Source organism: Malania oleifera, chromosome 8 (assembly GCF_029873635.1).
Source record: "Malania oleifera isolate guangnan ecotype guangnan chromosome 8, ASM2987363v1, whole genome shotgun sequence".
Classification (NCBI taxonomy): Eukaryota; Viridiplantae; Streptophyta; class Magnoliopsida; order Santalales; family Ximeniaceae; genus Malania; species Malania oleifera.
In genome coordinates this window covers 59,560,755-59,632,843 of record NC_080424.1, presented here as the reverse complement: position 1 = coordinate 59,632,843, position 72,089 = coordinate 59,560,755, and the positions used below count along the sequence as shown (strand labels likewise).

The 72,089-nt window shown below is 37.2% G+C and overlaps 2 protein-coding genes across 2 annotated transcripts; both read left to right on the top strand.

Annotated features, from left to right (window-relative positions):
• The first annotated feature begins 43,939 nt into the window (after window positions 1-43,939).
• On the top strand, window positions 43,940-48,332 carry LOC131162008 (cytochrome P450 CYP82H23-like). Its single transcript, XM_058118103.1, has 2 exons — window positions 43,940-44,955; window positions 46,676-48,332. The coding sequence occupies exons 1-2, from the start codon at window positions 43,987-43,989 to the stop codon at window positions 46,679-46,681; spliced, it is 975 nt and encodes a 324-aa protein (XP_057974086.1). The 5' UTR covers window positions 43,940-43,986; the 3' UTR covers window positions 46,682-48,332.
• Window positions 47,484-48,332, top strand: LOC131162697 (cytochrome P450 82C3-like). Its single transcript, XM_058119302.1, has one exon. The coding sequence runs from the start codon at window positions 47,484-47,486 to the stop codon at window positions 48,129-48,131; it is 648 nt and encodes a 215-aa protein (XP_057975285.1). The 3' UTR covers window positions 48,132-48,332.
• Window positions 48,333-72,089: the final 23,757 nt, after the last annotated feature.

Here is a 72,089-nt window from a genome sequence, read left to right as displayed (position 1 = left end):
AATAAAGAGAGTAAGGGAAAGAGAGAGTGAGACTGGGATTTTTATGAGGTTCGACTTATACCTAGGCGACATCCTCGCCTTTGGCAAACCACCAAAGGATTTACTAAACCAGTTCTTTTTTTGAGCAGAACAACACCTTTGCACACACCTTCAGTTGGTTAGATCCTGCCTCTCTAAGCGATACCCCACGCTTAGCCAATGATCCAAACACCTTGGAACGTCCAAGAACTACAAAAAACACAAGATACAAGTTGCGTACAAGTATACTCTCACAAAGAGCTGATTAGTACAATTTCAAAACTATTACTTCAATATAATTCAAAATATGAAATTTAGATTGAAGCTGTAAAAGTATTTCACCGTATGATTCTTTCAAAGGATGAAAGAATTAGTATTTGTAGCATAATGTCAGTGAGTGAGAATCAGCAAAAACTCAGTAAGCTTCGTGCAAATTGAGGGCAAAAGAGAGCCTTGAGAATTTGAGAGCAATTGAGAGAGATTTTAATGCTAAATTCAAACCTTGGTAATTAAATCAATTGAACTTGGGTGTATTTATAGAGGCAGAAAAGTATCTAACTTGTTCCCCAAGTTTACTTGGAGTAGGGTCCAAGATTTAAATAAGTTTGAGCCCCGAGTAATTGAATTTTTCAAAATATGTCCGTTATGTATTTTAAATTCTGCAACGTGGCAGTTGACTGTGAGGCTTCTGTTAGTCGCTTGTCAATGCATTACTCATATAAAATACGCAGGCAGTAGGGTGGTAGTCGCCTGTCAACATGGGGTCAGGTGCCTGTCACTAAATAACTATGTTTTTAAAGACAAACAGAAGGGTGACAGTTGACTGACAAAACTTAGTCAGTCATCTCAAAATACACTGTCAATCACCTGTCAAGTCTTATACAGTTGACTGTCATGTTTCTGTCTATTTATTTGAAACTCTTAACATGGCAGTAGATTGACTATGTGCAGTCAGTTGCCTATCAAGCAATTTTTTCTTATTTTAAAATAATTTTGTTCTCTCTCTTCTTTTCTTATTCATTCTTAGAATATCAATTTGTTTTTCTTTGAAAAATATGTTCCAAGATTTAAAAACAAGGTTTCTAGGTCTCTTTGCCTAATAAGCTTCAAAATGAAAATCCATACTTTGAATTATATTTGAAGTACTTACAATATATCTCCTATTGACTCTCTTGACTTTTTATCTCTTTGTTGCTTATCTTTGATCTTTCAATCTTCTTTGAGCTTTTATTATGGATCATTAATTTGATATGAGCCTTCCATGTACCTTGTTCCTTGTGAGCTTTCAAGATATGTCATTTTAAGGTCTGAGCTTCAATGATCCTGAATTTGATGTCAGCTTTCAAGATTTATCTCTCTTGATCTTTCAATATTGCTTTAGATTTTGAGCTTCATTGATCTTTGAGCTTTCATTCTTGAAGTTTTTAGTATCAATGTTCTCATGATCTTCAAGTTTTAATCCACGCCTTAAGCTTGATATAATCATCGTTCTTTGAAGTACAAGCTTTCATGAATTCTTTAACCTTGCATTCATCATTGAGTCCTAAAAAGACATCACAAAAATAAAGCATGTTAAGATCTACTTGTTTGTTAGCATCAAAATAGGATATTAAGCCTTGTAAGGCCAACAATCTCCCCCCTTTTGATGATGACAAACAAGAAGCAAAAATTGGGGTGAGCCTTAAAAAGACTTCCCCTTTCAATAAGCATCATCTTAACAATATTCGCAAGATCGATATTAATTTCAAAAACTCTTTTACAATCATGCTCATCACTTTTGTAACGTCTTGCTTATCTTACCATATAATCAATCACATTAAATACCCTAATACCATTAACTTATAACATAACAAAATCAACCCGAACTCATGGGTGGGGACACACCTGTCATACATAGCGGACACTTAAGCAGCGGTAAATGTAAATTTCATCCAACCAACCATAAAATACAATACCAGAGTTACTTACATTCCACCATATTTCTGTAGACGTATATATACATTCCTCAAAAACACCAAAAGATAAAACTAGGATCTTACATCAAAAACCTACTGCCCCTAGCTCAAAACTCACCCTTCTAGCAGGGTAGAACAACTGCCTCAACGGCGCGGAGCTCGGTCCGCTTATCTTTTTGGGTTCCCTGAAATGGTTTAGAGCTAGGGTGAAACACCTCTCAGTAAGGGAAATAAACTAAATACAGTTGTGTGGCAACATGAATATTTTCATGCTATAATAGATATACAGTACATATTACATGCCTGAAAACACTGATAATATCATAACTGGATAAACATACAATTTCATAGTTATACTAAATCATACTGTATCTCAATGTTCATAAAATCATCTGCTAAAAATAGTAGTACTGAAATATACTTATGATGAATAGCTAGCTGGTGTCATGTATTACCCCCCATGATGGGTTGTGCAGTCCGAAGGCGGGACTTGACAATGGCTAACCGACCACTGCCAAGTTAAAAATGTCTGTAAGTACGATGGGCTTGTCACACCCTGGTTTGGACTACCAGGTGGACGTCTACAACTCTACACTTAAAGTCACATCGACTATCCATCTCCCACCCCCTCTACTGGCAAGGGTGGTTAGCACAAGTCTGAACTGAACTGAACTACATAGCTATGGTACCGTGCTCCTAAAAACTGATCTGAACTATCATCCGGGTTCTAATAACATATAGTACATGATCCTATACCGTTTTAACATAAATAGATTGATAGCATATTCTGAATTCTGTCATAGCATAAATAATCACAGCCTTGCATCGAACATATCATAGATACTGAACTGAGCATATGTACTGTTTATCATATATTCTAAAACCATAATTTTCTGTATTATCCATGTTATTCTTGAAAATAACTGTGAACATGCCTTTTCTGTAAATCTGACTTAACATAATACAATATACGTGAAATAATATTCATACCACACAAATTGAATAAAAACATGAAATCTGTTCTAGAAATACATTTTCTGACACTTTACACTAAAAACATATTCCTATGTATCAGCAGTATTTTCCCAAATATACTCATACATAATACATGCTTTCTGAAAATTAATATGCTATTATTTAATAATAATTTTCATGAAAAATTACTATTTTAGTTTACTCCCTTACCTGACTACTGGAAAGCCCCTAAAACGACTAGTCCTGCACCCGTAGGGTTTCCTGCTCAACACCTTGAAAAAAACATTACCCCAAACAAAGTATTTGTTCAAATTCTACCTTTTCTAAAATTGTAGGAATGCCAAATACTCAATAAAAAGTCTTACCTTGAACTTGAGATGGAGTCCAAGTTAGCTCCATCAACGATCTACTCCAGTAGACTTGAAGAGAACTTCCCCGGGAGTAGCGTGGCGGCTTCAGATTGTTGATCCGACAAAGAACGGACCCAAAATCTTAGAGAGAAGGAAGGAGAATCGAAGAGGAGAGAGAGAGAGAGAGAAGTTCTTCACATGAATTCTGCAGTGAAAACCGAGTTCAGGCTAATTATACACCTGCACTTGTCGATGAGACACGTCACCTTATCAACGAGGCCACGAAGGGAGTTCGTCGACAAACGCTTATTGCTCATCGATGAAATTTAGAACTAAAAATAGCCCTCGGTAACTTCTCATTGACGAGAAGCGTGTCCATGTCGACAATCCCATTAAGCATGTTCGTTGACGAGATCCTATTGAATTCCAAATTTACAATTTTCTTTTCTCTCCTCCTCTTATTATTTAATTAATATAATTCATCGAGTCTCTACATTCTCCGCTCCTTATAAAAATTTCTTCCTCGAAATTTACTATCCATATGATTCACCATCCCCTAAAGACAAATAGTCTACTTATTTTATTACTTACCCTCACTTATGGCGGAGGAATACCGTGGTTACATTCAAAGTTTTGGGAGATTACATATATAAAAAAAAATTCTCCACAAACTAAAATACTACTTACTAACTAAACTACTACATGTACTGACTAACCTGCAAAAGTAACATTTCATAACCACTTACACTTTTCTAGATTTAATTGAACCCCACTGAATAAATGCGGATATTTCTACCTTATCTGTTCCTCGAGCTCCCAAGAAGCTTCTTCTATTGCATAATTTCTCCATAGGACTTTTACTAGAGGAATCTTCTTATTACGCAATTTTTGCTCTTTCTTGTCCAAAGTCTGTACTAGTACCTCTTCATACACTAGTGAATCACTAAGCTCTAATTCACCATAACTGATTACGTGAGAAGGGTCCGGGATGTATTTACTCAACATGGAGACATGGAATACGTCGTGTATCCTGGATAACACAAGTGGTAAAGCTAGCTTGTAGGCAATCGACCCCACTTTCTCTAGAATCTCGAACGGGCCAATGAACCTAGGGCTAAGTTTACCTTTCCTTCCAAATCTCATAACCCCTTTTAATGGAGCTATTTTCAAGAACACTTGATCGCTGATATCAAACTCCAATTTCCTACGGCGGCTACTGGCATAACTTTTCTGTCGGCTTTGAGCTGCACTGATTCTATCTCTGATGAGCCGAACCTTATTATATGCTTGCTGTACTAACTTTGGTCCCATAACTCACCGTTCTTCCATTTCATCTCAGTATAGAGGAGAATGACACTTTTTACTGTAGAGCACCTCAAACAGTGCCATGCCAATGCTGGCCTGATAACTATTGTATGCAAATTCCACCAGTGGCATAAACTGGGTCCAACTACCCCCAAAATCCAGCACGCATGCTCGAAGCATATCTTCTAATATCTGAATTGTCCTCTCAGTCTGCTTGTCTAATTGAGTATGGAACATCATGCCAAAAGATAACCGAGACCCTAGAGCCCCCTGCAAGCTCCTTCAAAATTGTGACGTGAAACGCGGGTCTCGATCGACATTATAGACACTGGCACACCGTGAGAACGGACTATCTCCTGAATATAAATCTCTACCAGTCTGTTAGTGGAGTAGCTAATCTTGATGGGAAGGAAATGGGCGGTCTTGGCATTCTGCCCATGCAATGCCGACAGCAGCCCTAAAACAAAATCCATAGATATGTGATCCCATTTCCACTCTGGGATAAAAAGTGGCTGTAATTGGCCTATCAGCCTCTGGTACTCAGCTTTTACCAACTGGCACGTCAAACACTATGCTACATACTCAGAAATTTCTTTCTTCATACCACTCCACCAATAAGACTCTCATAGATCCCTATATATTTTCGTGCTGCCGAGACGAACTGTGTATAGAGATCTGTGAGCCTCTTCTAGGATGGTCCTTCTGATATCAGCATCAACAGGAACACATAATCTAGAATGGAACCGCAAAGCCCTGTCATCTGTAATACAAAACTCCTCTCCCTGACCACCTTGCACTTTGACCATTACCTTTGCTAATTCTAAATCCTCTTTCTGAGCAGCTTTAGTCCTTTCCTGCAGAGTAGCCTGCACCACTAAGCTGGCAATACATGCCTGAGGATCACTTTTGACCACTTCTATATTGAGTCTCTCCAAATCCATCAAGATCGGATATTGGATCTCCATAACTGCCAACGCTGGTCCCACATACTTCCTGCTCAGCGTATCAATTACCACGTTTGCTTTTCTTGGGTGGTAATTGATAATGCAGTCAAAATCTTTAATAAGCTCCAACCAACTTCTCTGTCTCATGTTCAGTTCCTTCTGAGTGAAAAAATACTTTAAACTCTTATGGTCAGAGAAGATTTTGCATCGCTCGCCATACAGGTAATGCCTTCGAATCTTCAATGCATGTACTACTGTAGCCGATTCAAGATCGTGGGTAGGATAGTTCTTTTCATACTCTTTCAACTGCCTAGAAGCATACACTACCACCCTACCATGCTACATCAATACACAGCCAAGTCCCTTCAAGGACGCATCACTGTAAATAACATAACCCTCACCCCCTGACGGGATGATCAACATTGGTGTCGTGACAAGCCTTTGCTTCAATTCCTGGAAGCTTTGCTCACAACCGTCATCCCATTCAAATATGACGTTCTTCCTAATCAGTTGCGTCAAAGGCCCTGAAAATGCTCAGAATCCTTTAACAAAATGACAGAAATAAGCAGCCAACCCTAAGAAACTACTGATCTCCTGGATGTTCCTCAGTCTAGCCTAATTCATTACCGCATCAATTTGACTAGGATCCACAAAAATTCCATCCCCTGAGACGACATGCCCCAAAAACGCAACCTTCTCGAGCTAGAATTCACATTTGCTGAACTTGGCATACAACTTCTTTTCCCTAAGCATCTATAAGACCTACCTCAAATGTGGTTTATGCTCCTCATAGCTCCTTGAATAGACCAATGCATCATCAATAAAAATAACAACAAACTGGTCTAAATATTGGTGGAAGATTGTATTCATCAAATTTATGAATATTACAGGAGCATTCGTAAGACCAAAAGGCATAACAAGAAATTCATAATGCCCATACTTGGTCCGAAAGGCTATCTTCAAGACATCTTCTGCCTTTACCTTTACTTGATGATAACTTGATCTGAGATCAATCTTGGAGTAAACCCGTGTACCCTGGAGTTGGTCAAATAAATCATCTATATGGGGTAGAGGATACTTATTCTTGATTGGCACCCAATTAATTTTCTTATAATCTATACACATCCTCATGGTCCTGTCTTTCTTCTTTACAAATAATACTGGTGCTCTTCACGGAGATACACTAGGTCGTATAAATCCCTTATCCAGCAAATCTTGCAACTGATCTTTAAGCTCTCCCAATTCTGCTGGCGCCATTCTGTAAAGAACTTTAGAGATCAGCACTATCCTTGGAAGCAGATCAATAGGAAATTCTACCTCACGATCAGGTGACAAGCCTGGTAGCTCATCTGGAAAAACATCTGTAAACTCCTTTACTACTGGTGTACTAGTGAGTTTCAATTCATTCCCTAACATTTCCTTCACAAAGGCCATGAACCCCTGACAACCACTCAAGAGTAGTCTCCTCACTTGGGTGGCCGATACTAACTGAGGCGGGGATTGCACTCGCGACCCTATGAACCTGAATTCTAGTCTTCCTGGAGGTCTGAAATTCACTTCTTTCAACCGGCAATCTATATTGGCAAAGTTAGCTGCCAACCAATCCATACCGAATATTACATCAAACCCATGCATGTATAGCACTATTAGATCAGCAGACAAGATTTTCCCCTAGACATCAACTGGACAGCTTCAAAGCACCCTACTACACCTCACTACTGCCTCGGTCATTGTAGTTACTAATAGTTCAGTGTCTAATAACTGCTTTTCTGCCCCACAAAATTTAATACATTCCATAGACACGAACGAATGTGTGGCCCCTGAATCAAACAATACCATAACTTTAAATGAAAACATGCTAGCCATACCTGTCACCACATCACCGGTTGTCTCAGCATCACTCGAAATCAAGGAAAAACTTCTTGCTGGAGCCGTATTCCTTTGCTGACCTCCATGAGGCGCTTGATAGCCTCCCCGAGCATGTCTAGGAGCGGGAGCAGCTCCAATATAAGCCTGGAAATCCCTTATCATTAGCCCTGGCTCCCCACATCAATAGAAAATACCTCGCCTAGCACGACACTCTCTCGGGTGCCTCTTCCCACAAGTCTGACAAGCTGGGAATGACTGCATAACCTGAAACCCAAGATTCCCCGACTCCTACCTCCTATCCATGTCGTAGCCACCTCTCTTCCACGAACCCCGACTAGACCCCTACTAGGAACCAGAAGGCGTGAATCTTTTTCTCTGTTTCTGCTTTTCAGCCTCCAACCGCTCTCTGGCTTCTGCCATAGCTGCTCTGTCCACCAGTTCGGCAAAATCTTGCAATTTCAATATTGATACTTTCTTATATAATTCTCTCCTCATACCTCTTTAAAACTGTCTTACCTTCTTCGTCTCGTCTGGAATAATGTACGGGGACCTTGTTGTGTACTGCTGCACTGTTTGCAGTCCCTACTTTAGATTCAGGAACTCCTCTATCTTGGCTTCTTTGGACGAGGCTGGAAAGTATCTATCAAAAAATAATTCCTTAAACCGATCCCATGTCATCTCTATAAGCATTGTCCTCTGCTGCTCCAGAAGTTTAACTACCGTCCACCATCTCTCGGCCTCTCTTGTCATATTATACGTAGCAAATAACACCATCTGTTCCTCCGTACACTAGAGCACTATTAGCACCTTTTCAATTTCCTACACCTAGTTCTGAGCGACCATAGGATCAGTTCCTCCTGAGAAAGTCGGAGGATTCATCTTGATAAACTTCTCAATCGAATTATTGTGGCATGCAAATGGACCTCCCTGCTCCCTGGAGTTCCTAACAATTTCAGCCATGACTTGCTGAGCCACGCTACACAGTACTGCGTCTGAATTTCCAATAGCAGCACCCGAGGGCCCAACACCCTAATTACCACTAGCATGAGCGCAACTACCACCAGGGTCCATCTTAAAAAGACAATAAGTTTAACTTAGGACCCTAGTTCTATAACATATCATCTAACTAGTATATTATATCCTTAACTAATTTATCATTCTTGATGTTAGTTCAAGGTTCAATCCTGCAACCTAGATACCTAACCCAACAATAGTTTACTATGGCTTTCCTAAAATCGTCACCCCAGAAAAGTCACACAAACCATCACGGAAGTCTTGCATCTAGACTACAAACCAAACCTCAAGTTCCCTTATCCTATACTCTGGTATTGTTACCTCAACATTGTAAAGTCTACAGGACCTAACATCCTGAACTCTAAAACCAAACTGTAACGTCTTGCTTATCTTTCTATAATTAACCACATTAAATACCCTAATACCGTTAACTTATAACATAACAAAGTCAACCCGAACCCGTGGGTGATGGGGACACACCTGCCATGCACAGCGGACACCTAAGCAGTGATAAATATAAATTTCATCCAACCAACCATAATATACAATACCAGAGTTACTTACATTCCACCATATTTCTGTAGATGTATATATACATTCCTCAAAAACACCAAAAGATAAAACTAGGATCTTACATAAAAAACCTACTGCCCCTAGCTCAAAACTCACCCTTCTAACAAGGTAGAACAACTGCCTCAACGGCGCGAAGCTCGGTCCGCCTGTCTTTTTGAGTTCCCTGAAATGGTTTAGAGCTAGGGTGAGACACCTCTTAGTAAGGGAAATAAACAAAATACAGTTGTGTGGCAACATGAATATTTTTGTGCTATAATAGATATACAGTACGTATTACATGCCTGAAAACACTGATAATATCATAACTGGATAAACATACAATTTCATAGTTATACTAAATCATACTGTATCTCAATGTTCATAAAATCATCTGATATAAATAGTAGTACTAAAATATACCCAAGATGAATAGCTAGGATGAATACCCCCCATGATGGGTTGTGCAGCCCGAGGGCGGGACCTAACAATAATTGGCCGACCACTACCGAATCAAAAATGTTTGTAAGTACAATAGGCCCGCCACACCCTTGTCCGAACTGCCAAGTGGACGTCTACAACTCTACGCTGAAAGCCACATCGACTATCCATCTCCCACCCCCACTACTGGCAGGGGTGGTTAGCACAAGTCTGAACTGAACTGATTTGTATAGCTACGGTACCGTGCTCCTGAAAACTGATCTGAACTATCATCCGGATTCTAATAACATATAGTACATGATCATATACCGTTTTAACATAAATATATTGATAGCATATTCTGAATTCTATCATAGCATAAATAATTATGGCCTTGCGTCGAAGATATCATAGATGCTGAACTGAGCATATGTACTGTTTATCATATATTCTGAAACCATAATTTTCTGTATTATCCATGTTATTCCTGAAAATAACTGTAAACGTGCCTTTTCTGTAAATCTGACTTAACATAATACAATATACATGAAATAATATTCATGCCAAACAAACTGAATAAAAACATGAAATCTATTCTAGAATTACATTTTCTGACATTTTACACTAAAAACATATTCCTGTGTATCAGCAGTATTTTCCCAAATATATATTTTCCCAAATATACTCATACATAATACATGCTTTCTGAAAATTAATATGCTATTATTTAATAATAATTTTCATGAAAAATTACTACTTTAGTTTACTCCCTTACCTAACTACTAGAAAGCCCCTAAAACGACTAGTCCTGCACCCGTAGGGTTTCCCGTTCAACACCCTGAAAACAACATTACCCCAAACAAAGTATTTCTTCAAATTCTATCTTTTATAAAATTGTAGAAATGTCAAATACTCAATAAAAAGCTTTACCTTGAACCTGGTATAGGGTCTAAGTTAGCCCCACCGACGATCTACTCCAGCAAACTTGAAGAGAACTTCCCCAGGGGTAGCGTGGCGGCTTCAGATCGTCGATCTGGCAAAGAACGGACCCAAAATCTTAGAGAGAAGGAAGGAGAACCAAAGAGGAGAGAGAGAGAGAGAGAGAGAGAGAGAGAGAGAGAGAGAGAGAGAGAGAGAGAATTTCTTTGCATGAATTCTGCGGTGAAAATCGAGTTCAGGCTATTTATACACCTGCACTCGTCGACGAGGCCATGAAGGGAGTTCGTTGACGAACGCTTATTCCTCGTCAATGAAATTCAGAACTGAAAATAGCCCCTCAGTAAATTCTCATCAACGAGACACATGTCCACGCCGATGATCCCATCAAGCATGTTCGTCGACGAATGCAGCACGTTCATCGACAAGACCCTATTGAATTCCAAATTTACAATTTCTTTTTCTCTCCTCCTCCTATTATTTAATTAATATAATTTACCAGGTCTCTACAACTTCATTTTACAATCATGCTCGTCACTTCATTCAAGTTCAAGTTTATCAATCAATATCCAATACTTCTTTTTTATATATTATGTTCATGCTCAATTTTTGCAATACCATGCTCAATTTTTTCTTAAAACTTCTCCCCCTTTTGAAATCAATCAAAAAGAGTTAAAAAAATGATTAAGTTCAAATAAAGTCACATATGGGCTATAAAACAGATTAACTTTTCACTTGACGATGCCAAACAATTACGAAAATTGCACATATGTGAGCATGAAGAATCTAGGAGGGAAGCTTATGACAATGCCTGCATAGCAAAGGAGCGGATGAAGTTGCTGCATAACAGAAAAATCAAAGACAAACAACTTTTCCCTACTCAGCAAGTGCTTCTCTATGACTCCAGATTACATTTGTTTCCTAGGAAACTAAAGTCCCGATGGGGTGGCCCGTACATCGTTGAAAAAGTTCATTCTCATGGCGCGGTAGAGATTGCAGATACAAGGAGTGGCAATAGCTTCACATTCAATGGCCAACGTCTCAAGCCTTTCATGACTCCATTCGATCCACATGAGGAGGTCTTGCTTCTGCAAGACCCCAGGGGAGTCCTTTGACCTTTCTATTTTACTGCTTTTCTTTTTCTTTTTATTTTCATTTTATTTGTTCTTATTTACATTTTTCTTTTCCTTTTCTACTATGTTTGTTGGTTGTGACTCTCTATTGTTCTGTTTTCTTTCGGTTGGTTTGTTTCCCTTATGCATATCTTTTCCATCTCCACTATGCTTTCACATTAAGGACAATGTCTCATTTTAGTTTGGGGGGGGGGGGGGGGAGAGAGAGAGAGAGAATTTGCATGTGCAATTGTGTGCTTCCATGTGATAGAATTTCAATGTAAAAATTGCATGTGATGTTTGCATGTTAGCTAGGTCCACTTTTGGGAAATACTATTATTGAGCTCAAAGCATGCTGAATTCCTTATTTGTGAATATTACATGCCCAAATTTTTTTTCTTTCTTTTTGAGGATATGGAACATGTAGGATATAGTGCAATCAAAGTTTGAATCAAAAGATAATTTTATCCATTTCATTTAGTTGTAACCAAGAGAAGGATGTTGAAAGTCTTGCTACACACACTTCACAGGTTAGAAGACTTAGAAAGACTACCTTAGATCATTTATGGTTAATATACACTTCAATTGTATGAGACTCTAATAAACCATATCCTATTGGCTTAGAGAAAAAAGAGAAAAAAGTTTGAAGCAAATGAAAATAAGAAACAAGCCAGGGATCAGTTGCAAAAAGAAGAAAAAAAAAAAGAGAAAAGAAAAAAAAAGGAATAAAAATAGGGGAACAATTGTGTATTAAAAAGGGCTACCTATTATCGGGATTCTAACTAAACAAAAAATCTGTACCTTGTAGTAGCGTAACCTACTACTGGGTCCTAACTAATCAAGAAAGTGGGTTCCTTTTAAAGTTTAATTGTGTGAAAGCCACCAATATAATGGTTTTGAATTAGAGTAAGAATGTGCGGTTGTCTCAGATTAATTGGCGTGTTTTAAACCATTAATGTTTGCTGGTGGTCAACCTTAGAATTATGGTCCTCTCTTGTACACGTAAGCTTTGTTACACTCCATTATCTTGACTATTTTACTAAATTATGTAAAAATCTTTCAGTTGAGACATAACTTGGGTTAATCTGTGTCCTGTATTCCTAAACTCATTGAGCATATTTTTCATGGCATGTAATTTTCATAAGTATTGGAATTTTAGTTGCTACTCCCTTGGTTTGAATGCATTCACGTTATTTTCTAGAGACTAATAAAAGATTAGTTGGGGGGGGGGGGGTTGTGATTACGTGTCAAAAGTGCATAATTAGGCACTTAAAATTATTAATTAAAGATCATAACTCTAATTAAATGCCTAGTTATGTTCGATATTTCAACATTGAGCTCGTTTGGAATAATTACACTACTTTTGCAGTAAATTTATGAATACTCATTTTTTTTATTGCAGGATATTTATTGGAAATTAAGGCCGAACCATGCTTATAACATAAGCCATGCAATCCGTACGCATTGATTGAAAATTTACGCGCCGAAGATTCCTTTGGATATTTGACGGAAAATCAAGAAGAAAAAAAATATATGTGAACATATATATATTGTGCAATGTGGGCTTTTTGATGCAAAAGTAAACAAAAGTCAAAAAAATGATATATATTGCAAACAAAAGTCAAAAAGTGTGGGCTTGCTGGGTTGGAGCAATTTGAAAGAAAAGAATTTGCTGGCAGTATGTGCTTGAAGGGAGCCCAAAGGAAACAATAAAAAAGGAGAAAAAAAAAGAGTAGGGTCGGGTCCTTAATGTGACCTGGCCATGCAAGCTTTGGGGCAGCCCATTTGTGCGAGGAAGAGTGAGGTGTTGCTTGTGTGCTGGGAGTGGTATGCTGAAGTGAGGCGTGAAGGGTCATGTTGGCAAGGGCAGGCCAGTCAAAGAGGGGAAAAAGGAAGGGAGAAAAGAGGGTATTGAAGCTAGGGTTTCTTGGGAAAAAATAAAAAGGTTGCATGTGGGGGATTGTTGGAGGTCTTAGGAGCTGCACCACAGCTGGGATTTTGGGGGACCCGAGCCTCTCCTCTTTTATTTTTTTATTTTAGAAGCTTCAAAGTTGAAAAACTTAGTTGTTGTTTCATTGTTTTGTACTAGTTAATGTTATGTTGAATATTTTGTTGGAGTTTTAATTAGTTTAAATCTAGTTATCTTTATTTAAGAGTTGTTTAAGTTTATCTATTGTTAAGTTTATTTTATTTATTTAGTTAAGCTTTATTTAATGTCTAACTTAATGTATTTTCATTTAGTTGAGTCATTGTTAGGTTTGGTTTATGTCTAGGTATCGTAGGATCTATCCATTTTGTCTAAGTCATTATTGTGTAGAGTCGGTTCATTACCCTTAAGTCATTATTGAAGTCTGATCTTAGTTATCCTTGTTTTGTTATTTGAATGTTTAAGTGGTGAGTTGTTTGGTTGGTTTTATGCGTGTTAGATTCACATTTTGGGTTTTGCGTCATTTAATTTCATCATAAAATCTCAAAAACTTCAAGATTTCGAATCTGAATCATGTTCAGTGAAAGTTGTTTTCTTATTTTCTTTCTCTGTTTCCCACTAGCTTAAAACTAATCTGCATTCGCCATGGAAACGATCTGGCCTATTTGGCCTAATTATTACACGACTTAACTCCTATACTTGGGATAGCTATAGTGCTACTCATTTTTTTAGAAGTGAGTTAGATACCTCGATGCTCATCTGGGGCTTAAGATGTTATGGCAGGTATTATAGGGGTAATAGAGTAATTTATATTTAAAAAAAATGGTGTAATTTTAGGGTCGTTACAAACAAGACAGCTAGCACAACGGATAAATATTTCCCAAAAATTAAATCTGTGAAGAACCAAAATAACCAACCAACAATAATAAAAAATCACACACCCCAATTTTTAACATGGAAAACCCCTCCAATGTGAAGGGTAAAAGTCACGAAGGTTATGAGACCCAATAAAATTTCCACTATAATAGAGACAAAAATTACAGTAGCACAATTACTAAAAAAATGCTCACAAACTTGTAGCAAAAAAGGATTCCTAAAAAAATCATGATAAAATAAAAATAAGCGGAAAGAAGTCACCTAAATGCAGTTTTTGTCAGTACTAGAAAATTTAGTCCCCCAAAGCTCTGAAATAGACCTCCACCATCCAGATCGAAGGTTGACGAATCCCGAACGTGCTCTCCAAATTTTAGCAAAATCGGATCACAAAAGACCTTCCGATCGTCAAGTTTATAAAGACTACACAACACACTACTACTGCCTCACACACTATCACTCACACTTTTTTTTTTTTTTTTCACTATTGCGGCACGCCACACTGCTGCCTCCTTTAATTGCCCTAATGGGGTTCAAGCACATGGGCTTCCCTTTTTAAAAAAAATTTTTTTATTTACTTATGTGGGCTAGACCCAACACTTAGAGTAGGAATTTGGGGAAATGTACATGTGCAGGTAGGAATGGACTTACTATAATTGTTGCAGCCAAAAATTGAACGGCCTTCACGATTCTTGATCACGACCACCTGAAAAGAGATAAATAAGTAAAGCTTGGAGGACCCGGGGTGTACTCCGGGGGATCGCTCCGATGCCTAAGTCAGGGATTGGCTTAAGAGGTTTTTTATGCAACAGTAAAGTAGAGTTTAGAATGAGATACCTTAGCCTCTTCTCTAAATCCCCATTTATAGTGATGGAGTTTGACCCAAGGGTGATGTGCCATTTATTAGCGAATTATGGTGCAAACGTGAATCGCTCCAGTTGTTATAACGTTGACGTAGATTGCTCTAGTCATCATGGAGCTGGCGTCAATTGCTCTGCCTGAGCAGTTGACTTAGATGGTAATTGCCCTCATCAATGGTGGGCTCTAGTCTCCTTTGGATTTATGGTAAGTGATATATTTGAGGTATATCAGTTGTCCCCCCTTCAGTTTCGAATTTTTGAAGCTAGCTTCCAAAGTTCAAAAGTTGTATTTTTTTTTTTTGTTTTTGTCGAGTAGCTCTTCTTGAGGCATTTTGGGCTGCTTGTGGTTTCATGAGTCGTGCTCTTCTTTTTTGTCATTTCTGGCCTAATGAGCTGTGCTCATATTTTGAGCTATTTTTAGGCCTCATGAGCGTTGCTTGTCAGTTGGGCCGATTCTTCTTTGCCTAATGAGATGTGCTCATTTTTTGGGCAGTCTTCTAACCTCACGAGCGTTGCTCATCAGTTGGGCTGATTCTTCTTTGCCTAATGAGTCGTACTCATTTTTTGGGCAGTTTTCTGGCCTCACGAGCGTTGCTCACCAGTTGGGCCGATTCTTCTTTGCCTAATGAGTTGTGCTTATTTTTTGGGCAGTCTTCTGGCCTCACGAGCGTTGCTCGTCAATTGGGCTGATTCTTCTTTGCCTAATGAGATGTGCTCATTTTTTGGGCAGTCTTCTAGCCTCACGAGCGTTGCTCGTCAGTTGGGCTGATTCTTCTTTGCCTAATGAGTCGTGCTCATTTTTTGGGCAGTCTTCTGGCCTCACGAGCGTTGCTTATCAGTTGGGCCGATTCTTCCTTGCCTAATGAGTTGTGCTCATTTTTTGGGCAGTCTTCTAGCCTCACGAGTGTTGCTCGTCAGTTGGACCGATTCTTCTTTGCCTAATGAGATGTGCTCATTTTTGGGCAGTCTTCTAACCGCACGAGCGTTGCTCGTCAGTTGGGCTGATTCTTCTTTGCCTAATGAGTCGTGCTCATTTTTTGGGCAGTCTTCTGGCCTCACGAGCGTTGCTCATCAGTTGGGCCGATTCTTCCTTACCTAATGAGCTGTGCTCATTTTTTGGGCTATATCTTCAGTAACATTTTGATAATTTATGATGCTGGTATGGTTGTTCAATTCGACAGGTTCTTGCAGTTTTGATTTCATTGGGGTTAAAGATGTGAGTTATGGTATTTTCAATATCAGTTAGGATTCTTAATCCGTTCGAGATGGATTTGTTTCAAAGGGTTTGGATGTGTATGTACCAAGTGTTCGATCATTTATGGCAAAGGGAACTGCAAGTAAGCGTGCAATGTTATAAATTTCACAGACTATTTTTGTGTTGTCTGTGTCATATATGGGGTCTATAAACTCAGATTATTCAATTGTATCCAAATTGATTCGTGAGTCCCATGTTGGATGGGGTTGTGAGTGCAGTGGTAGATTGAAGTTTGAGATTGAGATCTGCGAGATGTCTACCATTGACGACGGTGATTTTGTTACTGTTTGTTTTGATTATGGTGTGGATTGTTCAGCTGATTGGGCTCCAGGTGCTCGACAGAATGTCACTAAGGAGCTTGATTTTTCTGTTTGAGGTTTTTTCGATTGTAGTTACTACAATTGTGCAATTTCAATGTACGTTGTAATTTCAACTCAAATTCCCAATAGCATTTTCAAATTCACTATTCAGAGCACTGTTCAACGCACATAAATGTGCAAAAGTCATTATTGCCAAACCCATGGTGCATTCGGCCAACCCATTGGAATTTAAAAGTTTGGCTTTGTTTATTTGACTTGCAGTGCAGCTATCATGACCCTATTATGCATTTGGTGCATAGGTCATTGTTCAAATAATTAAATAACTTGAACATCCTATTAATTATTATTAGCCATTAAGATGGATCTTTTCAAGGGTTGAAACTATGACATCTATTTGGTTTTTCTTTTTTTTAGAATTATTATTGTCTGATGGAGAAAAAATCATACCTTGAGAATAGGCACGTTGGCTACATAAATCTTGCGCATAGAAACATCAATTGTAGTCAGATTCGTATTAGATCCGGAATTTCCCAATATCGCAAGCTAGGTCCCGGTTATTCGTCCGTCAATTTTATTACTTGGCTTTTTCAATGCGAGTAAAGCGTCATTGATGTGCTTGAACGTAATAAACCCGTACCCTTTACTTTTCCCGGTGACCTTCCCAAGGATCGCGATGGCTTCTTCGAGGTCACCATAGGTGGAGAAGAGATTGTGGAGGTTCTTGATGGTAGTGTCCCATCCAATTTCGCGAATGAAGAGTTTGCACTGGGTAGGGTCCCAATTGGCGATGGATCGGATGGCATCGAGTACGTCCAGGTGTTGGACGGTGGTATTTCGGACGATCTTAATTGAGCCAATGCATCGACCTTCAATTATCTGATGTAGTCATGATCAAGGATTGAAAGAGAAAACCTCTCAAGAAGTTCCCACAGACGGCGCCAACTGTTGCAGCCATAAATTGAACGGCCTTCACGATTCTTGATCACGACCACCTGAAAAGAGATAAATAAGTAAAGCTTGGAGGACCCGGGATGTACTCCGGGGGATCGCTCCGATGCCTAAGTCAGGGATTGGCTTGAGAGGTTTTTTATGCAACAGTAAAGTAGAGTTTAGAATGAGATACCTTAGCCTCTTCTCTAAATCCCCATTTATAGTGATGGAGTTTGACCCAAGGGTGATGTGCCATTTATTAGCGAATTATGGTGCAAACGTGAATCGCTCCAGTTGTTATAACGTTGGCGTAGATTGCTCTAGTCATCATGGAGCTGGCGTCAATTGCTCTGCCTGAGCAGTTGACTTAGATGGTAATTGCCCTCATTAGTGGTGGGCTCTAGTCTCCTTTGGATTTATGGTAAGTGATATATTTGAGGTATATCAATAATAACCAACATTAAAGGTGCAAGGATAGGAATAGGCTCATAGAATTTGTAAAAATCTTAAAAGAGGAAGAAAAAATGGAAGGGAAATGATTTAAATTAGAAGAGGGTGGAAAGGAGATAAGAAATAATAGATTAAACATAGGAAGAGACAGAGATAAAAAGATAAGGGAATTCAAGGCTGTGGGGCTATCGTAGTCTTAGGCTACTATAATTTATATTATGTGTATTGAATTGATTGAGAGATATCTTGACAAGATAAATCGCGCACCTATTTATACCAATTTCAAGTCAAACTTAGAATTGTAATTGAAACTCAAATCATTCCCAAAATATTGTTACTTTTAAAATTATATTTAGCTTTTATAAATTCTTCATAAATTCAAATTGAACATTCCAAATTCATGCTCCTAATTCGATTTATATTTTCATTTGAACCAAAAAAAAAGGAAATTTTTTTTTGATGTAATGATACAAATTTCTTTTTATGTATGTTTTGGTTTTTCCAAAGTTTCATTAGACCTATTACTTTTATGAACCAATTCCATAATGCTCCACAAGAGTAGCCCTGGGAACTCTATATATATATGACCTTAATTTGTTTAACGAGGAAGTGACATATACTTTTATAACCCTTCCACCCTTAAAATATAGATATATTTATGTACATTTTATTGTCATAATCGTATTTTTCTCTCATACACACTTTTCCTCTTTATTTTATCAAACAGTTAGTATTCAGACTTTAAAGTGAGAATTTGGGGATTTGTAAATATAAGGGATAAAATCACAGAATTTATAGAAATCATAGAAGAAGAGATAAAAAAAAAGTATTTAATTTTCTTTTCCTTACAATGTAAATTGAGGGATGTAGAAATATGATAGTTAAAAAAAAAAAAAAAAATGGTATTCCAAAAACACATTATTTTTGGGTCTGTTTGGATACAAAATTTTATTGGAGGAAAGGAAAGGAAAGCAAAGGAAAAAGAAGAGAAAACCTATTTTTTAATTGTATTTTCCTTCTATATTAAATTTTATTGAAAATAAAAATTTATTTTAATGTGATTAGAAAAAACTAAATATTAATTATGTGTATAATCAAAATTTTGTTCATAAATTTGTTGTATATTTTTTTTTTATCTAGATCCCTATTTCTTTGTTTCTCATGTTTCTTTGTTAGCTCTTTGTAAGTTTTAACCCCAATTGTCCAAGCTACTTGCGCGTTCGTCTAATTTTTTAAAATATATTCTTATATTTAATTACCTCTTAAAAAATAAAATGTGAAATTAATTATGTTAAATTCAAATTAAATATGATCTCATGAAATAGTTCTGGTTTTTAAAGTGAACCTATTTTGAATTAATATAATAATATTTTGCCACAAATTTATTTCACAGTTATTAATAAAATATAATAATTTATTAAGACAAAAGGAAATTATATTGTTTTAGTTTTAACAGTCTTTAAGTCGTAAATCATCAATACCAACAAGTGTCATATTACCACTAAGATTGCGGAAACAATGAAAAAGCTAAAAACTATTTTAAAATTTAAATTGTTTTACTACATTTCTTTCATTTTTCCATTACAAATTTTTAAAATAAATAATAACTTCAACCCTGTTATTTTAAAAACAAGAAGGAAGAAAATATTTTTAAGAAATTATTTCCTACCCATACATTTAATATATAATAGAGTGAGAGCAAATTTTTTCCTATGAGATTAAGTTTTAAAAAACTCATGTTCATAGATTATTATGGTGTCAAACTCAAACTATAGTAGTTACTACTAATAAAAAATTGCTAAACTTATTTAAACAAAGATTGTTGCGGGAAAAAAAATAGTGATGGCCTACAACGTTGCTCTTCGACTTTCGATGACTTGAAAATGATGAAAACAAAGCAGGCTTGGAAAACTCGAGGTGTACTCCGGGGGATCACTCTGATGTCTAAGTAATGGAACACTTCGAAAAGGTTGAATGCGACAATGAGATTAAGTAAAGAGTTAAATACCTTTGCTTGTTTGCTTTACCCCTCTTTATAGTAGCGAGATTTGATCCTTGAGGTGATCCAGCATTATGACACGAGGGCATGGATCGCTCCGAAGGTTTAAAGTTCCAATGTGGATCTCTCCTTTCATTAATAGATTAGAACTAATTGCTCTTATCAGGATATTTGACTTGGGTAATAATTGCTGGATTTTGACTTCCTTTTATAAGCTGATATATTTATGGCATATCAAAGTTAAATCTTATAAATGAATTAATTTAACTGGATAGATAATTTTTTTTTTAAATCACTTCATAATCAACAATTTTTGTGTTACAAATTATAAAATTCAACTAAAACATGAACTATTAGTTATTTATAGGTCAAAAGATACAGACCTCCTCTAAGATTTGGAAAAAAGATAAAGACTTCCTTTAAGGTTCCAAAATATCATTAAACTCCTTTGAGATTTTAATATGTCACAAAGTTTTCTTGAGGTTTGACAAAAAAATACAAACTTTTCTTTAAAAGACTTATCTTTTTACAAAATATAAGGATATGTTCGTGACTTTTTGACAAATTTAAGGAGAGATCCCTAAAATTTTCAAAATCTCATGAAAGGTTCCTGAATTTTTTTAAATTGCAGTGAAAATCTGTCTTTTTTTCCAAACCTCATGACCAATCAATAAGTATCTTTTGCCCTCATTTATATGTCCAACAACAACAATCAACAGAAATGGGTTACATACCATGTATATATATATATATATATATATATATATATATATATATCAAAATATAAAAAGAATGTTATTATTTCATTTTAAAATTAAATAAAAATGTATTCCACATCCATCTTATCGTATGGTTTGAAGACTTCGACCTAACCAACTGGCTTGATTCGATTAAACTAGAATGGATCACCAGCCACGTTCGGCCAGCTCACCAGAACTAGAAATGAGTTTAATTGGGATTGACACAATCAAACTGATTCAAATCAGCCACAACCGATCTGAACCAGAATTGAAGGTTGATCAACCTGATCCTTTACTCTAAAAAGAAAAAAAAAAAGATATTTATAGAAAGTGACGAGGGCTTGACTTAAATCCATGATGTATGGGAAAGACAGCATATGTTTTATCATGTCCTAATTTGTTGGCTATATTAAATGATGGAGTATATTCTATATATTGTATTCAAGTTAAGTTTCCCAAACTAATAAATTCTATCTTCTTTGATTAAAAAATAAATTAATTAATTAATAAATAGCTAACAACAAATACACCAACTCCAACTAATATTTTTTGAAAAAAAAATGAAATAATAAATTATAAAGCATATTTTTTAAAATAAGATTAGTAATTCAAAATTTTAATTAAGATAGTCCTTAATCACTATTTTTTGACTTTCAATAAACTAATGTGTGAGATTACAATTAATATAATTATAATATTTATGTATGTAAATGGTGTAATTTTAAAAAAAAAAAATATCATTATATATATATAGTACATACTGCACCATATAATTGGTATCATCAGTTTGATCAGCGATTAGATATGCCGATCAACCCAATGGCTACACCGAATCAGTGAGTTTTTCCCATTTTATTATTAAAAAAAAATAAAATATTAAATAATACTCTTATTGGGAAAAAATTTCTCAAACTAATGCTCACGTAATCTCGCAGCTTGGTGCTGCAAGATTTAAAGGCTCAGTGAGTGAGAAACTGACGCGTGGTACGGTTGCAGAGAAAGTCTCGCAGCATGAAACTGCGAGATTTAAAGGCTCAGCCCAACAGGACGGTGACGCGTGGCACTGAGCAAATCTCGCAGGTTAGTCCTGCGAGATTTACCAGCTATATATATATATATATATATATATATATATATATATATATACACACACACATATATATAAATTAAAATATAAAATTCTTATAACCAATTTAAAAAATAGAATATTTTAATTCTAAGTTAATAAAGTAAAATGTGTTTTAATTGTAAAAAAATTATAAAATATTTTTTCCAAGGAAGGCTTTTGAATGTACTCAATTTTTTCGACAATTGAATTAATAATTATTTGAAAAAAAATTCAAAAAAATAAGTATTTTTTTTAAAATAAATATAATAAAAATACTTATAATAGATAAAATTATTTTTAGATAAATATTTTTCTAGAAAAGTATTTTTTGTAAAAAATTCTTTTCATTGGAGCATAAACTATTTAAATCTCAAGGAGTTAAAATTTTAAAATAATCCTATTTAATTTAGAAAATTTAAATTTTTAGAATTATTTTTTCATAATGACAAACTATTATTGTAAAATTGGAGTATTAATCAAACGAACGTGATATTTACAAACATTTTAAAAAATAAATTAGAAGATATTGATAGATAATCATGAATCTAATTTTACTTACTAAATTGACCCTAGTTAAATAAAAATGAAAAAAATTTATTTCGACTTATCTGAGTGAGTAAAATTCTTAAAAATCATACTTCACTCGATCTAATATATATATATATATATATATATATATATATATACATATATATAGCTCATACTCCTATTATTTTGAAAATAATTTTTTATCTATTATTTGTCATAAACTCATAAAAAGATCACATTATTATTTGTTTTATATTGTCAAGATAAAATAAAATCGAATTTATAATTAGTGTACAAACCAATCAACAAGTAGTAATTAAGTGATCTAAATACACTTAACAAAATAATAGGGTGGTACCGATTCTATGAAATTAAAGTAATTATTATGACCTCTAACAATTTCAGACACTTGTAGATGTTGCGATACCATTCAATCTTAAAATAATAAAAATTTGCTATCCATTGTCATTTTGGGTGAAGGTTTCCGCACTTTACATGTTGCAACATATATATAACTATTATGTGTCATTTTTTACATTTGGCAGTATTTAATTCTTTGGAGCAAAGGTCGAATCTTTCACTATTTAGTTAAATAAAAGTTATTTTATTCATCTCAATTTAATTTGAAAAAATATATAAATAAATTTCAAGAGTATGAAGTGTGCACAAGACACGTGACTATACAAATGAAATGAAAATAATCAAATGTTATACAAGTGAAATGAAAATAATCAATGATACATACAAAAGAAATAAAAATAATCAATACTATACAAATGAAATCAAATTAATCAATGATATACATACAAATGAAATGCAATGAAAATAATGTTAAACTACTCCGTGTTGCGGCGAGGTCGTCTCTAGGGTAGTGATGGCTGCCATCTGCGTTTGCCCTCTCCCTGCTGGTCATCTGCATCAGGTTTCCTATCCCATCGTCTTGGATGTGGATCATCTCTGCCAAGAGGTACTGCATAATCATCATCCATGCGAAGCGCATGCGGTGAGAACTGATATGATGTCTCGGGACGAGAACAAGGCAGCAATGCAGATGCATCGACCTCCTACCCATCGAAAAGGTCGTCCAATAAAAATGACATCGATGGGGTAGCAGCAGAGTCGGATGGGGCGTCAGCCGGTCTACTCGATGGTCCGGTAATATCAGCCGCAGTGGAAGGCGCATACGGTGCTGACGGACCGAACACGTACTCCTCCTATACAACCGGTGGCAAGGAGATGGGACTTACTGGACGACTAGAGGAGGCATGTCGTCCTCCTCGTACTGGAGCTGGTCGACCTCCTCATGCTAGGATTTGTCGACCATCCTCGTGGACGAGGTCCAGTGCAGCACTCATCAATCGGTGGATCGCAGGATCAAATGAGATCTGGTCTGCCTCAATGACTATGCTAGCCTACAGGATATGAAAATATTTGGTTAACGCATGCAAATCATAACGTATACATAACAAAATGAATTGTGGGTTAAAGTCTTTTTACGAGACTCAATTATACAGCAGTGGTCCTGTCGATGAAGCGGCGTGTGATATACCTATACCAAGTGAAGTATGGGTCATCTGGATGCATCAGACCGTCCTCCGCCACTCCTAGTACGATGTAGTCTCGCTGATGCTCCCATGCAGTAATGAATATCGCGTGCGTAGTGGACCAGTCGGTGACCCCTTGACCACGCCCATCTATGTCGTGGAGGTCATCCCCAACTATATCTACCCCCGACATCAGAAATCGGTTAGGAATGCCCTATCGATACCCGAACTGTCGCATGACTTGGTCGAGGAGATACCACTCGATAGTATGAAAGCATATGAGTGGCACTCGGGCTACCCACAAGTCACTCCCGACTGCATAGTCAGGAGGCAGGTCGGCTAGAATATCAACCGTATAGGGCATCCATAGGAACTACATCTAGACAGAAACAAAAGTTAAGCGAACTATAAATAACTGAAAGAAAGAAAGCGAATACCATGTGCTATACTTTAATTGGTTTATATCTCATGCTCCTGTTGCATGTCCAACTCAAACCTGTACCAGGGCAATGTGTGAAGTGCAACCATCGGTGCCCTCAAGTCGTCCCTCCATCTGTATAAGATGAAACGTAAGTTTTTGAATGTAACGACTAGTACGTATTACGAATTAGTATTCGTAGTACTTATAGAGTGAATGAGGAGGGATAGATGTTGTTGGTACTAACCGGTATGCGAATGGGAGTGGATCAACTGGATGATCATCCTAACCCCTTTGAATCTACAGGAAACCTCGCCGCATAGGCACGAAGGAAGGAAATCTCTCCCAAGCCCAAACCTGGACTAGGCAAAAGGGGCCAACAATCTGTGTCTTCGAGTGGTGAGCAACCCGACACATCTCCCTGTATAGCCATTCCAAAGTAGCGGACCCCCAACTGTACGAGTGACACGCTCCAAAGTCCTCAAGGAGTGGAAGGAACATCAGATACGCATAGTTGCCCAAAACATCAGAAAATATCACTCCATAGATCAAACGCAACAAGTGGGCTCATGCGTGGCATGCTATCGTTCGTGCATTTGTATCTGCCGGGAGCTGACGAAATGCATCCCCCTCGAGGAACCGCATACAAATGCATGTGTCGCGTCGTCCCGGGAGCACGTGTGCCCCGGGCGGTGAAATAAAAATTATTTTAATATTTTCATGGAAAAACATGGAATGTCGGAGTCGCCACTAACCTTTAGTGTGGTTAGAACACGTGATGACTACCCCATTAGGGGTAAAATAGGTCTACATTACCAGAGTTTGGCTCGGGAGTTCGGTTACGCGAGGGGAAGGTACGAGCACCCCCTACGCGCCCGTTCTTACGAACGGTACCTAATTAATTTGAAATTATCCCTAAGTTAATCTAATAAGTCTTTAAATTACTCCCTTTTGTGAATTTATAAATACCTATGAAAAATAAATAAATAAATAAATAAATATATACATATATTCCCTCAGAGCTTAAGGTACGTGAAGACCGAAGGCTCATACCCCCGCATTAAAATCATAGGGATAAAATCGAAAATAATTTACAAAATACACTTCCAAATTTTGAAAATTTTCTAGGGTTTTTTTAAGTATTAAAATACTAGTTGGAAGGTTTTTGGAACTAAAAAAAAAAAAAATGATTTTTAAGTTTCAAAGTATATTCCTTGCCTTTTTTCTATTTTTCTGTTTTTTTATTTTTTTTCATATTTTTATTGTATTTTGAAATAATAAATCAAAAATATTTTTTAAATTTTCTCCTAATTTTCTATTTTTTAATAATTTTTCATATTTTTCTAAAATTTCAAATAGCTAAATAAAAAGAGGAAAAATGTACTACTCATACTATAAATCATAACACGTAAAAATTATATATCATAATAATCGAAATCTCAATATTAAATCCTAAATGTTAATAATCAATCTAACTTTAATACTATAATCTAGTATGGAAATAATCAAACCCTAGAAATTATGCACTTTTATAGACACGTAAGGAGAAAGAACAAGATTATGGAAACCGTTCAAATAATAAATCTGCCATAGAATATGCAAATAAATAATAAATACACATGTCATAATATTAGATATACTACCATAATAATAATCTACCACAATACTTAATGAACTACCTGGCGCACTACTTTTCTACATAACATGGTATCCTAATGATAAATTACCATAATAAATAATAATGATAATAATATATTAACAAGGTTTGCTAAATATAAGCATAATAACAAAGCCATAATATTATATATACTAAACACTAACAAAACCATAGTACTCATAATAACAGTGAATATACACTAAAATGTCAAATATAAGCGTAACAATAATATAAGTACTTAATAATAATATAATAACAATAATAAAAATAACAACAAAAAAACATATTAAACATAAACAGAACAGTTAATCTATCCCATATAATAACAATGATAACATATAATAAATAAAAAAAACTGGAACTTTAAATATTAAACAGGACCAATATATGTATATGTATGTATATCGTGGGTGTGTGTGTATGCAGGAGTGTATGCATGCTTACCAAGGGCTTACCGTTGTGGGTGATGCTGGAGGTTGCCAGAGATACTGGAGGGTGGTCGGAGATCCTGGACTGTCTGGGAGATGGTTGGCCGCAAGGATGATGTTGGGGTCTCGGACCAGTGGTGCTCGCCGGAGGGAACTCTCGGGACTGTGTTCGGAGGGTTCTACCCGTGCTGGTGTGGAGAACCTCTGGCGGTTGCAGAAGCTGGCGTCGTGGGGTCGTGGCCGTGAAGTGTTGTAGAGAGCCGTGAAGCTGGAGATGACAGGAGTGAGCGACGGGGCTGCTGGGTGGTTGCTCCTGCAGCCGCTGCTGAGTCTTTTGTGGGTGGCGGTGGTTGCGACAGCGCCTGAGAGGCTGGTGTTGGCGGCAATAGTGAGGTCGGTGAACGGAGGGTGGCTGCTCACAGCACTGCTGGTCATGATGCTACTTCGGATGGAGGCTGGAGCAGGGTAAGAACTGCTGGTATTGAAGGGTTCGGGCTTGCGGGTGTGATGGTATGAGAGAGTTGAGAGGAATGGTGGTGGATGAGGGAAGAAGAAGAAGAGGCTAGCAGAAAAATTTTATTTTGGCCTGCTGTGCGCTGTCGTGCTCCTGTGTGTGTGCTTGGCCTCCTTGAGGGAAGAAGAAGAAGACCTTTTTATAAAAAATTTTAGAAACCCTAGCTCCTCTCCTTTTCCTTTTTTGGTTTTTTTATTTTTTATTATATATTTTTTTCTTTTACACCTAATGGAAATAATATATATGAGCATAATTACTAATATGGTAATAATGATATAATAATAATAATAATAATAATAATAATAATAAATAAATAAATAAATAAATAAATAAATAAATAATAGTGATAATAATAAATTACTTATAACAATATAGGAAAATAAATAATAATAATAATAAAATAATAGTAATAATAATAAATTACTTATATCAATATAGGAAAATAAATAATGATAATAAAATAATACTAATAATAATAAATTACTTATATCAATATAGGAAAATAAATAATAATAATAAAATAATAGTAATAATAATAAATTACTTATATCAATATAGGAGAATAATTAATAATAATAATAATAATAGTGAAAATAAAAATAAAAATAATATAAATAATGAAATAATAGTGATAATAAAATAATAATAAAAATAAGGTAATAATAATAATAATAATAATAATAATAATAATAATACAATGAGAAGAGAACCCTTGCTCTATTTGGTTAGGGCAAAAATAGGGTGTCTACAGCTGCCCCTCTTTGTAGGCTTTGTTGCTTCAATGTAACGGTAGGAACTCTCCTACGTTTTTTGTAGCAACAAACCTGCAAAGATAAAAGACACCTATTTTAGCCAAGCCATTCAACTCCCAATGGCTTTTTAGGTTAATCAAGAATTGTTTATTTCTGCCAACCAGGGATGATCACTCAAGTGTAAGATTCTGAGTATTCAAGTGTAGAATCCTGAGTCTTTGAAAAATGGTTACTATATTGGAGAATGATCAATCGGGTGTAAGATCCCGATTATTCAGGTGTAGGGTTACTTCGTTGGAGATGATCAATCAGGTGTATGATCCCGATCTATAGTTTATGGAGGGTGACTTGCACCGGGCATAGGAACCCGAGCTATAGTTCACGGAGGATGACTCGCACCGGGTGTAGGAACCCGAGCTATAGTTCATGGAAAGAGACTCGCATCGGGTGTAGGAACCCGAGCTATAGTTCACGGAGGATGACTCGCACCGGGTGTAGGAACCCGAGCTATAGTTCATGGAAAGAGACTCGCATCGGGTGTAGGAACCCGAGCTATAGTACACGGAGGATGACTCGCACCGAGTGTAGGAACCCGAGCTATAGTTCATAGAAAGAGACTCACATCGAGTGTACGAACCCGAGCTATAGTTCACGGAGGATGACTCGCACTGAGTGTAGGAACTCGAGCTATAGTTCACGGAGGATGACTCGCACCGGGTGTAGGAACCCGAGCTATAGTTCATGGAAAGAGACTCGCATCGGGTGTAGGAACTCGAGCTATAGTTCATGGAAGATGACTCGCACCGGGTGTAGGAACCCGAGCTATAGTTCATGGAAAGAGACTCGCATCTGGTGTAGGAACCCGAGCTATAGTTCACGGAGGATGACTCGCACCGGGCGTAGGAACCCGATCTATAGTTCATGGAAAGAGACTCGCATCAAGTGTAGGAACCCGAGCTATAGTACACGGAGGATGACTCGCACCGGGTGTAGGAACCCGAGCTATAGTTCATGGAAAGAGACTCGCATCTGGTGTAGGAACCCGAGCTATAGTTCACGGAGGATGACTCGCACCAGGTGTAGGAACCCGAGCTATAGTTCATGGAAAGAGACTCGCATCGGGTGTACGAACTCGAGCTATAGTTCACGGAAGATGACTCGCACCGGGTGTAGGAACCCGAGCTACAGTTCATGGAAAGAGACTCGCATCGAGTGTAGGAACCCGAGCTATAGTTCACGGAGGATGACTCGCACCGGGTGTAGGAACCCGAGCTATAGTTTATGGAAAGAGACTCGCATCGGGTGTAGGAACCCGAGCTATAGTTCACAGAGGATGACTCGCACCGGGTGTAGGAACCCGAGCTATAGTTCATAGAAAGAAACTCACACCGGGTGTAGGAACCCGAGCTATAGTATGAGGATGATGTACATCAGGTGTAGGATCTCAAGGGCTACCCAGATGTAGGATTCTGAGAGTTTGATTATTGTTCGGGTGTAGGATCTCGAGGACTTGTAGGATTCTGAGAGTCTGTTGATTGCTTGAGTATAGGATCTCGAGGACTTATCAGATGTAGGATTCCGAGAGTCAGATGAAATTTTGAATTGATGATAAATGCTCGAGTATAGGATCTCGAGAGCCAGATGAATTTTTGAATTGATGATGAATACTCGGGTATAGGATCCCAAGAGTCATGTGACCTAATTTGGTTCTAAAGGCATATGCCCCAGCTTCAAAATGAATGCTAAAATTTGGACTAGGGTCGATTGCCAAAGCTTGGAAGTGAAAGACTTGAATAAGACCTGGGCCAGTTGCCCCAGTCTCAGGGTAGATGGATCGATTGGTACCTGGGCCAGTTGCCCCAACCCCTTTTCTTCTTCTTCCTTTTCTCTTTTTTTTTTTACATGAAACATGGATTGCTTATACAAGGATGACAGGACAGGTGTGAATGAATGATGCTATGTGGGGATGCATGCATGCAAGGTGTTTGATATGACATCAGAACATGGGGATATGCCAGCATGTTGTATGATATAATATGTATGCACTTTTCTGTGTAATGCATGAAATGCATAACGATACATGAACTTTCTTTTTCCAATGTGCCTATAATCAACTGATCAATCTCTAATCTTGACTATGTTACCTCTGACCTGGTTCCCTCGAAACTTGCCCTAGCTGAATGGATTCATAGCTGATCTTGGCCCAATTTTCTTAATGGAGGTGGTCAACTTGGCTCAAATGAAACTCCATCACAGAATCTATCCAGTTGAATGGATTTATAACAGCTCATGGTCCTGTTTTCCTATTCATCCAATCTGATAACAAGGTGCTTAAATAAGTCCCACTAAAACTCAAATCGAAACCTGCCCCAGATGAGTTTATCTGCCAATAATCTTGGCCTAGTTGTTAGATTCTTCTTGAATAAGCAGATCTCTAAAGCTCGACATGACATTTTCCCTAATTAAATTGACTGATTCTCTGTGCATCATATTTCCTCAACGGGGACCTCCTCTATAAGAAGCACACTAGTGGTTCTGAAACTCTTTGACTATCCATCCCTTTTTTTTCTTTTTTTTCTTTCTTTCTTTTTTTTTTTTTTTTGGAAATGAGGAATGATTATGCAATTATGACATCAACTTGTGAAACCAAAAGGTCACCCACCCAAAAAATAGATGTTTTACCATGTTCCAATGCTATTACAAGAAAAATTCATACCAATATTCAAAAGCCATATGATATTGATGTTAATTTACCAAACTGAATGGCTGATCTTTTCTTCGACAGTCCTAGCTTTATTGATGGCCACCTCTCTTCTTTTGTTTCATCCTACTGTGAAACCATTAGAAATTTCACCTATTTAAACGTTGTCTTTAGTTTAGTCAAGTTCAACTCATGTTTTGATCTCAAGATGGTCTTTAAGACTCGGGACGAAACGTAGGCTGAGGGATACAGGTTTTCAGAATAAAAGGGAAACTACGGCTCAAAAATACCACCTAATAATGTTTTACGCCCCCAATTCGAGTTGAGACGTTTTGCAAGATGTTAACCGAACTTGTTATTTAAACAAACTGCCTACGTACCTTTTCAGGATCAGGTCATTACGTAGTTCAGACTCGTCATTGAGTTTGACAAATCATTAGAGACAACAATGTATACTAATCTGGTTAGGACTTTATTTGGACCATAATGCAGGCTGGGGGGGGGGGGGGTTATAGGTTAAAGAAAGAAAGAGTTAAATAGGGTTCAAAATCATTATTTTCATCAAGGGTAATTTGGTCAAGGATCACATGCGTAGTATGTCCCTTATTTTCTTTCTCTTTTCTTCTTTCTCTTTCCATTTGCTTTTACTGCTCCCTTTTGTTTTTCTTTTTCATAAAGGGATTTTGTCATTTTTTTTGGGACTAATCCTTTAGAATTGCCCCAGTGTGGGGTGTGATCCTTTGACAGGTTAATCAATAAATGAATTTTTCATGCTCAAAAGGGCTTGCAAGAGATTTCTTCTTTGAATTTCTTTTGGGTAGCAGAAAAATGGCCTGCCATCATTTCGATAGCCCATTCTTGTCTCATATGACTTGCCAAACGCTAGGAGACCCAACCCAGGTTAACTTTTTGGTGAATTGGCTTTTAAGAAAAGACTAGTTTAACATTCAAGTTCAACTTGGTTAACAATTGGTAAATCAATATTTGGTTCTTTTTAGGGATAACTAGCTGGCCAAAGATGACCATCTATCATTTGATTAAAATATGAATAGTGAATTGACTTGAAATTCTTGGCACAGCACGTATATTTTACTGAATTCCTTCGAGATTCTTTATTTCTTCACAACATCTGTCTTCATAGGGTGAGGAAAATTGTTTTATCTTCTTCTGATTCCACCTCCCATGTTTGGTTTTCAAAATTAACATCACTTTCTGGCTTATGAATATTGGTATTATTATTTTCCTTATCTTTACACGAAACATCAGCAAACAAATTTTTGGTCAACTAAACTCAGGACACAAGTGATATGAGAAAATGCATAATTCAATTTATTGATGAAAGGGAAATTGTCTGAGACAATAGTGTCGACAAACTGCCAGAAGATAGGGAATTAAAATGACATCATCACATGAAACACCTAGATAATCAAAACCTTGTGTACTTTTGCTCCGTTTGGGCTCCTTACGAAAACTCCAGGATCCATAACTTGACATATTCTTTTGCCTGACCTCGGCTCACAGTCCTTCGTACAATATATTAACCATTTCCTTCCCCGTGATTGGGTAAGGGGTCACTCTGGACTCCTGGCTTCTTATCATCGAAGACCAACCAACCGGCATCCCTTAACGATTGTACCTTGTGTTTAAATGTCCAACAGCGGTCAATGGTGTGACCTGGAGAATTGGAGTGATTTGCGCACTTAGCATCCGGGTCATACGGCTCCTCCAGGGATCGTTGAAATGAGCCTTCTTTCGAGCAATTGGGGGAGCAATTCCGAATAGGTCATAGAATTGGTTGCACCCTATTAGGATCGTATCTCTGTGTCTGAACATTTTTCTGTGTGAGCGTAGGCCCATAGGGAACAAACTGAGACCCTGTGCCTGTATGCGCTATCTGGTTAACAAGATTTCTTCTAAGCCCTTGGTTATGACCTCTTTGGTATTGTCGCCCTTGAATCATATGAGTTTCATCATCCTTCTTCCTATTTGTCCATTTCTTGTCTGAACTGGTTTCTTCGCCATTATTTCTGGCTTTTCCAACTTTGATGGCTGTTTTGATTCTCTCTCCAGTAGAAACAATATCCATGAAGTCATGGGGGGTTGCCCCTAAGAGATGCCCAAAGTAGGGATCTTTCAATGTGTTCACAAATAGGGAGAAAGCCTCCCTATCTTCCACCGGAGGGCTCACTTGGATGGACATGTCCCTCCATCTATATGCATATTCTCTAAATGTTTCATTAAGTTTCATTTGCATGCTTTGCAGGGTCATACGATCAGGTGCCATTTCTATCACATGGCGGTATTGAGCTATAAATGAATTTGCCAAATCTTTCCAAGTACGGATTCGAGCTCGATCCTGCTGAATGTACCATCTGATAGCTGCTCCAGTCAAGCTATCTTGAAAGCAATGCATCATCAACCTCTTGTTATCGGTATGTGCAGCCATTTTTTGGCAATACAGGCGCAGGTGAGTTCGAGGACAATAAGTTCCATCAAATTTTTCAAAATCTGGTATTTTGAATTTCGGTGGCAGGGTGACCTTTGGCACGAGGCAAAGGTCATTGGGATCTACAGAGTCGAATGTATTGGATCCCTCAATAGCTTTCAGGCGTTCCTCTAGTACGTCGTAACGTCGTTCAGTTTCAAATCTGTTCATCCCCATATCAAAAGTTACTAATGGGGAAGTTCCTGCTACTGGAAACCCTTATGCTGACACATTAGGGATGAATGGAGGTATATTTGGCATTGGACCCCCCATGACTCCATGTGGTGGAATTGATATTTGTCCAGGATTTGGGGTGAACCCTGGAGGATGAGTAGGGTCCATATATGTTTCTGAATCATTCTGTACTGCTTTTCCTTTGTTCATCAACAATTCCATAATTTTGCTCATTTTTTCAATCAATTCTTCTTGTCCTTGTTCTATGCCCAGGACCCTGTTTTCTAACTGTTCGCTCATTTCTCTTGCCTTTCTTCGGGTATTGTACTGATGTGTAGTGGTCTCAATTATTGCTTTTTACTACTCAAACAACTTCTTTTCCTTGAGTAAGCTGTGGACCAAAACTTCCTTTTTAGAACTGAATGCATGATTATGTAAGGCATGAATGTGTGAGTATTTAATGCATGACCATGGGATGCAATAAATGTTTGTGCATGGATGTAACTAGTGCAACTACACATACAAATAGAGATATGAACATGCATGTGACCTATCGTGCATGATTATATGTGAAATTATGCATGAATGCATGGATGCAATGAATGTCTGTGCATGGATGTAACTAGTGCAATTACACATACAAATAGAGATATGACCATGCATGTGACCTATCATGCATGATTATGTGTGAAATTATACATGAATGCATGGATGCAATGTAACCTAACTAACTATTTTGTCAGCATTCTAGGAAAGGTCCCACTAATGAGAGATTTCAAGATTAAGACAATCATTGATGGGCCACAATTTCAATTCAATTCTTCACTCAATCATTCTTTTCTTTGATGACGGTCTATGTACCTCAGATTCTATGAAGGGTCAAATTATGATCTGAGGTTAGGGTTGACCCAGGTTAGTCAACCCACTGGATTTGTTCAATACGGGCTTGTGGACTTTAGTGTGCACTTGGGCCTCAAGTATATTAAAATATGGGCTTCAATATATTTCATGATGGAATCAGGCCCTAGTTTTAAAAGGACTTGGGCTTGGATTTGCTTAGAAAAATGTTGGCCCATATTTTTAAACAATAGGGCCGAAGCCCACTTTTGAAATTTGGGTTTTACCCTTTTTGAAAATCAGGCCTGAGCTGAATCTTTGCTTAGGAGGAGGTCAGGCCTATGTTGGTTTTTTTTTTTAAAAAAGAAATTGGACCCGAGTTATTTGAAAAGGGTTGGGTTGACCCATATTTTAAAATGTTTGGGCCAAGTGCTTTATTTTTGAAAGGATGGGTCTTGGTCTCATTATTGAGCTTTTTCAGAATACTAGCAAAGTAGTATGCATGTCTAAATTGATGTCAAATACATGATATAATACAAAGTATCTCACAACATATATACAACATACTATACATGGAGAAGGATGTGGATCCTGTCCCGACCCAGGGTAGGTATGTATATACAAGGTTTTTCATGGCTCTATCCTAGTTAAGGGAAAACTATGGACAAGTACGTGTGGGTAGGCACTACTCCCTATTGACAAAAAGGTCCCCAATTTGAAATTTCATCCTCCCCCATAGGGGTCCGGACAAAACTCGCATTGAGCGGGGTGGTTCGCGGGTCCCATCAAGCTTAAGCTACGAAGGGACAAACGCTATTACACCCCTATCTAATCTTAGCAGGTAAAGCTCGGGTATAGAGCATGAGAGTGTGTGAATTTAAATTTAACCTAATCCCGCTATCTCCACATTTATTCACATGCTATAAACAATATGGAAACAAGATATCTACAATTAATATATTTATTCAAGAGATAAGGAAACACAATATATGCAATTAATATGTTTATTCAAAAAAATTTGGAAACAAAATATTGTCAGTTAATATGCTTACTTAAAAAGAATATGGAAACAAAATATTTACGATTAGTATACAAAATATCTATAATTAATATACTTATTCAAAATATCTTACAATTAATATGTTTTATTCAGAATATTTGGAAACAAAATATCTACAATTAATATTCACAAAATTAGGAAACAAAATATTTTTAATTAATTAAAGTTAGTTGTAAATTATGGAAGCAAGATATTTACAATTAATCAAGGTTATTTACGAATTACAATATTTACAAAATAAGGAGTAGTTAAAAGATTTATTAAATTTGAATTTGGGATAATTTCTAATTAATTAATGGCTCGACTCTTTAAGTCCCCAGCAGAGTCGCCAAGCTGTCGCGACGTCCCGGGAGCGCGTGTGCCCCGGGCGGCGAAATAAAAATCATTTTAATATTTTCATGGAAAAACATAGAATGTCGGAGTCGCCACTAACCTTTAGTGTGGTTAGAACACGTGATGACTACCCCGTTAGGGGTAAAATAGGTCTACATTACCAGAATTAGGTTCGGGAGTTCGGTTACGTGAGGTGAAGGTACGAGCACCCCCTACGCACCCGTTTTTACGAACGGTACCCAATTAATTTAAAATTATCCCTAAGTTAATCTAATAAGTCTTTAAATTACTCCTTTTTGTGAATTTATAAATACCTATGAAAAATAAATAAATAAATAAATAAATAAACATATACATATATTCCCTCAGAGCTTAAGGTACGTGAAGGCCGAAGGCTCATACCCCCACATTAAAATCATAGGGATAAAATCGAAAATAACTTACAAAATACACTTCCAAATTTTGAAAATTTTCTAGGGTTTTTCTAAGTATTAAAATACTAGTTGGAAGGTTTTTGGAACTAAAAAAAAAAAAAAATGATTTTTAAGTTTCAAAGTATTTTCCTTGCCTTTTTTCTATTTTTCTGATTTTTTATTTTTTTTTCATATTTTTACTGTATTTTGAAATAATAAATCAAAAATATTTTTTAAATTTTCTCCTAATTTTCTATTTTTTATAATTTTTCATATTTTTCTAAAATTTCAAATAGCTAAATAAAAAGAGGAAAAATGTACTACTCATACTATAAATCATAACACGTAAAAATTATATATCATAATAATCGAAATCTCAATATTAAATCCTAAATGTTAATAATCAATCTAACTTTAATACTATAATCTAGTATGGAAATAATCAAACCCTAGAAATTATGCACTTTTATAGACACGTAAGGAGAAAGAACAAGATTATGGAAACCGTTCAAATAATAAATCTGCCATAGAATATGCAAATAAATAATAAATACACATGTCATAATATTAGATATACTACCATAATAATAATCTACCACGATACTTAATGAACTACCTGGCGCACTACTTTTCTACATAACATGGTATCCTAATGATAAATTACCATAATAAATAATAATGATAATAATATATTAACAAGGTTTGCTAAATATAAGCATAATAACAAAGCCATAATATTATATATACTAAACACTAACAATACCATAGTACTCATAATAACAGTGAATATACACTAAAATGCCAAATATAAGCGTAACAATAATATAAGTACTTAATAATAATATAATAACAATAATAAAAATAACAACAAAAAAACATATTAAACATAAACAGAACAGTTAATCTATCCCATATAATAACAATGATAACATATAACAAATAAAAAAAACTAGAACTTTAAATATTAAACAGGACCAATATATGTATATGTATGTATATCGTAGGCGTGTGTGTATGCAGGAGTGTATGCATGCTTACCAGGGGCTTACCGTTGTGGGTGATGCTGGAGTCCGCCGGAGATACTGGAGGGTGGTCGGAGATCCTGGACTGTCTGGGAGATGGTTGGCCACAAGGATGATGTTGGGGTCTCGGACCAGTGGTGCTCGCCGGAGGGAACTCTCGGGACTGTGTTCAGAGGGTTCTACCCGTGATGGTGTGGAGAACCTCCGGCGGTTGCAGAAGCTGGCATCGTGGGGTTGTGGCCGTGAAGTGTTGCAGAGAGCCGTGAAGCTGGAGATGACGGGAGTGAGCAACGGGGCTGCTGAGTGGTTGCTCCTGCAGCCGCTGCTGAGTCTTTTGTGGGTGGCGGTGGTCGCGACAGCGCTTGGGAGGCTGGTGTGGGCGGCGATAGTGAGGTCGATGAACGGAGGGTGGCTGCTCACAGCACTGCTAGTCGTGGTGCTACTTCGGATGGAGGCTGGAGCAGGGTACGAATTGCTGGTATTGAAGGGTTCGGGCTTGCGGGTGTGATGGTATGAGAGAGTTGAGAGGAATGGTGGTGGATAAGGGAAGAAGAAGAAGAGGCTAGCAGAAAAATTTTATTTTGGCCTGCTGTGCGCTGCCGTGCTCCTGTGTGTGCGCTTGGCCTCCTTGAGGGAAGAAGAAGAAGGCCTTTTTATAAAAAATTTTAGAAACGCTAGCTCCTCTCCTTTTCGTTTTTTGGTTTTTTTATTTTTTATTATATTTTTTTTTCTTTTACACCTTTATGGAAATAATATATATGAGCATAATTACTAATATGATAATAATAATAATAATAATAATAATAATAATAATAATAATAATAATAATAATAATAAATAAATAAATAAATAAATAAATAATAGTGATAATAATAAATTACTTACAACAATATAGGAAAATAAATAATAATAAAATAATAGTAATAATAATAAATTACTTATATCAATATAGGAAAATAAATAATGATAATAAAATAATAGTAATAATAATAAATTACTTATATCAATATAGGAGAATAATTAATAATAATAATATAAATAATGAAATAATAGTGATAATAAAATAATAATAAAAATAAGGTAATAATAATAATAATAATACAATGAGAAAAGAACCCTTGTAACGACTAGTACGTATTACGAATTAGTATTCGTAGTACTTATAGAGTGAATAAGGAGGGATAGATGTTGTTGGTACTAACCAGTATGCGAATGGGAGTGGATCAACCGGACGATCATCCTGACCCCTTTGAATCTGCAGGAAACCTCGCCGCATAGGCAGGAAGGAAGGAAATCTCTCCCAAGCCCAAACCTGGACTAGGCAAAAGGGGCCAACAATTTGTGTCTTCGAGTGGTGAGCAACCCGACACATCTCCCTGTATAACTATGCCAAAGTAGCGGACCCCCAACTGTACGAGTCACACGCTCCAAAGTCCTCAAGGAGTGGAAGGAACATCAGATGTGCATAGTTGCCCAAAACATCAGAAAATATCACTCCATAGATCAAACACAACAAGTGGGCTCATGCGTGGCATGCTATCGTTCGTGCATTTGTATCTGCCGGGAGCTGACGAAATGCATCCCCCTCGAGGAACCGCATATAAATGCATGCACCAACCAACTCGCTATCAGGTGGAACAACCCCTAACAAACGCTCGCATATTGTACGCAGGGCGGGTCATCCCTGACGGTCCATAGGTCCCTCCACTGGTTCGATAGTACAACCGGTCACGGCTTGTCCATCAATCGGTAGCTCAAACAAAATGGCGACATCCTAGAGTGTGACGGTCGCCTCCCCATGAGGTAGGTGGAATGTGTGCGTCTTGGGCCTCCATCGCTCCACCAAAGTTGTGACGAGAAGCCAATTAAGCTGGATATGGGCAATCCGATAAATGTCATAAAATCCCGCATCACGTATTAGGCGGACGATGCGGAGGTCTGCCTCCAACTAGCGCTCTACAAACTGCATGCCCTCTCAGCAGAACAAGGGATCAGCATGCTCATCAGCCCACGCTCGGCTGGCCCTATGATCATCACCCATCGTCAATACGCTTGGATCAGACAGCCTTAGATCAATCCTGGAAAATGCATCATCGCATTAGAATAAGTACATACAAAAGAAGAAGGGTCTAAATGAGTCCTAAACTGCCTATGAAATCAACGCGACAGTCCATTTGCATCCCCAGGTTGGGTCCTTCTCGGACACCTTGTACAATTATGTCCTTCTTGATGACATATACTGCACGTGGTCCTCTTCCTATCTTCCCTTGCGTCTATCTCATTGTGTATACGGGAGCTCCTAGGATGACCTTTATGTCAAGCATATGCTGGATTTTCCTATATAGTCGACAAAGAGGATGCTAGCCAGTATGCCTCATGCATAATCGGATGAAAATTCGCCACATATGTCGTATAGTGTTCGGTAGTGCTCCAATATGGCTCAACGTACTACATAGAATTCAGTCGTGTTTCCACACATGCAACGAGAAGGTGGGAGCAAGGAAAGTGTATCGCTTGCCACTTCCCACACGAGTATTTGCGCATATCCTAAATGTGCAAAGTTTGCACGTTGTTTCTTGTATGAGGTTCCAACTGCGCAGTTGTGATGCTAAAAGTACCCCTAGACCGGTTGAACGTTGTCACGCGATGTCCGGTCACCTTCAACTTCTTTCTTTCCATCGCTAGCAATATATGAGGAGTGAATGCATTTCCTCCCGATATTGCGTTACGAGCAACCTCTTGTTGGTTGTTAAAATAATGTGTAACGTGATAAAATGTCAGTGGCACAAGGGCAGTGATTGGGAGGCTACGAGCGCCCTTCAGGACGGCGTTGAAACATTCGACGAGGTTAGTCGTCATGTTCCCATACCTTCTGCCACCATGGTGGTACTGAGTTCACAAATGAGGAGGGATTTGATAAAAAAACGTCTTCGCAGGTTCCCCACCCTCATCAAATATCCTCTCCAACCACATATTAAACTTTCTTACCTGATGCTCCCTTCCCGCTCGCTCAGCCATATGCTTAAGATTGACACTGTGCACTTTCGTGCTGAAGTTGCTAACCGTCAAAGGCAGAATCAGTGGTGGTTGCTAATCAGGATTGCGATGCACTACAGCGAGAATCCATGGATGCCTATCTAATATAAGGCAAATGTCGTCTCTGTCGGTAATGGAACGAAGACAACACAGAAACCAATTCCGTGTGTCCAAACTTTCCTCTTGCACAATAGCAAATGCAAGGGGAAATATTTACCTATTTGCATTCGGACACGTCGCAATAAGGAGTTTGCCCTTGTACTTACCATACAAGTATGTCCCATCTACACATATAACAGGAGGACAGTGGGGAAAACCCTGAATTGATGCTGCGAACGCCCAAAATACTGATACAAATGTTGCGGTCTGATCGCTACCTGGTATAAGAGTCCACCTCCACTTGACAACAATACCAGGATTATACGCTCACATTGCTTCCATCCACCTAGGCAAAGTTTGATAAGACATCTCCCAATTGCCGAATATTTGGGCAATTGCCTTTTGTTTGCCCAACCAAACCTTCTTATATGAGATGGAATAGCCGAAACGATGATCTATGAACTTTTTCAATGTAGCGATTGATGTCGACTCATCACCCCTTATCATGTTCACGATCTCCCTAGCAATGAGGGACGACGTGATTTGGTTATGGTCTTGCGAGAGAAGTTCGTTCAAACATGTGTGCGGACCACCATATTGAGTGATTTCAAAAAATTGGTATTTCTGACGATACATTGCACCCTCTCCAACCACAATCAGAGTTCTTACACCTAACAACCCATAACAGTGGGGTTGACTGCACGACATGGAAGTCATGGTGCGTTTGAGCGTAGTATATTCGCACAACCACTATCAACTGATCTTTTGACACGAATAGCATCCCCTTACTCAGCTCTAACGATTCATCCCAACGAGTTACCCATATAGGAAGCTCCTCATCATGTGACAAATCTGTAGCATCTACGTCAATTACACTATACATAGAAGGTTCGTCCATGAACTCGGCGTTGTACGTGGCATCATTCGTTTCACAGGGAGGGGGGGGTCGACATCATTGGGGAGCTCGTTCGTCCCTTCACCAATTTCCTGCTCGTATGTGTTTTCTTGTAAATGAACATCATTCGTGATGTTCATCCCCTCATCTAACGCGTTGTTCGCAATAGCGAACAACGATCCTGGTCGTTCTGCTGGAACTTCTTCGCAAACACCATGATCATCCATGTTAATAATAGGTTTTTCGTACGTGTGCGGCTAGAACGACGATCCCAGAAATTCGTTTATATCCACAACATGCATCCCACCAACATCTGTACTCGTGTATGGATCTGCATCTTCTTCCTCCACTTCAACCACATGCTCAATAGACGTTATTGTCTGCCCATCCGCGGCGACACCCATGTAAGGAATGTTTTCGACATATAATTGCACAATTAAATATGTCGTCCCAACGCAGTGTGCATCCAACACAATGCGCAGATCGTAATCATCGGTTACGGGAATAGACTCATAGAGGACTGTATCATGATGCCCTTGAATCGAGTATCTTGTAGTTACCCGCAATGCATATTGATTTGGATCAATATGCAAATACTTGTATATCTTCGTATACAATTTAGTTAATTTACACCTATGGCCAATTCGAATAGGTCGAACTGGAAGAATACTATAACTAACACTAGTTGGTCCGGTTATAATGTCACCCCTATGAACAACAATACTGTCATCGGAGTGCTGCTTGAACTTTCTGCCATTTAGATCAACGCTCAGGAAAGATAAAAGACCTACGCAAACAACAATTGTATGTATAAGTGATATGCTAAGTCAATAGTAATCAAGAATTACTTTCACTACGTTCATGTGCATGCAATCTTCCCTAAATGTTTCACTCGTCACTTCAAAAATATTTTTGCATGCATTTATGACTCTTTGGGGAAAAGTCCTACCGAAATTTTGGCAGCATGCCGTCTGTAATTTGAACATTTACCCATTTTTACAATGACCCTGAAACGTTTGCAAGCAATGTAATAACATAGTTTGAGCATGCAAGAACTTATAATATCTACCAGCATGCAATTCACATCACTGCATCATGCAAGAGACATTCAGATCAATATGTCACTAAAATTTATTATTAATTTTTTGTTCAATTAAGAATTAATTAAGTTATATTAAAAATAAGTTGCTTGATTTTTAATTTTTAAATGAAAGCTCTAAACTAAATAAATAATTTTCACCCCTTCACTTTATCACCTAAGTACCAACAATCTTGATACATAACATAAATAGATGAGAAATGGGATCTTGACAAATTTATGAAATTTCTTCTAATAAAATCATGACATTAACGTGAGGATACCCAGTTCAATCAGGCATGATTCATATTCTACTTATAATTTGTCATGAAACTAGCTATTCTTTCAAACACATGTGTAGAATATAATTAAGAAGAATGTGATTGAATTTGCTATTTATTTTTACATGTTTATATATTTATTACATATAACTACAATATAATTTAAAAAAATTAAACTTACTTTGCCACGTAATTCTATGTATTCTTCATTAAAGTTTGAATAGTTTTGTAAGTTTTTATAAAGCTTATTTTTAAATTCTTTAGAAATTCTTATTAAATAAAATTTGAGAAGTTTTAAGTCATTTATATAAACTCATTTCGAAAAATATAATTCAATTAGCACTTTATCACTTTATGCACAATATGACCTAGAATTATGAAAAATTATTAGCTTAATGCATGCTTCTTAATTTGTCCTCTCCCCCCACAGGTACCATATTTTTATATAATTTATTACTACCATTGTGCACAATATGACTTAGAATTATGAATAAATAAAATAAATGAGTTTTTTTAGAAAATTAAAACATATATTATGAAAATATCTAGCATATGATTTCAAGTGCCAAGTTAGGAAGCAAATTATAACATGTTACATACATACATCAAGAATAAGATTATTTTTTATTACATAATAATATATTTATTATTATCATTTAATAAAAACATTTTAATGTTAGTTAAAATAATAAGAACAGAATTATCAATTAAAATTTTAATTAAAAATATTTTTAATTTTAGTGTAAAACATATTAGAAACTAGTCATTTATTTTAACATATTAATTAGTGATGCAATATAATTCAATTTTAAAATTAAGAAAAAAAATCATCTATTAATTATTGGATCTAAAATTATCAATAAATCATCTCATGATTGTTGAACTATATGCATTGGATCTAAAATTATCAATATATCATCTCATGATTGTTATATATATATATATATATAAATTTCCAATACACTTATAATAAAAATTGCAATAGAAAAATTAAATGGAAACCGAACAAAATTAAAATACATACCTCAAATTTGGGAGTTTGAAATAAAAACCTTCAATCAACGATTCGAAGGTAATTCGGACTAAATAATGCACACTAACAAATCAACCAATCAATCAAAGAATATGTATTTTCCTCTCAAAAAATAATGAGCTTAGGGTTTCAAAGGCCTTACCCTATCTCCTCCTTTTATAATCTCCCTCTTCAAGCAACTCTTGCAAACAATGGTAACCCAGCAACGTTCGTTCACCAACGGTAACCTGCAACGCAAAGAAAATTGTTCGGCCTTTGCTCTCTGCTCTGCAACGCGAAGAAAATTGAAGCAGGAAGGGGTTGAAGAATGGGTGAAGCAAATCTCACAGAAACTAACTTGTGAGATTTGCCTAAACTTCTGCACAGCAAATCTCGCAGGTTGGTCCTACGAGATTTGCAGAGCCCCGTGCCATGCATCACATTCCCGCTCGCTGGTCGCTTTAAATCTCGCAACTTGGTGCTGCGAGATTTGCTCAGCTCCGTGCCGCGCGTCACCTTCCCACTCGTCCATCAGTTTAAATCTTGTAGCATCAAGTTCTGAGATTACGTGAACATTAGTTTTCAAATAAGGTATTATTTAATATTTTATTTTATTTTAATAATAAAACTAGAAAAAAAAAACTCCCGGATCAGTCATCCATATAGATATTAACATTTCGTTTGACATTAACAAGATGTAGACGTATTGGCTGTTCTAATAATTTTAAAGATATTTAGTGCCCGACCCTTAGCAACCCCAAGTAATTCATTTCATTCAAGACGCCAATGAGAGAAAAATTGTAGACAGGCATGGAGTTTTTCCTTCTCTTTTTCTCCTCCGCTACTTACACTGCTTCCGCCTTCGCTGTTCTTCTCTTCCTCTATTTCCTGTTATGGATTTCCACAAGTTTCCGAAAGAAGTCTGTCGGCCAAAAAGTAGCAGCCCTCGAAGCCGCCGGAGCGTGGCCGGTGATCGGCCACCTCCATCTCCTCGGAGGATCTCAACTCCCCCACAGGAAGCTGCGGAACATGGCCGACAAGCACGGCCCAATCTTCACGATAAAGCTGGGCATGCACCGGGCCCGGGTCGTGAGCAATCCGGCAATGGCTCGGGAGTGTCTGACCACTCACGACAAAGTCTTCGCCAGCTGCACCAGGGCAGTGGGCGTGGAGCACATGGGCTACAACTACGCCATGTTCAGGTTCGCCCCTTACGGCCCTTACTGGCGCCACGTGCGCAAGATAGCCGTGACCCATCTCCTCTCCAGCCACCGCGTCGAGACCCTCAAGCACATCCCTGAATCCCAAGTGAAGGAGGCCGTAAACGATATCTATCGGAGATGGTCCGGAGCCAGTGGCAGCGGAGGCGGTGGTTCAAATGCGGTGCTGGTGCAGATGAGCAAGTGGTTTGGGGATATAAATCTGAAGGTGATTCTTAGGATGGTGATAGGAGACCGATGTTTGGAAGATGGCGGCGCCGCCGACGATCGGTTTCGGAGGGCGTTGAAGGAGTTTTTCCGACTGATGGGGACGTTCGTGGTGGGAGATGCGATTCCGTTTCTGAGGTGGTTGGATGTGGGAGGATACAAGAGGGAAATGAAAAGAACAGTGGCGGAATTGGATCGCGTGATGGAGGAGTGGTTGGAGGAGCACAAGCGGAAGAGGCCGGTTTCGGCGGAAGACGGCGGCAACTTTATGGATGTGATGTTGTCCGTCGTCGACAGCGGAGATGTGCCGTCCGATCATGATCCTGATGTTTTCATCAAATCTACATGCCTGGTACATATGGATTTTTTTTTTCAATTAAAATTTCTTCGTCATTTAAAGATCAAATTCTTTCTATTTTTTTTGGTGTTCAATTGATATTTACAAAGGGAAAGAGCACTACTCATTTTTCATTTTTTATTAGTACACCCATTATATTAAAGTACACTCAGTTTAGTTCTGAAATATTTTATTTTAATTTTTCAATAAATTAAAAAAAAAGTTAATTAAAATAATTCTTATTTTTATAATATTTGTATAAAATAAATGAATAACAGTAAATATTTTTGATACTATTTGTTTATAAAAATAGTTTTATTTTTATACTAACTTTTTTAAAAAAAATATGAAAATATCATCTTATTTTTTTTAAAATTTGTATAGAAAATTGAAAAATATATTTTAATTACTTTTCTAAATTTTCAAGATCATATTCGACCTTAAATTTTAATTTGTATAGATTGTTTATATAATTTGTGTTAATAAGCTTGTTAGCTATTAATAGATTAAAAAAATTATAAGCTTACTAGCTATTGATAGATTGAAAAATTATAATGTTGTCACATGTTTGGACAAACTTTAATACTCGACCTACTAAAAAATAAATATTTTTTTTTCTGATGCAAAATTATGGAAAAATATAATTATTAATTAATTTAATATTTTCTCCTTTGTGTGCAAGCACACATGCTATTAATTAATGAGACTAGAGGCAGTATTTCAAATTGAATATCTATTTTTTTTTTATATAATTTTTGTATAAAGTTCTATATATTTTTACAAGTTAATAATTAAAATAAAAATATTGGTTAATATTTTTTTTTGGGTGATGTTGGTACGTACCCACATCACTTAAATGGTTCAAATATTGATATAATATTTTTTTTTTATTGATGAGTTCCAAATTTCAGGCAAAAAAACTTTTTTATAAGTATTTTTTGTTGGATAGAGAAAATTGTTAAATGCGTGACCTAAACCTAACTTCCTTTTAAAAGAATGTATAATATATTCAATCCAAATGATCTATTTAATGAGGGTCTACTTATTATCATTATTAATTTTTGTTTTCTAATTTTATTTTTGAATAATGAAAAAATAAATTATAAAAATACAATTATCTATTCAATTCTTATTGTTGGTTTTCAACTATTTATTAAAAAAATTGAAAATTAAATCTGTGATTCTCAATTGCTTTAGCGATATGCTATTAAAAATTTTAGTATTCAAAAATAATTATTTTTCAAATTAAATCATTTGTTTTGTACACACTTTTGATTAAAATTGAAATAAAATAATCATATGAATTTAAATAAAATTAAAATAAAAATGTACATATATTTCAAAAAAATTAAATAATAAAAATTTAAAAATATTTTTACTATTTTTCAATTATCATTAATAATAACATTATTATAAAGTGAATTTTAGAATATAACAATTAATTAAAATGTTTATAATTATTTTTATTTTCATTATAGTTTTTTAAATTTGCATTATTTTGCGCATATATTATTTAATCATATTTTTAAAAATATTATTTGATTTATAGATAAAAATAAATATTTTAAATTCAAATTTTAATTTATTTTAAATTTAAAATATTAATAAAATAGGTTTCTAATTTTGGGTTTTTGATTTCTATTTTTAATTTTTAATTTCTTATTTCTTATTTTTCGTTTTCATAATTTTTAATAGTGATACTAATTAAACTAACCATGAAATTTTCTCCTTAAAGGCATAACACGCTATATGGAGGCCCAAAGTAGAGCTCATCTCACCAAGGTATTGTTTGGTTCACAATTGGAGTTGGAATCAGAATCAAAATAAAATTTCATTGGACTGGAAACAAAATGTCACATTCCTCTCTCATATTTGGTTCGACAACAAAATCGGAATCAAAATTATATTATATTATTTGGTATATATAAATATAAGAATCATAAATGAGTCTAGTTAGTATGAAAAAATTTATTCAATTAATTTAGTATAAAATAATAATATTATAAATATAATTATTATATAATATTATTTTATTAAACTACATAATAAATAATTTTTTATAACAAAATAATTTAGATAATCATGTACTTGATTATCCTTACCTATTGTATTATTATTATTATTATTATTATTATTATTATTATTATTATTATTATTATTATTATTTTGTTTTAACAATGTTATTAATATTATATTGTATCTTACATTTTATAAGTATTATATTTAAATATATAATTTATTAATAAAATATCATATGTTGTGACACTGTAACATAATTTGTTATTTAATATTAAAAAATAATATAATAAAATAACCATAGTAGCAATATATTTTTTATATAATAATATTTTATTATTTTTTGTATATATTTTATAAGTATTTTTTTTAATATTCAATAGTATTTTAATTTTAAAGTAAAAGTCCAGAATTAAAATGTTCAAAAATTAAGTCCAGAATTAAAATGTACAAATTGAAGCATTTCAATTCTGATTATAATTTTGAGAGTCGATTCTCAATTACCAAATACTACAAGTATGTTGTCCATGGTATACATAATTGACCGCAAGCTCTCGTGTTGGGGGGGCGCCAACACCTCAAATGTGACGTTAGTATGGGCTCTCTGCTTGCTCCTCAACAATCCCCACACTCTAAAGAAGGCGCAACAAGAATTGGACGCCCAGGTTGGGAGACAACAACAACTACAGGGAACTCATATCAAACACTTGGTATACATCCAAGCCATCATCAAGGAGACCCTGCGCCTCTACCCCGCCGCACCTCTAGGAATACCTTATGAATCCATAGAAGATTGTACCATCGGTGGCCATTGCGTCCCCTCCGGCACACGCCTAGTGGTGAACCTATGGAAGGTTCATCGAGACCCGCAAGTGTGGCCTGTTCCATACGAGTTTCGACCAGAGAGATTTTTGACAACCCACCAAGATGTGGATGTGAAGGGGCAAAATTTTGAGTTGATCCCGTTCAGCAACGGCAGAAGAATGTGCCCTAGAGTTTCTTTTGCACTTCAGGTTATGCATTTTACACTAGCCAATTTGCTACATGGGTTTGAGATTGCAACTCTAGACGACGAACCAATTCACATGGGGGAGCGCTTTGGGCTAACTGTGACTAAGGCAACGCCGCTGGAAGTCCTCCTCTCTCCTCGCCTGCCTTCTCACCTATATGTATAAGGTAATTTGCCATTGGTGATAGAGTGTATGCTAGAAGACTTTAGGTCTCCAAACGCATGCTTAGTATTTAATACTTTAGCTTTGAGATAATTTTGATTTGGGCCAATTTAAATATAGTGTAATATAAAATTATATTTAACTTTTATAAATGCTGAACATTCCAAATTGATGCTCCAAATACGATTTAAATTTTTCTTTGAACCATAATGGTATTATATTATGTTTATTGAATTGATTGAGAGATATCCTTAAAAGATAAGTCACACACCTATTTATATTCATTTCAAGTCATACTTAGGATTATAATTGAAACTTAAATCATGCCCAAATCATTGCTACCTTTAAATTGCATGGTTACAAGTATAAATTGAATAATAATTCCAACCAAAATTTTAAAATGTTACCAAACATTAAACAACATAATTATTGTAGTTGATTCCTTATAATCTCGCGTAGGTAGCTATTTGCAATTTTTCACTTGATGACCAAGCAAGATCTATAGCGATCCAAAAATTATACTACTAAAAATATTAAATGTTCTGATACTAATAATAATATCCACAATGTCAATCCGAACCCAAAGTGGGATACCGAGGATATACCTGTCCATAAATACATACTATTTATGCAGTGAAAAACTTAATGTTCCTGAACCTCATATATAATATCAGAGTTCTACTATCTCCATAAATATACATGTACGTCCCAAAAAATCCATAAAATATCTTAGGAATTTCACAAAACCTATCTCCTAACTCAAACACTTATCCTGAAATTAAGACAATACCAACACCTTTTCTACCTCGAAGCTCGCTCCGCTCGTCTGTCTAGATTTCCTAAAATGTTTAAGTTCTTGGGTGAAACACCTCTCAGTAAGTTGGGATAGATTATCATCAGTGTGTGGCAGCATGAGTTCTATTGTGTTATAAATATATACTGCAAGTAATTTAATTGTAATATATTAAACTGTAACTGATAAATCATAAAAATTTGTACTCATACTTTTATAAGTCTGGTGAAATCATACCTTTCAACATAATCATACTATATCATAATAAATTTCCATAAACATGTAAATCATCTGCCATATTTGTATAATATTGAAATTTTCCCCTAGATGGATAGTTAGCCGATATCATGTATTTGTAGTAACTTAGGAAAAAAAAATTTTTTAAATTAAATTAAGATTTATTATTAATTAATTAATTAAAAATTATTAAATTGAATAAATTACATTAAGTAATAGTATGATTACATATATATGTATGTATGTATGTATGTATATATATATATATATATATATATGTAAATAATAATAATATAATATACATTAGATATATATATTATTATATATGTAAAAAGGAAGAAGAATCAAATCATCTTGAAAGTTCAAGATGATTTGAATTAAGAACAGAAGCCTGCGCCTCTCTCCCGCTCTCGTCACTCTCTCTTCTTCACCAGCTCTCTATCTCTCTTCGATTTTCTCAGCCTATTGTGTGCCGATCGAAGAACGGAAAACACCCATGAGTTCCATTCTCCACCACCAATATTTTCACTTGAGTGAATTTGTGATTAGGGTGTCGTAGGCACCACTCTTAAGATAAGGTAATCTCTCTTTCTCTTTCTCTCCTTAATTTTTCCTTAAATTTCTAGTCAAATCGACAATCGGACACTACCACGGAACTTTCCTAAGTGCTTGTGCAAGGACCTAGGGTCTTTTTAAAGTCTTTTTGAGCGTATGGTTCCTATATGATCAAACTATGGTCATTAAGCTTATTTGTCCTATCATACGTGCAATGCATTAATTATTATATATTATGATTAATATTACATACCCAAATTGAACTGAGCAATAAATACAATTGAAATTATTTGGTTTTCATTTCCTTTACTTCTTCAAATGGCACCATATGATGTGAACGTTGCGGTCCTTATGGTTTCCTTGCATCCTTACCATCCATGCGTTCTAAAGGTTAGTTCTTGTTAATAAGCTCAATGCACATGTAAGAACTATTGGATTTGTCATAATCAAAATAAAAAAGACTCATTGAGTTAATAAATTTCCAATATAAATCATATGCCACACAATTTTATTTGATATTCATATCACAATATTGTCAAGCAAAATATTATATTTTCATTTTCACATATTACTCAATTAGTAATTCCCAAAATTTCTGTTATAATTTATTCTCCTTACCTAACTTACTAAGATGCCTGCGAACAATTCCAAATGTTGACCTTATAGGTCACGCCCGATTTTGATTATGACAAATACATTGTATCTAATGGGTGTTTGAGGTTTTGTGTAGGAACTAAGATTGTTAAGATCAAGATGGGCACAAAGCAAGTAAAGTCTGAAGACCAATTTATATTCAGTGTTGTAATATATTTCATTTGTAAAAATTGGTCTATAATAGTAATTAGGGTTCCGGTTTATAATAAGCTCACACACACCACATGCATGATAATATATAAGCTCAAAACAAACCATAAACTAAAAAGTGACCTTAGAATGACCTTAGGATTTACCCTTCGGTCGACTGACATCGGATTCTTTTGGTGTCTTTATTTTGAACAAAAATGACCCTAGGACACACACCATTGCACCTATGATTGTTAGGCACTTGAATAGGGTTTGTGTGTTTTGAGACCGGACCGAAATGCACACATTGTGCACTTTCGGTCGACTGGCCAAGGCAGTTCATTTTGCCCTGGTCGACCGAAACAGGCCTGGGTCAACAGTTGACCAAGGCCCTGGTCGACCAAACTAGTATAGTTCAAAACCTCCCGGTCGACCGAAACCTCCTGAGGTCAACAAATTGACCATCTAGTCAACCGAGCCAAAAATGAATACCAACTACCTAGTCGACCGAGGGTCCTCGGGAAAAATCCCAACGGTCTGGTTGACCAAACCAGCTAGTTCAAAATGGCCCTGTCGATCGAACCTCGAAGAAATGGGAAATCGCCTACTTTCGGTCGACCGAGCCTTCAGTTCAAAAACCTCCTGGTCGATCGAACCATATGTGATTTGGTCGACCGAAACTGTTCTGGTCGACCGGACCTCTCGGGTTGCCCTAATTTTTACCACGGTTAAACATTTTTTAAACAGGGTTAAAATATTTTAAATGTCATTAAACTTTCCTAATAATACCCAATAGGTCCCTAACAGTCATAACTTGTCCCATGCCTATATATATGTGATCATTTGTGCAAATTAGTAAGAGATTAGCATATTTGATTAGGGTGAAATCCTCTGAAAATCCCAAAACTCATAATACTCATCTTTGAGCCTTCAACACTTATTCTTACTAGATCTTAATTCTAAAATAATCTTTGTAAGTGTGTTTAAGTGTGGTTGTGCATATAGGTTTGCTCTCCTTGCTCTTGTTGTTTGATATAATTTTCTTGAGAGCTAAACCTAAGTATTCTTAGGGGACTTTGTTAATAAGTCTCACCTAAGAAGACTTGTATTAAACTTCTGAGTATTGCATATCCATTGCAATATCTTAAGAAGTTCGTATTTGTTTGTGGATTGCAAAATCTCTTCAAAACATTTTCAAATATCTTGTGGTATTCATTTTGATCTAACTTTGAGAAGATATTTGTTTATGTGGTAGTGATCGTTGTTGCAATATTCACTCCCTCATATATTATTTGCTGAATACAAAGATTATACATCTTTTGCAAACCAAGCATAGACATCATTTGATATTTACATGCTTGAGACATCTTGCTGATTGAAATACTTGAGACTTGACATCTTTGTGTAAACTTATTGGCTAAATATCTTGTGATACAAAGACTGCTTGATTGATACTCTCACGCACCCATTACACTGATAGTAAATACACATATCTGAGAGTTGAGATATTGGACCACATTGAGCTTACATATTAAATCATATTGTGGTGTATGTGATTGAACGTAACTGGGTACACATCTACTTTACTTGAAAGCATAATCATTGTACCGTTTCATTTATTGAGCAAAACTGTTGTATTCCAGGCACGGGCCTGAAAAGGGAGACTAGCCTTAGAATAGTCCCGAATTAGCTTAGACCCGGTTAGGAAAGTTAGGTGTGCCATCTTGTTAAGGCGTGTAGGTTGAGGTCAGCCCCGCTAATTGACCTGGTTAAGGTTGAGGTCAGCCCTGTGCTAATTGACCTGGTTGTAATCGGCGTCACTTCACCCTTAAGTGAGCTATTAGTGGATTCCTCAGGCTTATGAGCTAGAGGCGGGGACGAAGACACAGTTGGTCAAACCCCGATAACATTTCGTGTGCCTTATTTATATTTCTGCTTTTTATATTTACCGCACATGTATGTTATAATTGGTGAATGTTACGCATGATTTTAATTTCCACACGTTGTTTCTATTTGCGCATTTGGAACTGCATAGACAGACCCTAGGTTGTGAATGTACTACTACTAGATTAGTTTAACCTAGGCGATAAAGTTTTAAATTCCAATTCACCCCCCCTTTTGGGAATACAACAAAGCTAACAATTGGTATCAGAGTCTCGTTGCACTTGACTTAAACGTTTTTGCAAAAAGATCACAATGGCTCACATTGGTGTATCCCCATTTGGTGAGGGACGATCACTTTCCAGTCCTCCATTATTTTGTGGTGTCGACTACACCACGTGGGAAGTTAGAATGACCATATTCTTGAAATCTATGGACTAGAGGGTCTGGCTTGTGATTACTAAGGAAGATGTGCACAAATAAATGAAAATGATTTTAATGTGATTAATTCTGATGTCATAGACATGTTATATCTTGCGTTAGATTCTGATATTTTTGTTGAGTGTGGCATGTCATAGTGCACAGGAAATCTAGGATGAACTAGAAAAGAAATATGGAGAATCCCAGGAGAAGGAGATCGTAACTCCTCCAAATGCTCCAAGCTCTAATGATCAGAAGGAGGTAAATCTTGAGCTAGAAATCAATAAAGAGGTATATGATTCTCACTCTAGCTTGTCTGATGGCTCATGTGATGAATGCTGTGATGGGTTATATACAGAATCATCAATTGATAATACTGTAAATGGTTCATGCGATGCTTACTATAAAAAATCTTGTGTTGAATCATCTAATTGCTCATGTGTTATTTATTGTGATGATTCCCATGCCAAATCATGTGATGTATCAAATGCTGGATCATCTGTTGAATATCATAATAATTCTATTAATATTGCATGTGATGATTCATCTATTGATGATGGTATGAATGAATGCAATGATTCATGTGTCTTTCACTTTGATAAATCATGTGATGAATCATTTGATGAGATGCCTTCATATAAAAAGCTAGAAAAGACTTCATTTAAAATGCATAGAATTCTAGTTGAAATATCAAAGAAGAAAACATTCTTGAAAAATGAAAATGGAAAGGTGGCAAAGCACTTAAATGATTTGAAGGAATATCGGGCCACACTAGAAAGAAGAAAAATGGAGAACGTTTTGAAAATCATTTGCCTAGAAAGAAAAAGGAAAAATTATTCTGAAATGTTTTTCAAATCTCCAAATGATAAAGACAACCTAAACAACCCCTTCGGACCTAAAAAGAAAACTCATTTCAAAAAGGGTTCAGGTTGCTTACATAGAACCAACCATCTAGCCTCATTGAAGAAAAATGAAATAAATAAGCACAATCCTTTACTTATAATCTATACCTACTTATGCTGCAAAACTGTATGGCACATATGGTTTAACTGCTTACTTAGAAGTGCTAGAGGCTTAGAAAAGGAAATGAAGTGGATAATTAGCGAAGCAAACCCTGTAGGACTTAAGGAAAAACAGATTCAAATTGAAATTGCATTCTAGCTATCCTTCCTTTGTTCCTAAGTTTAGGGGTTGTGACCAATGTAGGCTTAGGAAGTGGTTTGTGCTTAAAATGGAAATTCTTAGTATATGTATTCACTATGCTCTCTTGTCATACTAAGAATCATAAGATTAGTAGGCCAATTCAAAAATTAGATAAATTCCACTTCAAAATGGACTAGGTATCTATGCTAGGTAAAATATTTTCAAATGCTTAACTCATGCTTAAATATAATACTCTAAGTTAAGCCACTGTTGTCCATTCCACTAAATTGAGTGTTAGGGTTCCATCATCACTATACCCTAAACTCACTTGTGAATATGAAAAACCTAAATCAAAATCAAGGCATCACTCTAGGCTTAAAGCACTATTGATCATAAATGACTAATGTATATTGAGTGCTTCTCATAGTTATAACCAAATTAAAGGTATCCTCTAGGGAATTGGTCCCTCTGAGTTTGAATTACAAATACTTTAATTCTGGTTTATTTCATCCATAGGATGTCCTTACCAAACCATGATCATATTCAGTAAGGTTTCACCCATTCCTTGGTTTGTATCCTTGCTCCTCTATATCGTCATCTCCGAAGGATACTCTCCAATCACCAAAGAGAATAGTTTAAGAAAAGCCTTATACTCCTTAATGCTCAGTGCCAAAATAGGTCAATAAGTCAATTCTTGGTACGCACCTCATTTGAGCAATATCTCTTCACCAAGAATCCGTAAGAATCATATTTATATTGCAATATATCAAATCTGGACCTAAGGGAGAACTTTGGATCAAAATCAGGCAAAATCGGGAAAATTCACTATGCTCGGTCGACCAAGCATGGCAGGTGTAAAGTCTCCCGGTTGACCGAACAATGTTGACTTTGACCCTCACGGTCAACCGAAACGCTGTGAACATATTCCCACGGTCAACCAAAAGTTTTGGTTTTCCCTTAGTCGACCGAACATGGTTATAGTACTCCCTCTCGATCGATTGACCATCTTAGTTCATTTTCTCCTCAGTCGACCGAACAGTGTCGGTGCATGGGGAAGTTCAATTGTCGGTCGACCGTATCTACTTCTAGTCGACCGAGCTGCAGTGTATATATACTTTTTCTTCATTTGCAGCTCATTTGCACGAAAATCTTGAGAGATATTTCACCCATTCCTTCCACCTTGTTACCAAGTCTCACATCCTTGCAGCCATGGCACATATTGAAGCCCACGATATTGCACACGCTGAGGATGAGTACTTCCTTTCAGAAAGGTGCAAGGTCAGATATATACGAGAGTTCTGTCCCAATGAGGCAATATTAGGTAAGATCCTAGATCTGGACTTCATGAATTAGTACTTTAGCAACATAATGGATATGTTCGAGTATCGGGCTTGGAAAACGTTTATTTCCTATCAGCCTGGGGGTCATTACCCAACGTATGTAAGAATGTTTTACGCTAATTTGGGAAACGATGAAAATGGGTACTTCTCCCATGTATTGAGGAAAGATGTGCGCTTCGACGCACAGTACATCTCAGATGTCCTTGATATTGACCGTGGAGACTTCGAGTGCCTAGATGTGGTAAATTCCAAAATCTTTGAATAGGAATTCATGGTCGCCACATTTGCGAATCTGACCCTATCTGACCCAGGCATGGCCAGCCAAAACCATTCCCCACAGTACAAACAATTCACATTAGAGGCTAAGGTTGTGCATCACCTGATCACATACAATGTCCTACCCAAAGCAGGGTCTAGAGTGCGCGTGTCATTTTTGGACTGTTTCATTATGTGGTGCTTGTTTGCCTGAAAGAAATTGGATCTGCTCGACCTGATAATCCGATGGATGATAGCCAAAACGATTGGTGCACATTAAGTTGAGAAAATTGAGGAGAGAGAGAGAGAGAGAGAGAGAGAGAGAGAGAGAAGACGAGCAGAGAGAGAGAGAGAGACGTGAGTGACGTTCAGGGGCGCCCTCAAGAATTGATTGAAATCAATTGAATGTGTGTGTATATATATATATATATATATAATATATAATATAATATAATATAATATAATTATATTAATATATATTCTATTATATTATTTATTTAATAATAATTATTTAATTAATATTTTTTATTTTATTTTATTTTATTTATTTATGTAATAATTATTTTTTAAACGTTTGATCCATCAATTTGTCCCTTTGGAAACAAATTTAAAATTGTCGGGAGGTCTAATGAGCTGGCAAAAATGATAGCTGCACTGCAAGTCAAAGAAATTAATTGAAGAAGGCAAGCAGCTTTGAAAATGGCCGAAGAGTTGTAGACGGCAATAAGAATTGAAAGAAGACAAGCAAGCTTTGAAAAGGCCGAACATGCACACGGCAATAATAATGATTGCACATGCTTGGGCGCTGATAGTGTAATGAACAGTGAAAAATTGCAATTGGAATTTTGAATGCAGACCACCACAGCAACACTCGCTGAACAATGAGAGCACCGGAACGCAGACCACCTCAACAGTGAGCCGAACAATAAGCAAACACTAGACACGGACAGAAATGAATGTTCATTTATACAACATCAATAAAAGTATCCATTTTTCCCAAGAGAATGAGCCCATCACCCCAAATAAAACAAGGAGAAAGTAACTCTACCATTTGCAATAGGTTATGCTTAAGTTGTTCAAAGAACTACTCCTTAGATGGAGCTCCTCTAAATTGAAAAGTACAAAGACAAAGTTTAGACTCTTAATTCCTATAGGAGTAGTTTGGAAATTTGAAAGGAGAGTAACCTGGGATTTTCTATGATCAATTCAATTTGACTTCACTAGTAGCTGCTAAAGTACAAAACAACATGTTCTACTAGAGTCATTCTTGTGATTAGTTTTCACGGCTGGAGTAGGAGGAATTTCTGCATATCTTTGTTTCCATTGATTTGCAACCTCTCTATCTTTTGCTTTGATTTTTGTTTTTTTCTAGTTACAGCGCATGGGAGGGCTTCAACATTTGACTAAGTGGGTTCCCAATATTGTAAGCTCTCCTTTTTCCCTTGCTGGCCAGGCTTCTTGCTTGTTCATCAGGGCTGAGTTCTATTAAATTCATTTTGTCCACTTAATATAAAATGGGAATGCAAAAGAATAATATAAAAAAAAGGATAAAATAGCTCTTATGAATCTTTTAATCTCTAAGCACATACTGAATTTTTACTATAAAACATTAAATAAAAAAGTATTTTTGTAGAAAACTTCATTGAAGTTATTCTTGGTGTACTTTTTTTTGAAAGGCAAAGGGATGTAATAAATAACAAGAGAGCAAGCAAGTACAAGGCCATCAAGCAAGAGTTTCTTCCCATTTTTATTTTATTTTATAATAAAATATTAAATAATAGTTTGTTTGGGAAAAATGTTTCTATTTTGATGCTTACGTAGTCTCGCTATATGGTCCAGCGGGATTTGTCACGCGTCAACACCGGATTTTCTTGAAAAAGTGAAGCAACATTCGACGCGTGGCAAATCTTGCTGGACTATCCAGCGAGATTTGCTTAGGAATTGGCAAAGCTCGCTGGATGGTCTAGTGAGTTTTGTTTTGAAAATCATCCGGCTTTTGATGCATGGAAAAACTCGTTAGAACATCCAACGAGTTTTGCTCTAATTTTGAATGTCCCCTTCCTCCTTCATTTGCTCGCGAATTGCAGAGAGAGCAGAGAGCGGCGTTGCAGAGCAGAGGGCAAAGCTGTTGCCTGGATGATTGGATACGAGAGAGCAGGTGACCATTGGAGAGGACTTGCCGAGCGTTGCTCGTTGAACGTTGGGGAGAAGGTATAAAAGGGGGAGATGATGCATGCAGCTTCTTCAACCCTTGCTCATATTATTGATTTTCAATCTTGTTTTGATGATAATAAGTGAAGGATGTTTTAACTTGTGTTGTTGAGTGGCTTTATTTCAGGTCTGAGTAAAAGGGCCCTTATGGTTAATCATGGAAAGTAAGCTAAAAATGAAAGTCAATCAAGTGAAAGCTTCTCAATATATTGAAGCAATGAATGACAAATAAAGAGCTTAAAGGCTAAACAGGACTTGAAGTAAAGACTGAACCTCAAGAGGCTGCAAGACTTAGTGATTAAAGAGATCCTGCTTAGAAGAATGTTTGTAAGTACTTCAAATTCATTACTATTTAGTTATGTGAAGCTCTTTAGGATAAGAAGACTTAGAAACCATTTCTTATAAAACCCTTGAAAATGATTTTGAAAAAGTGGTACTTAAGTTTTTCAAAATGAACTAGAGTTTAAAAATCAAAAATGAAAAAGAGAGGACTGGTCATGTAGAGACCCGGTGAATTATATTAATTAAATAATAGGAGGAGGAGAGAAAAGGAAATTGTAATTGGAATTCAACAGGGGTCTCGTCGACAAACGTAGCATGCTCATCGACGAACACACTTGATGGGATCATCAACGGAGACACGAGTCTCGTCAATGAGAAGTTATCAAGGGGCTATTCTCAATTCTAAATTTTGTCGACGAGGAATAAGCGTTCGTCGACGAACTCCTTTCATGGCCTCGTCGACAAGGTGACATGTCTCGTCGATGAGCGCAAGTGTATAAATAGCCAAAACTCGATTTTCTTTACAGAAATCACGCGAACAACTTCTCTCTCTCTCTCTCTCTCTCTCTCTCTCTCTCTCTCTCTCTCTCTCTCTCCTTCCTTTTCAATTTTCCTCCCTTCTCTCTAAGATTTTGGATCCGTTCTTCGCCAGATGGATGATTTGAAGCCGCCGCGCTACTCTTGGGGAAGTTCTCTTCAAATTTGCTAGAGTAGATCGTTAGTGGAGCTAACTTGGACTCCATCCCAAGTTTAGGATAAGGCTTTATGTTAAGTATTTGGCATTCTTACAATTGTAGAAAATGTAGCATTTGGAGAAATACTGAAGTTTTGTTCAGGGCAATGTTTTTTTTAGGGTGTTGTACAGGGAATCCTGCCGGTGTAGGACTAGTGGTTTTAGGGGTTTTCCAGTAGTCGGGTAAGGGAGTAAACTAAAACAGTAATTTTTTATGAAAATTATTTTTATTTAATAGCGGATTAATTTTCAGAAAGCATGTATTATGTATGAGTATATTTGGGAAATACTACTGTTACACAGGGATATGTTTTAGTGTAAAATTCCAGAAAATGTAATTCTAGAACAGATTTCATGTTTTATTCAGTTTGTGTGGTATGATTATTATTTTACGTATATTGTATTAAGTTAAGTTAGATTTACAGAAAAAGAATGTTTACAATTATTTTTCAGGAATAACATGATTAATACAAGAAATTATAATTTTAGAATATATGATAAACAATACATATGCTCAGTTCAGTATTTATGATGTGTTCAGCACAAGGCCATGATTGATAGCTGGCGCAAGGCCGCAGTTATGTATGTATCTGACTTAAGGCTGTGATTATTTATGTTATGACAGAATTCAGAAAATTCTATCAATCTATTTATGTTAAAACAGTATATTATCATGTACTAAATGTTATCAGAGCCTGGATGATAGTTCAGATCAGTTTTAGGAGCACGGTACCGTAGTTATACAGTTCAGTTCAGTTCAGACTTGTGCTAACTACCCTTGCCAGTAGAGCTAGTGGGAGATGGATAGGCAATGTGGCTTTTAGTGTAGAGTTATAGATGTCTACCTAGTAGTCCGGGCCAGGGTGTGGCGGGCCCATCGTACTTACAGATCTTTTTGACTCGGTAGTGGTCGACCAGCCATTGTCGGGTCCCGCCTTCAGGCTGCACAACCCATCATAGGGGGGTTAATACATAACATCAGTTAGCTATTCATCCTGGGTAAATTTCAGAACTACTAGTTATATCAGATGATTTTTATGAGCAGTGAGATACAATATGATTCAATATAATTATGAAATTGTATGTTTATTTAGTTATGATATTGTTAGTGTTTTCAAACATGCAATATGTACTGTATATTTATTATAGCATATAAATATTCATGTTGCCATACAATTGTATTTAGTTCATTTCTCTTATTGAGAGGTGTCTCACCCCAATTTAAACCATTTCAGGGAACCTAGAAAGGCAGGCAAACCGAGCCCGCCGTTGAGACAGTTTTTACTACCCCACTAGGAGGGTGAGTTTTTGAACTAGGGTCAGTAGGTTTCTGATGTAAGATCCTAGTTTTATCTTTTGGTACTTTGAGGATTGTATATACATATACAGTAATATGATGGAATGTATGTAACTCTGGTATTGTGTTCTATGGTTGGATGAATGAAATTTATATTTATTGCTATTTAGGTGTCCACTGTGTATGACAGGTGTGTCCCCATTACCCACGGGTTCAGGTTGACTTTGTTATGTTATAATTTAATAGTATCAAGGTATTTAATATGGTTGATTATGTAGTAAATTAAGCAGGTCATTACAGTTTGGTATTAGAGCCTAGGTTCGTAGGTTCTGTAGACTTTAGAATGCAGCAACAACAATACTAGAGTATAGGATAAGGGAATTTGAGGTATGGTCTTACAATCTAGATGCAAGACTTCCGTGATGATTTGTGTGTCTTTCCTAGAGTGACGATTTCAGGAAAGTCATGGTAAACTATAGACGGGTTGGGTATCTAGGTTGCAGGATTGAACCTTGAATTAAGACAAGGGATGATGAATTAGTTAAGGGGATAATATACTAGTTAGATGATATGTTATGGTAATAGGGTCCTAAAGTAAGTTTATTATCTTTTTAGGATGGACCCTAGAGGTAGTAGCGCCCATGCTAGTGGTAATGAGGGTGCTAGGCCTTCGGGCGCTACGGGTGGCGATTCAAACGTAGTATTGCACAACGTGGCTCAGCAAGTCATGGTTGAAATTGCAAGGAACTCCATAGAGTAGGGTGGTCCGTTTGTAGGCCACTGTAGTTCGATTGAGAAGTTTATTAAGATGAATCCTTCGGCTTTCTTAGGAGGAATTGATCCTACAGTCGCTAAAAATTGGATGTAGGAGATTGAAAAAGTATTTGCAGTGCTACAGTGTACTGAGGAGCAAAGGTGCTGCTCGCTACGTATAAACTGACTAGAGAGGCCAAAAGATGGTAGGCAGCAATGAAACTTCTGGAATAGTAGAGGATAGTTCCTATAGAGATGACATGGGAACGATTTAAGGAGATATTTTTTTATAGATATTTTCTAGCCTCGTCTAGGGAAGCCAAGATTGAGGAGTTCCTCAATCTGAAGTAGGGATAGCAGACAGTGCAACAGTATGCAGCGAGATTCATTGAGTTATCACGCTTCGCCCCATACAATATTCCAGACGAGATGAAGAAGGTAAGATAGTTTGAAAGAATTCTGAGGAGAGAATTATATAAGCAAGTGTCGATACTGAAATTGTAAGAATTTACCAAGCTGGTAGACAGGGCAACTATGGCAGAAGCTAGAGAGCGGTTGGAGGCTGAGGAGTAGAGACAGAGGAAGAGATCCACACCTTTTGGTTCCCAACAGGGGTTCAGTCATGGTTCGTGGAAGAGAGATGGCTACTATAGGGATTGAAGATAGGAGTCAGGGAATCATGGGTTTCAAGGTATGTAGTCTTTTCCATCTTAACCAACTTGTGGGAAGAGACACCCGGGTGAGTGTCGTGCCGGGTGAGGTATCTATTACCGATTTGGGGAGCCAGGGCATATGATGAGAGACTATCAGGCTTAGATTGGAGCTGCTCCCGCACCTAGACCTGCTCGAGGAGGCTATCAGGCACCTCGTGGAGGTTAGAAAAGGAATATGGCTCCAACTAGAGTTTTTGCTTTGATGCCGGGTGATCTTGAGACAGTCGGTGATGTGGTGACAGGTATGGTTAGCATGCTTTCATTTAAAGTTATTATATTATTTGATTCAGGAGCCACACACTTGTTTGTGTCTATGAAGTGTATTAAATTGTGTGGGGGGCAAAAACACAGTTATTAGACACTGAACTGTTAGTAACTACACTAATTAGGTCATGAGTGTGGTATAGTAGGGTGCTCTGAGGTTGTCTAGTTGATATTTAGGGGAAAATTTTGTCTACTGATTTGATAGTCTGGACATGCATGGGTTTGATGTAATATTTGGCATGGATTAGCTAGCAGCTAACTTTGCTAGTATAAATTGTCATTCAAGAGAAGTGATATTCAGACCTCTAAGAAGACCAGAATTTAGGTTTATAAGGTCGCGAGTGCAATCCCTACCTCAGTTAGTTTCAGCTATTTAGGTGAGGAGACTACTCCTAAGTGGTTGTTAGGGATTCGTGGCCTTTGTGAAGGAAATGTCAGGGATTGAATTGAAGCTCACTAGTACGCCAATAGTAAAGGAGTTTACAGATGTTTTTCCAGATGAGCTACCAGGCTTGCCACCTAATTTTGAGGTAGATTTTCCTATTGATCTGCTTTCAGGTGCAATGCCGATCTCTAAAGCACCTTACCGAATGGTACCTGCAGAGTTGGCAGAATTAAAGAATCAGTTGCACGATTTGCTTGATAAAGGTTTTATACGACCTAGTGTATCTCCGTGGGGAGTTCCAGTGTTATTTGTCAAGAAGAAAGATGGGTCCATGAGGATGTGTATAGATTATAGGAAAATTAATAAGGTGACAATCAAGAACAAGTATCCTCTACCCCGTATAGATGATTTATTTGACCAACTCCAGGGTACACAGGTGTATTCTAAGATTGATCTCAAATTAGGTTATCATCAAGTAAAGGTAAGGGCAAAAGATGTATCGAGGACAGCCTTTCGAACCAGGTATGGGCATTATGAGTTTCTTGTTATGCCTTTTGGTCTGACGAATACTCCTACAATATTCATGGATTTGATGAATAGAATCTTCAACCAATATTTAGACCAGTTCTTTGTTGTTTTTATTGATGATGTACTGGTCTATTCAAGGAGGTATGAGGAGCATAAGACGCATTTGAGGCAGGTCTTACAAACACTCAGAGAAAAAAAGTTGTATACTAAGTTCAGAAAATGTGAATTTTAGCTCGAGAAGGTTGTGTTTTGGGGGCATGTCATCTCAGGGGATGAAATTTCTATGGATCCTAGTAAAATTGACGCGGTAGTGAATTGGGTTAGACCGAGGAACATTCAGGAGATTAGGAGTTTCTTAGGGCTGATTGGTTATTACTGTCATTTTGTTGAGGGATTCTCAACATTATCAAGGCCTCTGACGTGACTGACTAGGAAGAATATCATATTTGAATGAGACAACAGCTATGAGCAGAGCTTCTAAGAATTGAAGCAAAGGTTTGTCACGACACCAGTGTTGATCATCTCGTCAGGGGGTGAGGGTTATGTTATCTACAATGATGTGTCCTTGAAGGGACTTGGTTGTGTATTAATGCAACATGGTAGGGTGGTAGCATATGCTTCCAGGAAGTTGAAAAAGTATGAAAAGAACTACCCTACCCACGATCTTGAATTGGCTGCAGTAGTACATGCATTGAAGATTTGGAGGCATTACTTGTACAGCGAGCGATGTGAAATCTTCTTCGACCATAAGAGTTGAAACTTTTTCACTCAGAAGGAACTGAACATGAGGCAGAGAAGGTGGTTGGAGTTTATTAGAGATTTTGATTGTACTATCAGTTACCACCCATGGAAAGCAAACGTGGTAGTTGATGCACTGAGCAAGAAGTCTGTGGGACCAGCACTAGCAGCTATGGAGATTCAGTATTCGATCATGATAAATCTAGAGAGACTCGGCATAGAGGTGGTTAAGAGTGATCCTTAGGCATGTATTGCTAGTCTAATGGTGCAGCCTAATCTATAGGGAAGGATTAAAGCTGCTCAGAAGGAGGATCCATAATTAGCAAAGGTAATGGTCAGAGTACAGAGTGATTAGGGAGAGGAATTTTGTATTACAAATGATGGAGCTTTGCGGTTCCGTTCTAGATTATGTGTTCCTGCTGATACTGAAATCAGAAACACTATCCTAGAAGAGGCTCACAGATCTTTGTACACAGTTCATCCTGGCAGTACGAAAATGTATAGGGATCTGCGAGAATCTCATTGGTGGAGTGGTATGAAGAAGGAGATTTCTGAGTATATAGGACATGCCATTAGGTAAAAGCTGAGCACCAGAGGCCGGCAAGTTAGTTGTAGCCACTTTTGAACCTAGAATGGAAATGGGATCATATATCTATGGATTTTGTTTTAGGGCTGCCATCAGCATTGCATAGCCAGAATGCAATCTGGGTGATTGTAGATCGTTTGACTAAAACCGCCCCATCAAGATCAGCTACTCCATCAACAAACTGATAGAGACTTATATTCAAGAGACAATCTGTTCTCACAGTATGCCTGTGTCTATGGTATCAAATCGAGACCCGCGTTTCGTGTCACATTTTTAGAGAAGCTTGTAGAAGGCTCTAGGGTCTCAGTTACTTTTAGCACGACGTTCCATTCTCAGTCAGACAAGCAGACTGAGAGGATGATTCAAATATTAGAAGATATGTTTCGAGCATGCGTGCTGGATTGTGGAGGTAGTTCATGCCGCTAGTGGAATTTGTATACAATAACAGTTATCAGGCAAGCATTAACATGGCACCTTTTGAGGCGCTTTACGATAGAAGGGGCCAAAGCTAGTGCACCAGGCATATGATAAAGTTCAGCTAATCAGAGACAGAATTAGTGTAGTTCAAAGCCGACAAAAGAGTTACGCCAATACTCGCCGCAGGAAATTGAAGTTTGATATCGGTGCTCATGTGTTTTTGAAAACAGCTCTGTTAAAAGGGGTTATAAGATTTGGTAGCCCTAGGTTCATTGGCCCGTTTAAGATTCTAAAGAAAGTCGGGCCGATTGCCTACAGGTTAGATTTACCACTTGTGTTGTCCAGGATATACGATGTATTCCATGTCTCTATGTTGAGGAAATATGTCCCATACCCTTCTCACGTAATCAATTATGGTGAATTAGAGCTCAGTGATTCACTAGTTTATGAGGAGGTACCAATACAGATTTTGGATAGGAAAGAACAAGAATTACGTAATAAGAAGATTCCTTTAGTGAAAGTCCAGTGGATAAATCACGCAATAGAAGAAACTTCTTAGGAGCTTGAGAAACAGATAAGGTAGAAATATCCACATTTATTTAGTGGGGTTATGTTATAATCAGCAAGGTGTAAGTGATTATGAGATATTTTTTTTGCAAGTTAGTCAGTATATGTAATAGTTTAGTTAGCAAGTAGAATTTTAGTTTTCGGAGAATTTTATTTTATATTTGTAATCTCTCATAACTCTGAATGTAACCACAGTATTCCTCCTCTATAAATGAGGGTATGTAATAAAATAAGTGGACTGTTTATCTTTAGGGGATGGTGAATCATATGGATGGTAAATTTCAAAAATGAAATTTTATAAGGAAGGGAGAATGTAGAGACCCGAAGAAATTATAATAATTATATAATAAGGGAAAGGTAAGAGGAAGGTAATTTGGAATTTGGAATTCAAACAGGGTCTCGTCAACAAACACAGAACGCTCATCAACAAACATGCTTGATGGGATCATCGATGGGGACATGTGTCTCTTTGACGAGAAGATATCGACAGGTAATTTTCAGTTCTGAATTTCGTCGACGAGGAATAAGCATTTGTCGAAGAACCCCTTCGTGGCCTTGTCAATGAAGTGACATGGCTCGTCGACAAAGGCAAGGGTATAACTAACCCTAAACTCTGATTTAGCACAAATTTTTCAACCAAAACAGGTTTTCTCTCTTCTGTTCATCCCCTCTCCCTTATCTCTAATATTTTGGGTCCGTTCTTCGTTGGATCGACGATATGAAGTTGGCACGCTACTCCCGGGGAAGTTCTCTCCAAGTCTGCTAGAGTAGATCATTGGTGGGGCTAACTTAGACTCCATCCTAAGTTTAGGGTAAGGCTTTATGTTGAGTATTTGACTTTCCTATGGTTGTAGAATAGGTAGCACTCGAAGAAATACTGAAGTTTTGTTCGGGACGATGTTGTTTACAGGGTGTTGAACGGGGAACCTTGCGGGTGTAAGATGTAGTGACCCAAAGAATAATAGCATTTTAATAATAATAAAAGGGAGAGAAATAGAAATAGAAACAGAAGGAGGCCATAGACTTCATCGACGACATTGTATTTCAGAGAATAAAATAATTTCAAGGAATTGCTTGAATTTCGTCGACGAATACAGGGGTTTGTCAATGAGTGCAATAGAAAATTTGTCGACGAATACAAGGATTCATCGACGAGAAAATATCGAGCGAGGTTTTTGGTTACTCTGAATTTCGTCAACAAATACAGGGTTTCATTGACGAATTTAATGAAGGACTCGTCGATGAGGTGACGTGTCTGGTCAACGAGGTGACGTGTCTCGTCAATGAATCTGGCCCTATAAATAGCTAAAAACCGGATTTTTATTCACTTTCACCGCTCCTTTCTCTCTCTACGTCACTCTCTCCCTTCTTACTTTGATTTTGGCCCCGTTAATCGCCGAATCGAAGATTTGAGGCTACCACGACGCTCCCGACGAAGTTCTCTACAAGTCTGCCGAAGCGGATCGTTGGGGAACCGAAGTTGGATTTCATCCCAAATTCAGGGTAAGACCTTTTAGCCTATTTTTGGTCTCATGATAGTTATAGGAAATGATATAAGTGGAGAAATACTGATATTATGTTCTAGTAAATATTGTTTTCAGGGTGATTTGTAGGAGGCCCTGCGGGTGTTAGACTAGTATTCCATAGGGGCTTTCCAGTAGTCAGGTAAGGGAAATATGCTATGCAAGGTATTTTTAAAATATTATACAGTTTATTAAATGATGAAAATTATGTATTACAGTATCGTGTGACTTTTGAATATGAATATAGTACGAATATATGTTTTTACGATATTTCAGTATTCTTATTTTATGATATTTCAGTACCATGATTTTATGAATCCTAGTACCATGATTACACGAATATCAGTATCATGATTATGCAGTTTCAATATTATGATTATACAGATGACAGTGTATTATTATAGAGTTCTCAGTATTACGTATAAACTACAGTTACAGTTTATGCAGCATCATGGTTATTTTAGTACTTCAGAATCATGGTAAATCATATATATATATATATATATATATATAGAAATATATTATATGATATCAGACCCTGTTGGACTTGCAGCTACAGAGCACCGTACCGTTGTTATAGATATTATGTTACTTTATGAGTGCAACCACCTATTTAGATAATACGTGGTAAGGTCGATCACCTAGGCCCTTGAACAGGTTAGGCTCCCCATCTAGATATGGGTTGAGGTGGGCAGAATGACCGATGAAGTATAGTGATTTATTCCTGGTTGGCCAGTCAGGGTAAATCCCGCCTATGGGCCGCACAACACTGTCATGAGGGGGTAAGTCATGACACACAGATAGCCACAGGGAACATTTTATTAAGTATGTATAGATTTACAGAAACAGGGAACATACTTACTTATACTAGAAGTATTTTGAATAATAAACTCCAATACTGTCATGTTAAGCAATAGGGACAGGGGTGGTGGATTTTATCACTTATACTTTGTTTATATATTCAGTTATACATGTTTATTTGAAAATAGATTTCTGATATAGTAGCTCATTTTCCACACACTAGTAATAGCATATTTCTTCTTACTGAGCATTGGCTCATCCTAGTGTTGAATTACTTTTCAGGTGATCCAGGTAGGCGAGCAGACCAGGCTTGCAAATAGAAGGGCTTCAGTAGTGCCCTGTTAGTGGAGAGTGAGTATATTTTTGGGAATGATTTTGTAAACCCTATCTAGTTGAGGGTATTTTGGAGAACAAATATATGTACATATTTTGGGAAACATATAGTACTCTGGTATTGTGTGGTATTGTAAATATATGTTCAAATGATAATGTCTATGTGATTTATGCTTCTCGCTCCTTAGGTTTATGGTTGAGTTTACCCTAGTATGGTATCAGAGCATGTAGGATATTATAGTATAAAAAAAAAAAAAAACCAGTTAGTTAATCAGGTTGTTACAGTTTGGTATCAGAGCCTAGGTTGTTAGGTTCTGTAAACTTTAGAGTGCAACAGAAGCAATACCAAAGTATAGGAAAAGGATATGGGGTTTGTTCTGTGTCTGGGTACAGGATTACGGTAGTGGTTTCTGTGTTTTTCCTGGGGTGATGATTTCAGGAAAACCATAGTAAACTATTGTCGGGCCGTGTGTCTAGGTGACAGAACTGGATTTTGAGTTAAGGTCAGGGAAGGTAATTAATTTTGAGTTGGTACAAGATAGGTCCGTATAGGAGATAAAGTGCTTAAGTGTGTTTCTTATTTTTAGGATGGACCTAGGAAGCAGTGGCACAAATGCTGGAGATGGTAGGCCAGGACCTTCCAGCATAGGTGAAGGAGATACAGATGTTATACTGCGCAGTGTCACTCAGCAGGTGATGGATGAGATGGCCAGGAGCTCTAGGGAGTGTGGCTATTCGATTGAGTAGTTTATGCACGTGAAGCCCCCATCCTTCGCTGGAGGAGATGACCTGACTGTAACTAAGAATTGGGTCCAGGACATCGAAGAAACATTGGCGGTGCTTCCATGTACAGATGAGCAGAAGGTAGCATTTACCATATTTAAGCTGATAGGGGAGGCGAAGCGCTGGTGGAGAGCAGCGCGTTTGATAAATGAGCAGAGGCCGGTTCCAGTTCCAGTGACGTGGGCTCGATTCAAGGATCTGTTCTTCGAGCGGTATTTCCCTGCTATCGTTCGGAGTGCGAAAGCGGCAGAGTTTCTGCATTTGGTACAAGGGCAGATGACTGTATCCCAGTACGCGGCTTGGTTTGTCGAGTTGTCACACTTTGCTCCACATTTAGCACCTGATGAAGAGAAAGAGGCAAGAAAGTTTGAAGAGGGACTGAGACAGAACTTGTTTGAGCAGGTGATTAGTTTCAGGGCTCAGACATTCAAAGAGGTTGTAGACAGAGTTGCGATTATTGAGAGTGGCATTTAGAGGGGTGTAGCAGCTCAAAGTTAGAGGAAAAGGCTTGTGCCTCAGGGTTTTTCAGGCTGGCTACAATAGGGGCCCATAGAGAGGAGGTCACGATAGAGGAGACTAGAGGCAGATGGCAGGACCTCATGGGAACTAGTGTGCATCGACATACCCGGTATGTCAGACATACGGAAGACATCATTTGGGAGAGTTCCAGATAGGCAAGGGTGTGTGTTATCGTTATGGGAGACATGGTCACATGATGCGTGAGTGCCCAGGTCAGTAGGACCATGTCCCAGCTCCCAGGCCTTATCAGGGAGGACATCAAGAAGCTAGGGGAGGATATCAGGTGCCTCGGGGTGGCCAGCAAAGGAATGTGGCCCCAGCGCGAGTATACGCTCTGACACCAGGAGATGTAAAGGCTGCTACGGATGTGGTGACAGGTACATTTACTGTTCTATCATACCCAGTTATTGTTCTTTTTTACTCGGGTGCTACTCATTCTTTCATTTCTACATCTTATATTAAACTATCTGAGAGTGAGACCCAGTCATTAGATATAGCACTGTCGGTAGCTACGCCATCAAGATCAGTGATTAGATGTCAGAGGGTACTTAGAGGCTATCCGATAGAAATTTAGGGGAAAGTACTACTAGCCGATCTTATTGTGTTTAATATGTGTGGGTTCGATATAATACTAGGTATGGATTGATTGGCGTCCAATCACGCTAGCATTGATTGTTTCCAGAAAGAAGTAATTTTTAGGCCTCCTTGAGAGCAGGAATTCAAATTCGTCGGTTCACGAGTACGTGCTCCAGCGCACTTAGTGTCCGTTGTACAGGCAGGAAAATTACTCCTGGATGGAGGTCAGGGGTTTATAGCATTTGTGAAAGAAGTATCTGAAAATGAATTGAAGATTGACAGTACTCCAGTAGTACGAGAATTTTTAGATGTTTTTCCAGAGGAGCTACCAGGGTTGCCTCCTGTGTACATGGTAGATTTTCCTATAGATTTACCTCCAGGGACTGCACCGATCTCTAAAGTCCTACATCGTATGGCTCCATCTAAATTAGGAGAATTAAAGGAGCAGTTATAGGATTTATTGAACAAGGGGTTTATATGACCTAGTGCATCGTCATGGGGAGCTCCAGTGTTGTTCGTAAAGAAGAAAGACGGGTCCATAAGGATGTGCATTGATTACAGGGAGATAAATAAAGTTACTATCAAGAATAAATATCGTCTACCCCATATAAACGATTTGTTTGCTCAGCTCCAGGGTACATGGGTATATTTTAAGATTAACCTCAGATCCGAGTATCATCAAGTGAGAGTAAAAGCGGAGGACATCGCGAAGACAGCCTTCAGGACCAAGTACGGGCACTATGAATTTCTCGTTATGCCGTTTGGTTTAACGAATGCCCCAGTCGTGTTTATGGACTTGATGAACAGAGTTTTTCACTAGTATCTAGATCAGTTTGTATTAGTTTTCATTGATGATATACTGGTGTATTCGAAGAGTTTTGAGGAGCATGAGGTGTATTTGAGGCAGGTGTTGCAGACTCTCAGGGAGAAGGAACTTTATGCCAAATTTAGCAAGTGCGAGTTCTAGCTTGAAAAGGTGGCAGTCTTAGGCCACGTGATCTCAGGGGATGGCATTTCAGTGGATCCCAGCAAGATCGATGCAGTGGCAAATTAGGCTAAGCCGAGAAATGTGCAGGAAGTCAGGAGTTTCTTAGGACTGGCAGGTTACTATCGTCGATTTGTTGAGGGATTTTCAGCTTTATTAGGACCTCTCACGCGGTTGACTAGGAAAAAAGCCAGATTTGTATAGGATGAGGAATGTGAGCAGAGCTTTCAAGAATTAAAGCAGCGACTCGTCACTGCACCAGTTCTAAAAATTCCATCAGGAGGCGATGGTTACGTTATCTACAGTGACGCGTCCCTGAAAGGGCTCAATTGTGTGTTGATGTAGTATGGTAGGGTGGTGGCGTATGCGTCCAGACAGTTGAAAGAATATGAGAAAAACTACCCTACTCACGATCTAGAATCGGCTGCGATTGTACATGCACTGAAGATCTAGAGGCATTACCTTTATGGTGAGAGGTGTGAGATATTTTTCTGATCATAAGAGCCTCAAGTATTTCTTTACATAGAAAGAATTGAATATGCGGCAGAGGAGGTGGTTGGAACTCATTAAGGATTACGACTGCACCATTAGTTACCATGCAGGTAAAGCAAATGTGGTAGCTGATGCGCTGAGTCGTAAATCAAGAGACACAGCACAGCTAGTAGTGGTAGTTCAACATCCGATTTAGATGTACTTAGAAAGACTTGGTGTGGAGTTAGTGGAGGATGATCCTCAGGTGCTTATTGCCAGTTTGATTGTATAGCCCACATTGTATGAAAAGATTAAAGCTACTCAGAGAGATAATCCAGAGTTAGTGGAGGTGATAGCTAGAGTACAGGATGATCAGGAGGAGGAGTTCAGTATTTCTGATGATGGGGCTCTGAAATTTGGCACCAGATTGTGTGTGCCTACAAATGATAGCATCAAGAGGACTATTCCAGAGGAGGCACATAGGTCTCTATACACTGTTCATCCTGGCAATACAAAAATGTATAGGGATCTGCGGGATTATTTCTGGTGGAGTGGCATAAAGAGGGAGATAGCAGAGTTTGTGCAGCAGTGTCTGACGTGCCAGCAGGTTAAGGCTGAGCACCAGAGGCTGGCTAGTCAGTTGCAGTCACTTTTCATTCCCTAGTGGAAGTGGGCCCGTGTATCCATGAATTTTGTTACTGGGCTGCCGCCACCGGCACATGGTCAGAATGCCATCTGGGTGATAGTTGATAGATTGACAAAGATAGCACATTTTCTACCCATCAAAGTCAGCTACCCTATGAACAGGTTAGCAGAGATTTGCATACAGGAGATTGTTCAATCCCATGGAGTGCCGGTATCCATAGTCTCGGAGTGTGATCCACGTTTTACATCATGGTTCTGGAGGAGTTTACAGAAGGCACTAGGGACTCAGCTAGCATTCAGCACTGCTTTCCACCCTCAGACCAATGGTTAGATTGAGAGAACCATCCAGGTATTAGAAGATATGTTTCGTGCTTGTGTGCTATACTTTGGAGGTAGCTAGATTCAGTTTTTGCAGCTAGTTGAATTCGCTTATAATAACAGTTA

Coding starts and splice junctions, on each gene's coding strand:
- LOC131162697 (XM_058119302.1), top strand. CDS start 47,484: ATGGTATACATAATTGACCGCAAGCTCTCGTGTTGGGGGGGCGCCAAC.
- LOC131162008 (XM_058118103.1), top strand. CDS start 43,987: ATGGAGTTTTTCCTTCTCTTTTTCTCCTCCGCTACTTACACTGCTTCC.